This window comes from Glycine soja, chromosome 14 (assembly GCF_004193775.1).
Source record: "Glycine soja cultivar W05 chromosome 14, ASM419377v2, whole genome shotgun sequence".
In the NCBI taxonomy this organism is placed as follows: Eukaryota; Viridiplantae; Streptophyta; class Magnoliopsida; order Fabales; family Fabaceae; genus Glycine; species Glycine soja.
In genome coordinates, this window is record NC_041015.1 from 21,753,498 (window position 1) to 21,825,586 (window position 72,089).

At 34.7% G+C, this 72,089-nt stretch overlaps 1 protein-coding gene and 2 pseudogenes across 1 annotated transcript; 2 read left to right on the forward strand and 1 right to left on the reverse strand.

The window, feature by feature from the left end:
• Positions 1-7,193: 7,193 nt before the first annotated feature.
• Positions 7,194-10,779, forward strand: LOC114383321. Its single transcript, XM_028342972.1, has 2 exons — positions 7,194-7,568; positions 10,049-10,779. The coding sequence occupies exons 1-2, from the start codon at positions 7,401-7,403 to the stop codon at positions 10,580-10,582; spliced, it is 702 nt and encodes a 233-aa protein (XP_028198773.1). The 5' UTR covers positions 7,194-7,400; the 3' UTR covers positions 10,583-10,779.
• Positions 10,780-26,763: 15,984 nt separating this feature from the next.
• LOC114383912 lies at positions 26,764-29,293 on the reverse strand (annotated as a pseudogene).
• A 23,738-nt stretch (positions 29,294-53,031) lies between these two features.
• Positions 53,032-53,763, forward strand: LOC114383913 (annotated as a pseudogene).
• Positions 53,764-72,089: the final 18,326 nt, after the last annotated feature.

Here is a 72,089-nt window from a genome sequence, read left to right on the forward strand (position 1 = left end):
CCTTGGGGGGTAGGATTGCATCACAAGGTTAAATGAACTTCCCCTTACCTTTGTTTCCATGTTATCAAGTTCCCAAAACGAAAAATGCAAACAACCAATTGTAAAGCTTGAACTCTATCACATATCCAAAAATGAGCAAGGAACAAGAAGATTAGAACTATGAAAATCTAAAGAGAAAGAATGAGGAGCCCACAGAGAAGTTAGAGCACTTCACCTTTCTCTTTCTTCAAATTCAGCAGCCCTATGAAATGAGGGGTCTCTCTTTGCTTTTATAAGGGTCCCTCCACTAGGGGTTAAGGGCTTTTTATTAAATTCTAAAACAACAATAAACACACTAAAAGATGGTTGAATAGTGTAGATATCAAAGATATATAAACTTTTGCAATATTAAAGTAGATATAGATAGTATATGTGTGTGTGTGTGTGTATCTATGTTGTAAGTCGTGTACTAAAGATAACACAAATATTTAATTAAGACAAATATGGTCGCCGAGTGACTTGATAAAATAAAGAGTTCTTAAAACAATTTTTCAAATTAATATTTGGTGTTAAAAGGGTGATAGATAGTGCTATAAGAGCACTTAATAAACCTTTATGGAGAGAAATGAAAACACTTGATTTATACTAGTTCACTCAACTTGAGCTACATCTAGTTCTCCTTTACTCACTAGTAAATGATTCCACTAATCAAAACTTGATTATAAAACAAGCATTCTAATCTGTCACTCTTGGCTTTACAAGTATTCTTAATACCATTTCTGACACTTTCTCAGACTCTTCCTGAATCTAAGAAACCCAAGTGTTGTTTAACACTAACCCACTCCTAGCTTTCACAAACAAAAGTTTGGATGCATACAAGTATTCTATAACACTCAATGAGTGAATAAAAAATTAAGCTCAAATACAAAATTACTTTGCTTAGAAAAGAGTGAACAAATGAAAACTATATATCAGTCGTTTGGTGATTTCAACAGAGTTTTGCTTTAGATATTATCTTGCTTTCTTGTAAGATTTTTCATCATTTTTTGGATGGAGACTACCTTTTATAGACTTTAGTAAAGGATCTGTTATAAGATCAAGGTTGATTCCTTGAAAAAACCATTGTCTCACACAAGAAGATAAGGCTATGTGTCATGCTCTGATTTGAGAGGAATGAACCATGGTACAGACAACGACATGTGTTCCTTGTCCTTAGTGAAAGTGACTTTTAAGAGAATATTATATGAATACCTTCTATACTTTTCTATATTCTCATTTTCTAAAATTCAAACATTAGCAATTTAAAATAAAGAGAGGCAAATTGAAATTGTATAAAATAAAACATGTGTACTTTCCTTTTTCGTCTATCACAATCTTTTTGAGCTTCTTATTGGTTGGACACGAGAGTTAACTAAAAGACAACATATAACACTAATTCTCATAATGGTGGACGCTCTCTAGTTTTAGCGCATTGGACATTAGATAAAATAGAGCATTTTCTCTTTGAATGTGAACGATACTGTTGTTAAGTCCTTTAACATATTGATCTTGTCCACTTGTCAAAAACTCATTATAACATCAAAAATTTATACATGTTATTTCATCAAAATCCAAGGTGAATGAGACGAATGGTCATCCAGACCTAACATTTTTCACTTCTTTAAATTAACCATCTTGTCATATTTAATTTTTCAAGTCATATGCCTTCGGAATCACTCAATTTTGATTTCAAACGAATTTTTTATGCTTAAAATACTACTAATGCTAAAAAATTAATTAATTAATGCATGACAATAGATTTTCTTGAACTAATTTCATGATTATCTTTAATTATAATTAAACAAATTTTATTAAGGCTCAAACTAATTTTTTGGTTTAAAAATCACATAATTATAAAAAACGCCATTAATGAGGATATTTCCTTACTTTGGTTTAATTTCACTATAATTGATTGGGTGTTTGACTAAGGGTCTTCAAGCCTAAAACACATCTTTATAAGCCTATAATTAAAATTCTAGAGCACTTTTGTATGCTAGAACACTTCACACACATGAGACAATTATTTCACTATTGATAAAGCTACTACATTAATCATCAATCGACCGCTCACTACTAGAAAATACTTTTAACATCAATTATTAAAGACTTTCAACATCGGTTATTATCCAATGATGAAACTACCGACGTTAATTTATCAACATTAACATTGGTTGTTTAAAAACCGATGCTATTGTAGCAAAAAACAACATCATTTTTTTGAATAACCGATGCTATTGTAGCAAAAAACAACATCATTTTTTTGAATAACCGATGTTGTTTCATTCTTACCAACATTGGTTTTTTTGAAAAACTGATGTTGTCAGTAAACAACAACACCGGTTTTCCTAAAAACCGATGTTGGTAAGAAGAAAACAACATAAAAACTGATGTTGTTTTCTAATTAATTTTAAATATCATATTTTTTTTAATTAGAAACATGTAGTAATTAATTCAAATCACAACTTATCGTTCAAAGTTGTATAAAACGCATAAATCAGCCATGCATCAAAAGTTATAAACAAAGTATATCAATATATCATGCACCAAGGGTAGTTATAAACATTTCAAAACAATATAACATATTATAAACAAAAATTTACAAATTGATAATATATTAGAGTAGTAATGTACTTTAATTACAAACAAAGCCAAAATAAAACAAAGTTAGAAGTTGCATCTGAGAACTCAAACCGATGTTGAGTTGTAGGAAGCAAATTTTGTGTTTATGCAAAAGTCCTCCATCCATTTCTAATTTTTGTGGCCTTCCTATGATGATTATAAACTATTCTACACTTCATCCTTTCTAAGTTCAGATGAGTGAAACTTGCAGCTTTCATAAATGAGTACATGATACTCGGCACATCCTGAAATGCAAAAGAAATTCATATTAGATAACTACATGATATCAAAATGTGACATACAGAGAGGAGTGCTTAATTACTCACCTAAATGCTACAAGTCACTTTGTACTCAGTGAGTAGGACTTTAAAAGTGGCTGAGTTGGGAACTTGGTGGTACAAGGAATGCCCATTTAGGAAAAGCTTTTGGTTTAGAGCTGCTTTTGAAGATGGTGAGGAGGAAAACACTCTGTCCATAGTGGGTTAAGGTGACCTGATGATTTCCAGTGAGCTCATAGAACTCTCTATGTTCCATCCATCCAACAAGTAGAACTAGGCTCACCAAATCTTGGTAATATGTGACAGAGTGCATGTTGTCACTAGAGTGTAGCAGATGCCACGTAGGCTCTAGTTCATCTTTCCATCTTATAGCAAATGACCTACTCACTTCACCGTAAGGCTACATTTAACAAAAATTAATATAAGCAAAAGTACAATTATATATCAAGTCATGTTTATTTTAGAATAGTCTTGAAATAATTTCTAACCTGATCAATAACATGAACAGTGTTGAACATTTCATCTAATTCTTTGTAATCTTCATCATTATGTTAGACATTTCCTTCCAGTTTTGTTTATGTTCATCGATGGTTTCTAAACTCTATTTACAATATAAACATGACATTAATATGCATGATACATTTGACATACCAATATGATATTCCTATTTTGGGGGCCCAAGGCTGTGGCAAAATTCTCACACCAGCACAAAGTCCCATTAACAAGCACATACACACAAAACCATGCAAACTAGAAACAAAACTATGCAACCAAAGCCTATTTTCTAGTAGTGTGTACATGAAGCTACTACCATATACATGACCCAGAAGGCCACAACTATATACAACAAGATGCACTATCATAGCTTAAAAACACATGTATAATTTAACTTCCATGGTAATAACCGCAAACCAAGCAAAAATAAAAAACAAACAACAACACTATCATAGCTTACAAACATAAGCTTCATTAGAGAATCGCAATAACATCAACACTAACATTTACATCATTATCAATTTCAGAGAGCACATTTTCAGACATAAAGCAAACGCATTGTGATGCTGTCACCACCTCACCCGCGTTTCGTCTTCTCGAAACCAAATAAGACTTATTTGTCACAAGGTATGGAGAAGACGAAACGCGACTAAGGTGGTGACGATAGAACGTTGGAATGCAAGGAAGAGGAGGTGCGAGGAATAGGATGTGCTGACGAGCTTACCTGCTAATGGAGCAAACGCAGCGGAGAGGCGAAGAGGCACGAGGAGGAGAACAGGCGAGGAGGCAAACAAACAAGAATGCGAGGAAGAGTGCGTGCGAGAGAAAATATGGCTCATAGAGACACTTCAAATATTTTTAAATGTAGGTTTGAACATCGGTTTTTACTAAAAATTGATGCATCGATTTTTAGTAAAAAAAACTGATGTTAACGTAAGCATTACATAGTTAACATTGGTTTTTCGAAAAACCGATGTTAACAAAGTCACATTATTTACAATTTTGCCACCGTGTTTTTGTTAACATTGGTTTTATCGAAAACCGATGTTAAAGTAACGATGTTAAATGTATATTTTGTAGTAGTGGCTTACTATTTTTACTAAAACATTCTAAAGTATGCAAAATCGGGGTGTTACATTATTGACATCAAATACCACTTCATTCGTTCTAAGAAGAGGTTCGATGTCCAAAAAGTTGATACAAGGAAGAATCCAACTAATATATTCACGAAGCTTATTCCAAGAAGCAAGTTGATGCACTGTCTGGATCTACTTAACGTACATTGTTGAAAATGATTTGAGTTACTTGTAACTCAGAAATGTTATTGAACCAAGGTGACATTGTTGATTGTTGCACGATGGATGATATAGATAGGGTGGATGACAATGTTGGTCGTCTGGTCCAATATTCTTGTCTTCTATATTGGTCATCCAATATTTTGTAATCTAGTGGAGTTTCCAGTCACATAGAATGGAACATTTAGTTTGATAGTTCATTAACATAGGTTGTGTTGTAATTGTAATTATTTTTTTATTGTTCTGTTTTAACTGTTTTTCAGTTAGTCAGTTAGTTGTTATCTCATTTATAAGAAACTTTGTATTTTGGGTTCAGTGAACTTGAGAGTGCTTTGAACCCTAAACCCCAAATCTCTTCATTGTAAATTCTGTTATTCACAATAAGCTTAATAATTTTGTGCAACATTTTTCTTTTCTTTTTATCATCTGAACTTTCCTGTTCGAATATAACTTTTCGAATATTTAAAAAAAAAAAAAGACAAACTATTTTAGAAGGAAAAAATTCAAATTTTATGAATTTTATAAGGAAAAAAAATATTTTAGCCTATTATAAATTTGGTGGATGCATGTCGATACACATCATAAAGCATAGGTAATAGAATTAGTTATAGTGTGCAAAATACGAGGTAGAGCAAGATAATGATGAAAAGTATATATATTTATGTGAACAGACCATGTGTGAGCAGCATTATTCACCCCCTCAACTTGGTGCAGCTCCACCAACATGGAACCAACCGTGAATCTAATGCTCTTGTCCTTGGTTTAACTTGTTGAGACACGACGTGGGTTGTGAGTTTGTCGTTAATTAGAAAGGCGGGAGACATTATCCGAGGGTCGTCTTAGACCATCACTGATTTATGATCCTGATTAATTTATACATAACATGCAATAAAAATTTATTATTTATTTTTTAAAATTAAAAAAAATTAAATATGTGTCAAATTAAGATTGATGGAGATCATAAGCTCTTAATGGTTTAGGACTACCTAATAACTTCTGGAGAAAGATGTGAGCGAAACGGCAGTACTTAGTTGCATGAAACGGCAAAGGTAACGCATCAGGTTGGTTGGTGAAAGTGAGTAAACGCAATTGCGTTGCTTCCAAAATCACGAGGGAAGCGTGTGTTGGTGTTGGGCTTCATATCTTATCCCCTCTTACATTGACGTAAAATGCGCCTTGTCAGATTCTCACTCGCATTCCATATTCCTAACAAATCCTTTTCAATTTTTTTATTACCCTTCTCAACCTTGCTTCTTCATTTAAATAATTCAATTGCCATTCTACTTGGGCCTCACTCTTCTTTTAATAAACTTTTTTCTTTTAATAATTATCATGTATATTAACTGTTTTGAGGTTTTCTAAGGAAATAACAGAAAGTAAAATGAGAAAGATTAAAGGGATAAGGGGAATAGGTCCCATGATAACCATGCGTACATGACTTTTTAGGTGATTAATGGAGATAATATAATCTATTCTTCATGTTTCTTTGCCTTGGTATGCTTAGAGGAGTCAGGAATTAACTATATAAAAATGTTTTGAGTTTAATAAATTTTGTTTAATTAATTACACTTTTAATTCTTTTAGTTTAGAATATGCAATTTTAGTCCGTAGCTTCATCAATTTTATTTTTAAAATTAAGTAAGTTTGATCTCTTCATTAATTTATTTCTAATTAGAACTTTTATATTCATTATCCTGAAAAACTCATCAATTCTTATTTTCTATTCAAATTTTTCACAATTTGATTTAATTAAATTTTTAGAGCTTTTTTTTACTCAAAACTCATCGCCCCAACTAATTAAAAAATGGCTAAAATTTTCTCTCTCTCTCTCTTCATATCCTAATTAGTTTTACATCTGATCATAAACTCCTTCAAAATTTATTAAGTTTTAACTAGAATTTTAACTTATTATCTTTTAAAAGGATTTCTTATCCCAAATATATTACAAATTCTAAATATTTAAAGAGAAATAAGAATTAAGGGTATATTTAATTAGAAAAATCAATAAAGAGAATAAATTTGCTTAATTATAAATATAGAACTTCTAAGTGGCTCAACTAAAATATAAAAAATCAAAATCAGACACAATTTAAATTTAAAAAAATAAAGCAAAAGTACATTATTTAAGCTTAAATTTTATGTCTATTTGATAGTTATGAAATTTGTATAAATAGCAATATATAATTGATATGTACACATACATAAATAATTTCAAAGCACTATTTTTTTTTTTTGTTGGAAGCAAGATATTTATATAGTTGAAAGTTAAGTATGTTGCAAAGCATTATAGAATGTGGAAGTAAAAAATAAAAAACGAGTGGTAAACAACAATTAAAGTTTAACTAATTAAACTAAAAAGAGGGGGGGACTAATTGAGCGAAAAAGCAGGCGACAAAGGTGCAAAAAGTCATTCACTCCCACAAAATAAATTAGTCCAATGTCTGTAATATAGTCATAAAGCAAGGGTGTTTGTTCTTAGAAGAATGCCTTGAAAGAAGCCCACGTACATCTCTCGTGATGTGCATATATATATATATAGTGTTAGTTCTTGCCATAGAGGAAAGGAGAAAAGAGTGACACTAATTTCAAATGGAAATTGCTCTCTCATAACAGAATTCAAGAGGAGGAAGAACAAGTATATAAAAACTATATCTACATAGTTATATCTCTCTCTTGAGATTTCAAACGTAGAGATATGGAATGGAGGAAGTGCTACTTGGATGTGATATTGGTGCCCTTGGGATTTCTAACAAGCATTGGGTACCATTTCTGGCTATGGCACAAGGTTCGAACTCAGCCACACACAACCATCATTGGCATCAATGCTAGTGGCCGTAGAAATTGGGTTAATGGCATGATGAAGGTACCAATCTTACTTCCATTTTTTTATTTAGTTTTGGCTTGCTAAGAGTATATATAATTCTTTCACTATTATTTACGATATTTTATTTTTTCAAATTACCAGTACTACAACAAAACTTGCTTTTATAATGGCTAATGGCCGATGAAACATGAAAAAGGCTATTTTTAATGAAGGACTTTTCGTAACAAATATACAAACTTTTGATTTCCTTTAAATATTATTTTACAAATTTTTTATACTTTTTTAATTAATATTCGTTTTGAAAATTGTCATTTGTCCACCATATTGGTTCATGTATTTTGTGCAACTAACAGCGCTCATGAAACATATCTAAGTCCACAATTTTTGCGCACCAAATAAACGTTGGTAAGTAAAAGGTTCGTTTATAATAGTATGGGTTTATACCAACAATAAATTAGCACACTTGTTATAATTACTAGCTAGTAACCAATTCTGATTTGACCTTAATTTATTTGTCGGTAAATGTTTTACCAATCATTTCTACAAGGCACAATACTTACTGTCAAAAATGACTATTAGTTAAGTATATTAAAAAGAAATTGATTATTAAAGCATCTCTATGAGAGATTAAATTAACTATATAATTGATAACGTATTACTATACATAATTGCAAGATAGAGGGAAAATAATTATAAAGAAAACAAATTAAGTTTTTTTTACGGGAAGAAAATTATTCCATTCATAATCAAAGGATAAATATATAAAGGAATATGATCAAAGGTTTGGATACAACTATGAAATCTAGACACCATAGTTAGTATGAAAACGAATTAAGTTTAAACCCTACGTTTTCTGGTTCTAAAATTCAATACTATATTACATTTTTTTGCCTTGATCCATGCTCTATGTTAACTCTAAATTGTTAATTCGTAAAATATCCTAATAAAAAAAAGATTTTCGTATAATGGATTTTCGAAGGTAGGAGAACAATATATTATGCAACTAGCTAGCTGATTTTATATATACCCTGTTCCCTGGTTTTTAGCATTCAGGAATCATATTTTTCTGTAACTAATTTTTGCGATGAGCACTGATCTGAAACATTGTATATAATTTTTGTGCACATAGCATTTCCTGGAAGAATAAGAAGGACAAGGAATAAATTACATCTGAAAAAGTTCTCTTCGCAATAGGATATTGCATGTTTATTCTATATTCCTAAGCATTTAGCTTTTTTAAATTTATTCGTGTTCCTCCTGGAAGATAAATGCCACTTTAACAACCATGCATAAACAAAAGCAAGACAGAATGTTCTTTATGGTACAATTAGGTGAATATCCATATCAAGTGCCTTCAAATTAGACCTAGATAATGTGCATTACAAATCCACATATTAATGGTAATATATTCAAAGAAATTTATGCATATTTAAATTAATTAATTTTAGAAATTACTTTCTTTTACAATTACTAGTACTTTTCTATAATTGCTACTTATGTACACAGAATATATAATATCTGTGGTAATAATTGCTAGTAATGTATAATTTTTAATTTACATTAATCCGTACCAATGCCATATCAGCGTATGTATCTTAACAACCTCCCAAAAACAAATCAACAGTATTCTGATTTAGTGCGTGCTGAGTCGTGAATAACATGCGGTGTTTTCTACGATCCTCCTTGTTCCTTAGAAACGTTGTCCCACGATACAATGTCTCACGACACGAATAAAAAGCTTGCTTTTAAACCACAAACCATCATAAATTCAATTATATATCGATCTAATTTATAAAACATTGAGAAAAAATATTTCTTTTTGCTGCTTTAATTCTTCACTCTAAGCAAATAACAAGTCTTATCATGATACGAAAACAAATCTTTTTTGTTACGAAAACAAATCCTTTATCTTATCTTATTTACCCAAACCAAATCTGTCATATGTAGTATGTACGTTGCCCAACAAGAACATTCGGCGTGTCTTCCCATCACTTCTCTTTTCATTATCTTCTATAGATATATTTGTTTTCATCAACTAATAGTTATTCGAAACAAGAGCCAGAGTAGTTTACATTCGGAACAAGAGGATATTGCAACGATGAGTTAATTTTTTTTTACTATAAATATTACAATTTGGATCTTACCAAGTGTATTACTATTTTAATGACATTAGTTAAGAAATTAAAAACATAAATTTTTTATTAAAAGTCATGCAAAAATACACTTAAACATCATAAAGAAATACATTTTTACATATTTTAATAAATATTTTTTTGTTTCCTTAATCATCGTTTTTAGAGAAATAGTTAACTTTTGCCTAAAAGAATTATATTATCAACAATCAGGCATCATTATTGTTATAAGTTATAAGTTATAATTATAATTAATTTAAAAGTTGTTGGACTTATCATTCATGTTAAATTTTGATCAATGATTGTATAAAAATTATTCAGATAGTTAGTGTTTAGATCATTTATTCTTTTATAAAGTAACTGAGATATTTATGTTGATTATGGCAGGACAATGACAAGAAAAACATTCTGGCTGTTCAATCACTAAGGAACACAATAATGGGTGCTACTCTAATGGCCACAGCCTCCATCCTACTCTGCTCAGGCTTAGCAGCATTGATAAGCAGCACCTACAGTGTGAAGAAGCCACTCAATGATGCAGTGTATGGGGCACATGGGGAGTTCATGGTGGCCCTCAAATATGTCACACTCCTCACCATTTTCCTCTTCTCATTCTTCTGCTACTCTCTCTCCATAAGGTTCATAAACCAAGTGAACATCCTAATCAACACCCCTCAGGACCCGATGTCCCTGGTGACCCCACAATACATAAAGGAAATCTTGGAGAGAGGCTTCATTCTCAACACTGTGGGAAACAGGCTCTTCTATGCTGGACTACCCCTGTTGCTTTGGATCTTTGGTCCTGTGTTGGTGTTCCTGTGCTCCCTGACTATGGTCCCAGTGCTCTACAATCTTGACTTTGTGTTCACTAGTGGGAAGGGAAAGGTGGATGCCAATGAAATTAATAGGGATTTTGTATGAAATAATGTAATGTAATAATTATGGAGTATTAATTATTAATTATATATATGTGGGAGTGACAATTAAGGTAGGTCTTTTCTCATTTTAATAATATCAAAAATGTGCATGTATGATTTACCCGCTGTAACTAGCTAGCTTTCAGGTGAGTAGTTTCTATAGTTTGCTGGGCTGTGAATAAAAAGCATACATGGTGCATAGTTTTGATATCCTTAGTAAAAAATTCTTAATCCAATTGTTTAAACTAGGTTCAAGTGATAAGATAGCACTAGTTTAATTTTATAAAATATATATTAATTGTTGAAAAAGGGAAAAGGTATATAGCACTTAATTGCAAGCAAAAGACTCGAGATAGTATAATATCATGCTTTAATTTAGTAGTAGGTCATACCTAAGTGGGCGGATTTATAAGATTTAGATGGTATTCGTGTAACATATCATCACATATGTTAAATCCATTTCAAAATATAATTAAAATTGATTTTAGTATAACTACATGATTTGTCATTTTTTTATTATTAATTTATTAGTTTTATTAAAAATATCAATTGAAAGGGTTCAAACTTATGATCTTTCCTCTCTTCCTTCATCTTTCCTCAATCACTTGCTAGATCTTATGTGTATAAATGGTTACCAATATTCAAGTATTCATTTTTTATAGATTAATCTAAATTAATATACTAATTTTAATATTGTCGTTATGATAAATCATGTAGTTATACTAAAATCAATTTTAATATTGTCGTTATAGAATATGTTTACGAACTATATATTTTAATATTTTTGAATTAAAAAATATTTATATAATTAAACACAACTTTCACTAAAGTAGATATGTTAATGGTGTCCACAAAGAAACAACTTGGCGCGGAATTTCTTGTTCAAGCTCAAGCAAATTGACCAGTCATGTCTTTAAAGTAGGGATGGTATACAAATCTCCACATGCACAATTCTCTCGGGATTATGGATTCTTTGCAACAGAACATAGAATTATAATATTTCTTTAATGAATCAGCCCAGAGAGGAAAGGATCATTCTATCCATCTTATGGTAATATATTTATTTGTTAACTGCAAAATAGATTTTTCTTTTATTATTGTTATATAATAATTTAATCTTTTTAATGTGTTAGAATTTTTTTAGTAAATGATCACTTTAGTCCTAAATTTTTAGGATATTTTCATATAATCATTAAATTGAAGTTTTTTTATTTAAAAAATTTCAAAAATCTAAACGGACAATTAAATTAGTCCAAAATTTTTAAAATGTGGGACTAAAGTGATGTAGGGACTGAAATGGTAATAACTAGATAAGTATACGAATTTATTTGACATCTCACAAATTTTTTTTACATTTTCTTATTATTTTTAATGAGTCTATGATAATAAAATTTATTTACAAAAAGTAACACAATTCATATAACTTTTTATAAATCTATTATTGTAAAATATAAATAAATTTTATATTTTACTCGTACTTAACATCTTTTACATTTATAAATATTCTAAATTATTGAATAAAACTATAACGCATAACAATAATTTTATTAATTTATATTTTTAATTTTTAATTTTAAACCATTAAATATCCATGGAATCAATGTCCAAGTATACTTAAAAGCATGCAAGCAGAAAAACTATTTCCAAGTCAGAAATTTCAATAATATTTTAACACCGATCAGATAACCTTCAATACCCAAATTTTTTAAGTTTAAGTCTTTTTTACCAATGTTGGAGTGATTACTCTTGCACTAATTTCGAAATCCAGAGTGGCCACGTATAGATGTTTGTGGCCACATGCATAAATTAAGTAATTTTCTAAGATTCTGGATTGATTTAATATTGAAATAATGTTGACTTAGCATGTGTGATCAAAGAGTGCTGTGTTGCTCAAGCACGAATTCTAACAATCTCCCTGTTAAAGTGAAGCTATATGCAATAGATATTACCATATTTTTTTAATCAATAACCGTATCTACCATATTTACTACTGTTGCAAACGATGCTTTGGTTCTATAGTATTTTTTACGATGATTTTGAACCGTCGTAAAACACAATGTTGTAAAATTTGTCAACATATATAATGATAGTTTCAGAACTGTCTTTAAAAATTGATTTTTGTAAGACGGTTATTAGAATAACCGTCTTGAAATATGTCATTTATCAAAGACGGTTTTGTGATATTAACTTTTGTAGTATTCCTATTTTTTAAGACAGTTATTATAAAAATCGTCTTAGTATGTATTATTTTCTACGACGGTTATGCATATATTAAGACGATTTTTACAATAACCGTCTTAGTATATGTTTTTTTCTAAGACGGTTCTGGGCATAATCGTTTTAGAAAGTTATATGAATATATGTAAGACATACTAAGATGGTTTTTTCAACAACCGTCTTAGTACGTCTCTATTTCTAAGATGGTTTTTAGCATAACCGTCGTAGATTCTCATGTGCAACAACGACAAACTAAGACGGTTTTCTCAACAATCGTCTTAGTATGTCTGACTTTTTAAGACGGTTTTCTAGATAACCAACTTAGAATGATTATTTTTTTTAATTTTTTAGGTGCGGTTATATTATTTGTAATTTTGTTAGGTGGTGTTTTATTTTTTCTAAACACTGATTTGTAGCAAAAGTAGACATGATTTTCAACAATTATAAAATCATTTAATTACATAATACAAAAATTTACATAATTAATGATAGTCTACAATTTTGCAAGAATTTAAATTACTATACAATATCTAACATTGCTAACATGAGTTGTAAGTTGTCCACAAAGTATTACAAGCTTTCACAACACAATTTTCATAAAGCACATGAATTGACCTCATCATCAGCTCAGAAACCTCCCATGTAAATTTTGGAATCTGTATGTCGTCCCGTGCCTCCTTCTCCTGTCATACAATAAATTACTTGCATATTAGACATGTTATCTACAAATGTCAACTAAAACTACCACACTGCATTGTAGGTAAATTATTTTCCAAGCAACAGTTTTAACAAAACAAAACAATGTGAATGAAAAAGCATCAACCTTCAACCAAAAATGTAATGTCAGACAAAGAAAGAACAATAAAAAACAAAATGCATCAAAATACAGGAGTGATAACCACTAAAAACTATTTGGAACAAAAATACCATTTTGGCTCTGAATTTATGTTTTAGCTTTCACCAGGTTCGACAACAAAATGTTCATTTCTATAAAACTCATGTCACAAATGTTTAAAACAGAAAAATCCAAGAATTGTTAATAATCACTCATTAAAGAAGCTGGAGTGAATCATCATCTATAAACCAAAATTTTCTTTTAAGCATCAAATGATTACTTGACTCAATTAACTGGGACATGTACTAGCCAGCTGAGAATGATAGATATCCATTCACCAGTTTGAAGGAGGGTATTAGTAAGTGTAATTATGTGTAAAATATTTCCTTATTCATTGTAATTAGGATTAATTTTCCTAACTTCCTTCTTACTATTGTTATGTAATTTGTAGCCTAAAATCTAAAGTTAGCATTTATTTTTCCTTCTTCCTTCTTACTATTGTTATGTGATTAGGATTAATTTTCCTAACTTCCTTCTTACTATTGTTATGTACTTTTCCTAATTAGGATTAATTTTCCTAACTTCCTAATTATGTGTAAAATATTTACTTATTCATTGTATTGCTACAACTTAAAAAATACGATACAATTTCAGTTGTCTTTTCAAATATGAATGAACCAGAGAAATTCAGAGCAGAGAATCTTTACTCTTAATTTAGTGATATAGAGATAACTATATAGGAAGAAAGATAATAAAAACTATGATCAGTATTCAGTACCTGAGCATCCTCTCTAATTCTTAGGTTCTGTCCTGCCAGATTTAATAAGTCATTAACCACCTAAACTAAAAAGGAAGCTTTGAGAATAGCACTCTGAGGAACAAAGCAACATTAATTAAATTTCTTTTCAGTCAAATTACTAAGGGAAATGTTATGTCAGTAGAAGACAATCAGTGTGAACATATCATCACAAGAATTGAGGTAGATAGCAAGAAAGTCAAAGGAGAAACTCTCGATTTGGAGTCTGGTATGCAGAAGAATCAGACTATGTAATCTCTATAATACAAAGTTCAACATAGAGAGTGGTATTTGACATACTTCTTGGATAATGATAAAAGCATCCTTCACGGCAAGGGGTATGATTCCAGGAGATCTTTGATCACCCTGAAAATATGAACATATAAGCAAGAGGTATGATACGAACTTATGAGCTATAGTGTCACATGAACTAATCTAAATTCATACCAGAAGTCAACACCATCAGTAATTGTCACAAATAGTATCAATTAATTTCTTATCAAAATCAGATAATGTATGATGACACATTATTAAGTAGCAGAGAAGGAATGTAAAAGCTAAACGATTGTCTAAAGTCACTTATAGAACTTGTTAAGAATGGGCTTGCAGCCTTAACTTGTTCAGCATATGTATAATAATAGCAGCTAAACTATGTCCAAAGACCATCTCTAAAGATTAATGGTTGGTATGTTACAGCTTTGAACAAAATCATTTTGAGTTTGTTGAAGCATTGCGATTTTGACTGAGTAAAATATAACATTAGCTAGCCAACAAAAACCTACCTACTTTAGATCAAGTTAAAAATACCAGTTAACATGTTAAAAATCATGTTAAAAATGACAATACATTTATGTATTTATCAGAGGACAAAATAAGAGTTAGATATTCTATATAACAACCTAAAATTATGAAATTCAAGAAAAGAAGGAACATATTAGACAGCATAACAAATACTGAAAATTTTACTATCCCATAAGCGGTAGAACAATTATGACTCAAAATAAGATGAGAAGTAGACTTAGTACTGAAAGTAGTTACTCTTGTTATTAAGAGTACTAGATGTGCACATCTTCACACAAAATCTTTCTACAACCCAAGAAAAATTAGTCTGAAAATATATTCCAAGAGAAAATACTGATCGAGGCCGTACCCAAATCAAATAAACATTAAAAATGCAGTATCTAGGAAGTGATCCTAGGTCGTCTCCCAATGAGCAATGGTCAACCAAACGTTCATAACAGAAAGTGATAAAACAGTAACGAATTGGGGGGGGGGGGTTGTTTGTTTTTGTAAATTAAACAGCAAGCAAATTTGAATTTAGAAAATAACAGAATTAAAACATGTTGTTCCCCTTGATTCACAAGCAAGTCTCTTATCCTAGGTTGCGAGAATTTATCCTTTATCAGTTCAACCACTTAATCCAACCCTAAATTAAATTACTAAGCGAAAATTAACATAAGGCTGTCATTATGTGATTAAGCAACACATACACCAATTAATCATGAACGAAACTGATCATTAAGCATGAACGTAAATTAAGTGCAGAGACAATTAATCAAGCACAAAGCATGCATGGATTAATAGCAACAAATATAGAGTAATTGGTGAAGAGGAAAAACTAATCAGAATTCAATAGTAATAACAAAACCTCAAAGAGAGTTGTGCTTGATCCTCAAGAGAAAACAACGTTGGAGACTTAACCTTCCATTAATCAGTAGAAAACGAAATTGTAGATTGAAGTAGAAACGAAATTGCAGAAAATGAATTTTATTCTACGTGAACAGTGTGCATGAACAGTAATAAAAATTGGAATTGCCAAAAACCTAAAATTATTCTCTAAAAAAACTCTCAAAACTAAAACACTAGTGCTATTATATAGGTTCTCAGCCCAAAAGCTTACAAATCTATTTTAAGTCCAAGCCCATAAACGAAATAAAATAAAATCTGGACAAGATAAGATAAGATTGGATGAAATAAAATTTGGACGAAATAAAATCTAGATGAAATAAAATCTGGATAAGATAAGATTTGATAAAATAAAATTGACTGCTCTCTTCAAGTCCAAGCCCAATTCCGGATTCAAGCCCAATTGCTTATAATTCTCCTGAAATTAAATTAAAAACACAAAATTAGTCAAGTAGACCCAAGTGATAAAACTGTATAATTAATTTGACAATTAAGGCTAATCAGTAATTAAAATGGTGATAAAAAGGGTTAAGAAATAGGAGAAAATAATGACACATCAAATCCCCCCACACTTAGCCTTTTGCACTCCTGGGAAAAATCCAAAAGCAAAGCAAGGAACAAATACAGAGACATTAAAGAGAAACAAACAAACACAAAAACAATTACATATTTCTCAATGAATCTCAAGGAATGAAAGGAATGGGCAACATCCAACACGTAGAGAGTTAAAGAATCAAGACAGTTATGAAAATCATCCAAGCATCTCAAACATGGCAAGATAGTCAATCAGCTCAATAATGAAAAGTGATAAAGCCTCATAAGATATGCACTCTATCTCTCAAGTGTCTAGGCTACTGTTTACTCTCAGGGCACCCATGAAAAACAAACACCACATAGACTTGGCAAAACTCTAAAATCGACAACCAAACTCGCCAAACACATACACATGATGATCAAAAGGTGTTTTAAGGTTGTAATGGGGCCAAGGACAAGGTAGAGGAAAGTATGGGATAAGTAGCTAAAACCCAAAGGAATATAGGAGCAATGGGGAATACGTGGAAACTAAGTAAAAGTAGTAAACCCCAAAACCAAAATTAAAAAGTCCTCAAAATCAACCAAATCCTCAAACCAATCCAAGTCTTCAAACCAAGACCTCATTTATTCAACTTCATTTTCTTTTTTTTTCGCTATTTTTTTTAACGTGAACAGTAGCATTTGAAAGCATTTGAAAAATAAAGCAACAATTAGGCAATATATGTATATACATCAAGCATGGCCAAAATACATCATCAAGCATGGCCAACAAAAACATATAATCCAATGAAACATACCCCCCCCCCCCCCCTCCCCACACACACTTATTCCCAAAACAATTTCAAAGCTCCAAAATTCCTTAAGGGTAGGGTGAGATCATGGTTTTTCACTTAAGGCTTGTAATGAGCTTCAAAACAAAGAAAGGAGAACATAGGCTCAAAGGGGCTATCAAACGAATTAATTCAAGGTAGGCTCATTTGGCTAGAGGCTTATAAGAACAAAATGCCTAAATCATCTCTCAACATGCATGTGAAGCAAGAAGTATCAACAAGAGTCAAGCCAAGGCTATTGTCCAAGCAATCAATGGGGCAAAACACATCGAATAAAATAGATGATGATGATGATTGAAATTCTCACCAAAGGTAAATCTATCACTTTCAATTCGAACTTTCAAAACTAACTTGACATGTAGAGAAAAACAAGGATTTCAATTCACAAAATGCCAAGAAACTCTTATTTCAAAAACAATTACCCATTACCTATACATAACCTATAATTCAAAGAGAAACATGCAATGTTGTACACAAAACATAAAACCAAAATAACAAAATTACCTAGAAAACCTAACAAAATTAAACTAGAAAAACCCAACAAAATTAAAGAACAATCTCCCCACACACTTAAACAACACATTGTCCTCAATGTAGCACAATCACAAGATCAAGAGAAATCAAAACAATCAATAAATTTGGACAAGTGCAATTAAAGAAAAGAAGGATACAGAAAAAGAAAACTCCCTAAGTCATGGCGGAAGAGAAGTAGGGTGAAGTAAGGAGGTCTCCTCCACCACTACATCCACTAAGGAGGGATTTGTGAGGAATGGTTTTAGCCGATGTCCATTGACCTTGAAGCTTGTATCTGTGGATTCACTTTTGATCTCAACTGTACCATAAGGAAAAACATTAGTCACTACAAAAGGACCAATCCACTTTGACCTCAACTTACCACTCATGAGTTCGAGCCTAGAGTTATACAATAAAACTTTCTGTCCAACCACGAAGTCCTTCTTAGCTATCAAGCTATCATGGAACTTCTTGGTCTTCTCCTTGTAGAATTTGGAATTCTCATAGGCTTCTAAATGGATCTCATCTAGCTCACTTAGTTGCAACTTCCTTTCCTCTCCAGCCTGAGCAATAGAGAAGTTGTAGGTCTTTATAGCCCAGTAGGCTATGTGCTCTATCTCTATAGGAAGATAACATGCCATGCCAAAGACAACCTGATAAGGAGACATTCCTATGGGTGCTTTGTATGCATTCCTATGCGCCCAAAGAGCATCATCCAGCCTGGTGCTCAAATCTTTTCTGTTCGGCTGCACAATCTTCTCCAAGATCCTTTTTATCTCCCTTTTTGAAATCTCAGCCTGCCCATTAGTTTGGGGGTGGTAAGGTGTGGAAATTCTGTGCACGACCCCATACTTTTTGAGCAAGGCATACGTGGATCTGTTACAAAAATGGGTGCCTTGATCCCTAACGATGGCTCTAGGAACTCCAAACCTGCAAAACAGATTAGATCTAACAAAATCCACAACAACCTTAGCATCGTTAGTTCTGGTGGGTTTGGCTTCCACCGATTTTGAAACATAATCAACAGCAAGGAGAATATAAACAAAACCAAAAGAGACAGGGAAATGCCTCATAAAATCTATACCCCAGACATCAAACACCTCACAGAATAACATGGGTTGTTGAGGCATTTGCAGTCTCCATGAAAGTGAGCCGCTTGCTCTGTGACAAGGCTCACAAGTGCTACTGATTCTCCATGCATCCTTGAAGATGGTGGGCCAATAGAAACCGCAGTCAAGCACCTTGTGAGCTGTCCTCTATATGCCAAGATGGCCACCTGGTGCAGAAGAATGACAAAATTGCAGGACTGAGTCAATCTCATGGTCTGGAATGCATCTCCTAATAACCTGGTCACTGCACAACTTCCACAAATAGGGGTCATCCCAAATATAATGCTTAGCATCGCTCTTAATTTTATCATTTTGAGCTTTAGATGCTAAGGGAGGAAAAATAGAAGCAACCAAATAATTCACAATATTAGCAAACCAGGGAGTGGGGAAGGAATCATAACTACTATACAGAATGTACAAATGGTTATTCAGAAAATCATCCCGAATGGGTGAGTCCTCAGACGCACGCTCAATCCTACTCAGATGGTCAACCATGAGGTTCTGTGCACCGCTCCGATCACGGATCTCCAAATCAAACTCTTGGAGCCAAAGCATCCACCTGATCAATCTAGGCTTTGATTCAGCCTTCTTCAACAGGTACTTTAGAGCTGCATGGTCAGTATAAACAATAACACGAGTACCAAGTAAATATGAACGAAATTTCTCAAGAGCAAAAACTATCGCTAATAGCTCCTTCTCTGTGGTAGTGTACAAGTTTTGGAAGCGTAGTAGATTACCCGAGGCAACTTATCAATCTTTTGAGCAAAGACAGCCCCCAATGCGTAATTGGATGCATCACACATTAGCTCAAATGGGGCTGTCCAATCAGATGCCTGAATGATAGGGGTGGTAGTCACCGCACGCTTGAGGCAATCAAAAGCCTCTTTGCATTGGTCATCAAAATCAAACTCCACCTCTTTTTGCTGCAGATTGGATAGTGGAAGGGTCATTTTGCTAAAATCCTTGATAAAGCGCCTATAAAACCCTGCATGACCAAGAAAAGAACGAACCTCTCGCACGCAAGAGGGGTAAGGAAATTGTGAAATAACAATTATTTTTGCAGGGTCTACCTCTATGCCCCTACTAGAAATGATATGCCCTAAAACTATACCCTGTTCTACCATGAAGTGACATTTTTCAAAATTCAGCACAAGGTTAGTTTCAATGCATCTATTAAGAACTCTATCCAGACTATCCAAACATGCATCAAAAGAGGATCCATAAACAGTAAAATCATCCATAAACACCTCTATGCAACTCTCTAAAAAAATCACTGAAAATGCTAAGCATACACCGCTGGAAGGTATCAGGGGCGTTGCATAGGCCAAAGGGCATCCTCCTATAGGCAAAAGTGCCAAAGGGACAGGTGAATGTGGTCTTTTCTTGATCCTCAGGAGCAATATGAATTTGTAAATAACCAGAAAAATTATCAAGAAAACAGTAATGAGACTTACCTGCCAAGCGCTCAAGCATTTGATCAATGAATGACAGGGGAAAATGATCTTTTCTAGTTACCTGGTTCAGCCTCCTATAATCAAGCAGACTCGCCCACTGTTCTGCACTCTTGTGGGGATAAGCTCATCCCTTTCATTCTTAATCACTGTGAGGCCTGTCTTCTTAGGAACCACTTAGACTGGACTCACCCACTGGCTGTCAGGAATGAGGTAGATGATTCCAGCTTGTAAGAGCTTGGTCACTTTCTTTTTCACCACATCTAGGATGACGGGGTTGAGTCGCCGTTGTGGCTGCCTCACTGGCTTAGCTCCATCCTCTAAAAGTATCCTATGCATGCAGGTAGATGGGCTAATGCCAGGAATGTCTACTAAAGTCCATCCAATGGCTTTCTTGTGCTTCTTGAGCACTAGCAACAGCTTCTCCTCTTGCTCAGCAGTAAGGGAGGCAGAGATGATCACTGGAAATTTTTCCTTGTCCTCCAAGTAAGCATACTTGAGGGTTGCTGGTAAGGGCTTCAACTCTGGTGTGGGTGGTGGTTGAACAGTAGAAGGAACCAGGGTAGGAGAAGAAAGAGGTTCCTCAGCCTGTACCTCATAAAGCAAGTCAGAAGGATATGTACTTCCTGCAACATGGTTAGTGCATTCTGACTCTAAAAAATAAACATCAAGAGGTACAACACCCAGAAAATCAGAACCAGACTCAAATTCAAATTCACTCTCAGCATAGAAATCGGATACAGGATGAAATTCAAACTCAGATTCAGATTCAATGCATAAGGAGTGACAAGTATGCAGATCCGATAAAAATGGATGTTTCCTACCATGAAGAACAAAATCAAAATCAAACATATAATCATCAACAATCTGATCAATTATCTCAGGACGAAAAATAGAATGATCATCAGATGGATGTTTCATGGCATCAAGAATGTTAAAATGAACAACAATATCATCAAATTCCATAGACAATGTGCCACCATAAACATCTATCTTGGTTCGGGATGTTTTCATAAATGGCCTTCCTAAAATAATTGGAACTGAGCCATGGGAATATCCCTCTTCCATATTAAGAACATAAAAATAAATAGGAAAAATAAGTTCACAAACCCGAACCAACACATCCTCTATGAAACCTGCGGGGTAAGCAACACTTCTATTTCCCAAATGAATCACCACATCTGTAGATTGCAAAGGTCCAAGAGATAAAGAATTGAAAATGGACAGAGGCATGACACTAAATGATGCTCCTAGATCTAGCATGGCATTCTTAAATTTACTGTTCCCAATAATGCAAGGTATGCAAAAAGTACCTGGGTCCTTACATTTCTCAGGAATGTGAGGAACAGATTTACCTATCAATGCTGACACATTTCTGCCCATGCTAATCCTTTCATTACCTTTGAGCTTCCTTTTGTGGGTGCACAACTCCTTTAGAAACTTGGCATATCTTGGAATCTGCTTGATGGCATCTAGCAGAGGTATGTTCACCTCTACATTCCTGAAGGTCTCCAAGATCTCCTTTTCCACTTTTTCCATTTTTTTGTTGGGAATTGCTCTATGTGGAAATGGAAGAGGGATAGGAGACTGTTGCAAGTCAGAATTACTAGAAGAAGGTCCACCAGCATGAAAATTTTTGTTAACTCCCTGATCAGGAAGCTTCCTCTTTTGTGCAACTATCTCAACTTCTTTTTCAGGTTTAGAATGAAGCTTGACAGGCTCAGGTGCAGGTGATGCTACTGGTGGAGGCACTTGAATTTTGTTGCCAGACCTCAAGGTGATGGCACTCACATTTTTCGTATTCTGCACAGTCTGTGAAGGCAATTTGTCAGAATTTTGGGATTGAGCTTGATTCAATTGAGTAGCCATCTGCCCCATCTGATTTGTCAGACTCTGAATGGAGGCTCTTGTCTCTTGCTGAAATCAAGTGCAGCCATCTCCCTAAGAGTCCTCTCACGAGGTGGAGGTTGAGCCATGTTCTCAGTATGAAACTTAGTAATCGAATGCTTAAAATCAGAATATTCAGAATCACCAGCAACAAAATACTTAGAATGCTCAAAATGCACAGATTGATCAGGATGCACACTATGCCTAACTAATCTATGAAAGGTTCTATCTATTTTAGGATCAAAGGGTTGCAAATTACCTGGATTACCCCTAGTCATGCCCTATATGCAGCAAATCATGTATCTCTTAACAAGCACCTAACAAGGGGGTAAAACTACAACTATACTCAAACGATATCCAAATGAGCTGAAATTTTGTGAGCAACACCCTAAAATCATGAAAAGATAGCACAATAAATTTCAAACAAAAATTCAAAGTCTAACTATGAAAACTACCTAAGCAAAGTTTAGAAAAATAGGACAATAATACTTGAAAAATAAAAAAAAATAGTAAACAGCTGATTTTTTGAGTTTGGGAGCCGGTTGCCACAGTATGGGAAATTTGTTTCTACCCCAAATGCATATATAATAATAGTCATTCTGATACCCGGAGCAAAAGTTATGGCCATTTTAAGTTTTGCTAAAAACAAGTTCCCAAAATTTTTGTCTCTCTCAAATACTGCCACACGAAGTGCTGCTGGTATTTTTCACACAAAATATGGATCAAAAGAAACTACCACACAAAAAATCAGCCAAAAATAACAACTCTAACTATCAAAACAAAAATCGCTAATTAAATTGCAAAATCAGTCACTAGTTCCCAGTCGCTAATTACTATTCACAGCAAAACACAAAGCTGAAACAGTCACAAAAGAGTCGCTAAAAATAGTCGCTAAACAGGGGACGCAATTGAAATGCAAAACAGAACGCTACACAAAACAAAACAATTAAACACTATTATGAACCTTTGGCCCACTGTTCCCTGGCAATGGCGCCAAATTTGATCGAAGCCGTACCCGAATCAAATAAACATTAAAAATGCAATATCTAGGAAGTGATCCTAGGTCATCTCCCAACGAGCAATGGTCAACCAAGCGTTAATAACAGAAAGTGATAAAACAGTAACGAATTAGGGGGGGTTGTTGTTTTTGTAAATTAAACAGCAAACAAATTTGAATTTAGAAAGTAACAGAATTAAAACATGTTGTTTCCCCTTGATTTACAAGCAAGTCTCTTATCCTAGGTTACGAGAATTTATCCTTTATCAGTTCAACCACTTAATCCAACCCTAAATTAAATTACTAAGAAAAATTTAACATAAGGCTGTCATTATGTGATTAAGCAACACATACACCAATTAATCATGAACGAAACTAATCACTAAGCATGAACGTAAATTAAGCGCAGAGACAATTAATCAAGCACTAAGCATGCATGGATTAATAAAAACAAATACAGAGTAATTGGTGAAGAGGAAAAACTGATCAGAATTTAATAGTAATAACAAAACCTCAAAGAGAGTTGTGCTTGATCCTCAAGAGAAAACAATGTTGGAGACTTAGCCTTCCATTAATCAGCAGAAAATGAAATTATAGATTGAAGCAGAAACGAAATTGCAAAAAGTGAATTTTATTCTACGTGAATAGTGTGCATGAACAGTAATAAAAACTGGAATTGCCAAAACCCTAAAATTATTCTCCCTCGAAAAACTCTCAAAACTAAAACACTAGTGCTATTATATAGGTTCTCAGCCCCAAAGCTTACAAATCTATTTTAAGTCCAAGCCCATAAACGAAATAAAATAAAATCTGGACAAGATAAGATAAGATTGGATGAAATAAAATCTGGACAAAATAAAATCTAGATGAAATAAAATCTGGATAAGATAAGATTTGTTAAAATAAAATTGTTGATTCTCTTCAAGTCCAAGCCCAATTCCGGATTCAAGCCCAATTTCTTATAATTCTCCTGAAGTTAAATTAAAAACACAAAATTAGTCATGTAGGCCCAAGTGATAAAACTGCATAATTAATTTGACAATTAAGGCTAATCAGTAATGAAAATGGTGATAAAAGAGGTTAAGAAATAGGAGAAAATAATGACACATCAAATACCGTGAAGGAAAATGCTGAATTCAGAGTAGTCAATGTAGCAGAGTACAACAGATACATACAGATGCACAAGTAGCAAAAAGAAAGAGATAATGTACCTTCCATTTGATGTTATTTCCCCTAGTCCTACCTCTGATGACTTAGATGGCCCTGCTGTTGGTGATCCAAGCTGATATCATTGTTGCTGTGTTTGGTAGTGTGGTAGCCTCAACAAGTTCAACATCTTTGGCCAATCCTGCGGATCCTGAAAACGTATGTGTAGATGTATTCCTAACCAGTGGCTGCTCCTCTACATCTTCAGCTTCATCATGAAATGACAAGCTTCCTGCCTGCAATCTAGAATAGCCATAATTGCCCTTCCAGATTTAACAATCCAAGAGAAAATACCTTGAAGGAAAATGTTGAATTTAGAGTACAATGCATGAAAATGTATTCCAAAAATAGAGTACAATTCCAACTTGGTACCAGCAAATCAACCTTGACAATGCATGACTACAAGAATTTTCAAATAAAACAAGGAGTAGAATAGAGGCTAGCAGGAAAGAGAAAGGGATGGAGTCTTTCAAGTTACAATATATCCTGTATCCACTAGCAAGTTTTAACATGTTTAAATTATAATGACCCATTAATGTGTACAGTTTTAAAGTAAATCAAATACTAATGATCAGAAAGAGGTCATGTTATCCTTTAATTTCATATACTTGATAAGATACCAAGGCTAAGAGTTGTAGCTACTGCTGAAACCAAATATAGTTGTGAATCTATTTAGATAGTTCATCATGGGGCTCAATGTACAAGTCCAGAAAAACCATGAAGCTCAACAAAGACAAACAACCTCAAGTTACCAACCCATCGATAATATATCAGAATAAAAAATGACAAGTATCATAATCGTCAGTAATTTCTGTTTTTGTGAATTAAGTGTGGTTTAAAAACTTAAGTAGCATGACATTTTAAGACCATAAAAAACAAAAATATGTATCTTTATCATAAACATGCAGATCAACAAGATGAAGGGAAGTGAACCCAATACTAAGAAGTTAACTCATTATTTTATTTATATAGAAAATAGGTGTGGTCTCACATGCATTGTATGAGTCTTCCCACTGCTTGTTACCCCATATGCAAATATCGTACCTGTATGAAAAACAGAGGAGTTGATAACAATGTTTACCTAATATGCCAGGAATGCAAGTGAAAACAATGTAGAAGTTACTCAACCACATACTTCTCTATGCACAGTTACTTTTTATTAAATAGTCAACTTCAAGAAGAAACAAGAGTAAAAAATGAATAGGTTTCATTATCAAGGAAATTACATGAACTAGATGTCGAGAATATAATTTTATTTGAATTTAATTCTAATTTGTAACACTGGTATTATTCAAATAGATTTTGTTGAATTTAGTATAAGTGAAAAGTACCACATTTCAACCTCGCCACTTCAACCCTAAAATCACTCGTTTTTAGTCTTAATAGTAACAAAATTCAACCATTAATATATAATAACCACTAACCTAATGGCATTGCTTAAGTAATTTAAAATATAAATATTAATAAGTCTTCCAAGAGTGCTGATTAAAGAAATAAAAAATAAAATATTTCTCATTCAGTTCTCATAATTTAAGTGCACATTCTCAGGATAAACAAATTACTCTTACCCTTGATAACAAAGAGTTCTATATATTGTAAAAATTCATTCAATGGAGTATATCGTTTGAAGGGTGGGAAGTTGGGAGTATACATCATTTTCATATTTAATATTTGGACATGAATCCTTAAATTAACTGCCATATACCTTCACCGGCATATGGGGAAGTATCCATTTTTCGTCTCTTATAACAACTTTTCACTTTTCAGTTACAGGGGCATGCAACATCTGAACTGATCAAAGCCCAAAGATAATATATATTAAAATAAAAACATAGGTCAAACGACTATATCTATATATGTGGAATTATATACGGGCAAGATAAATTAGAAATAGGAAACCATGTATGGTCTATGTCAAGATGCAACGTGTAAATTTTGAGGACCTCATCAACCTGAAAACCACAATCCTCAAAGATTTTGATCGATAGACAAACTAAAGTTATTATTATAAAAAATGAGACTGTGGGAGAGATGGAGAAGAGGTTGAGATATCTCGAAAAAACACACATATTTGAGAGGATCACTACTATCAAAGCTATTGTGAATGCCTTCTACTGAATCCATCTACAGGCAAGGATCACTACTACCCAACTTAGCAACCATGCTAGGCTGCCGAGTAGGTTTTCTAAGATCGAGTTTGTATTTCTGCGATACAAAATGACAGCATAAGCTTCTTTAAATCTAGAACAGAGTTGTTGTTCATTATGCACACTTATATCCCAGAAATTTTCGTTGATAAATTTGAAATGAATAATCACATCTAAAACATTCTCACACCATTATTTGTCTAGTTAAAAATGCAAATTACGCTCCTTAATAGGCCTATGATAAAAGCTGGAGTTTATACCTGTAGATGGCTTGCTACGTTTTCTCTTGTAAGTCCTTCGACATTCATCAAGTCGAGTATTCTCTTGGGGAAAGCCTCTGCAATAACAGTTGAAACCTCATGTTAGGAGCTACAAAATCCACATTAAGGTGTCAAATAAACATACTTTAATGTGTCATGTTCTCAACTCAAGCAAAATTAGAAAAAGTAAATATTGTTTATCACAAACTCACTGTCAATTCCTAGATCATCAACAGCAACAAGAAATTTCCTATGCAACTCGACATCCCAAACTAAACGAGGCTTATTTTGATTTAAGTGTTCCTCATTCTCTTTATGATATTCTTCCTCTTCCTCATCCTCACTTTGTTCCTTCCTTTTTTGACCCAGTTTTATATTCTGGTCGGTATTATTTTTGGGTGCCATGGCTTGACTGCATTCCCCAGCCATATAGCTAGCTTTCTCCTCATTTGCAAACTTACCAGCCATATTGCAGCCTTTTTACCCTCACTTGCAGTCTTATTCTTATCCTTGCTATCAATCCTCATTCGCAGTACATGTTTCCATATGTTTTGTAACTCTTCAATTCGAATTGGTTTGGTTAAGTACTCACAAGCACCCTGTATAACACTACATTACACACAAAAATGTAAGAGCTTAAGTTCATACCATCATTGTGAGATAACAAAAATAAATAAATCGAATTTGGAAAGATTTGTTTGGTTAAACTCAAGTTGAATGAATGTGAAGACAGAATACAAGTGTTTGATCTTAGTAATAAATGGTAGGTCCATTTGAAGTCCCACTAGCTCAAGAAGTTTAAACCCATCCATGTCAGGTATATTTACATCGCTAATAAGAAGGTCAAACTTGTTTATGTTTTTCCTCAACATTTATAGCACCTTAATTGCCTGATTAGTTGTAGTGACTGCAACAAACAAACATAAATCAGATGTGAGATAAGACAAAGGAGTGTCAACTATCAAACGGTTAACCAAAATTATGGCAAGATCTATAGTTATAAAAAGTAATGTAGCAACACCAAAAAATACATTTTTTTCTAAAAACTTCAGGATTGTAAAAGAAAATTTTCATTTTTGGGAGAATAAAGAAAGAACAACCCAACTTGCAAAGATTTTTTTTTTAATAACAATCAAAATTGCCAACCACAAAATATCCACGAGTCTAAAACTTCACATGGGAAGAGAATAACAAGAAAACAAAGCATGCAACAATTCATGACCACTAACATGAGACAAGCAAAACCAATGTAGAATCGAATTGAGTGATTTAAAATAGAAAAGTGGCTAACCATTATAATGGCATTTGTGAATCAGGTTCTCCAAAACTGTGAGACACATTTGATCGTCATCAATGGCAACTACACACAGACCCACCGGAAAACGGTCTCCCTGTGGCGTCCCTAAATAATGACTGGTTTAATAGTAATAAATTAAATAGCAGAAACCATAGGATTTTTTTTTTCTTTTTCTCTCTCTCATTTTTTTTCGCACGGCTATTCATTTCACAGTAATTAAATTCAGAAGGAAAATTATCACTATAGAGTCCTGAATGGCCAGTTCACAACTCTATTCGGAGTCATTTCTTTCTTATCACTCATAACCTTTAAACTATTTTGCCCTTTCAAAAAGAAAAATATACCAGCCATCATTTTAGGTCATCACGTGAAAGATAATAAAATACGGTCGGTAAACTCTTTTCAAATAGAATTTGTTAACACTTCCTTTTCAAATAACAAGATTAAACATAATTACATTTATCATCTAAAACTGTCCAAAATATGGGAGTTTGCAAAATAACATAGTGACATCCAGAGCAAAGGTAACCACTGTGGTGGCTTCAACCACATATATACAATCATCAAAATTTCTATACAATAGGTCTACCCACCCAAAAATCAAAAGAGTAAACCTAGTAGTCTGAACTAGATACACCCACCCACAAAAAGTATGTACACCTAGTCTAAGGAGCCGTCTGCTATGATGAAGAGTTGTCACTATTCGCTGTCCCTCCAGGGCCACTCTCCTCTATAGAGTCTGCCTCAGATGCTGACAAAACATCCTCTGGAAAATCAACATCAGGGAGTGGGTCTTCATCATCCCCAGGTAAGTCAAGGGCATCCACAACAGGTTCAGGAGGTAACTCCTCTAAGTCTTCTTCAGGATCCTCTTCAGAGGATGACACCTCTATCACTTGAACTGGCTCCACTAGTTGATATGGAGTGGGTGTAGGTAGTATCCACTCCATAGGTTACTGAAGCGTGCGTGAAGGTTCCTCCGGATGTACTAATGAAGTAGCAGTAAGTCGAATTGTGCCACGGAATCGGAACCTCTCATTGCCTTCGAGGGTCTCCCAAACACCCTCTAGGGACTCCATCACTACGCGATCATGGATCAACTGCGCTGCCATCGCGATCTACAAAAGATAAAAGGAAGAGGGTTGACTCTTTCACAAGAAATCTAATTACAGGTAACAATACAATGCGTCCCATAACCACTACGCATAGTCAAATGGTCTCTCTCAAGGAATTTCCTCTCTGGTAATCGATTACCAAAGTATGTAATCGATTACCAGTGCCCAAACACGAATTACACAGCTTTTGCACATGAAAATCTACAAATTACACTGTGTAATCGATTACACCTAAATGGTAATCGATTACCAGTGCCCTATCTCCCTGTGTAATCAATTACACCCAACTGGTATTCGATTACCAGTGCCCTGTCACTCTGTGTAATCGATTACACCCATTGGTAATCGATTACCAGAGGCCATTTTAACATCATGTCTCCATTTTTAAGCCTTGTAATCGATTACCCACGAATGGTAATCAATTACCAGAGGCTAATTTCTAGATACCACCCAATATACATAGCTGGCCAGCCGCCACACAAGCCTCCTTGCTTCGTGGTCTTTGTTCTTTTATTGGTTGACTGCCTGTTTAGGTACGTCACAGGTTCTCACTAATTGACTATGCCCGGGTTGGGTCGGGATTGGTCAAGCTTGGTTTTGGGCAATAGGACCCCACCTAACGTCCCCAAGGTCTCCTGACCCTCGCGACATATCTCCAGCTACCACTCTATGGTCAACAAACAAAAGTAGGAAGACTGACTCTTCCACGCTTTCTCACATCAAGCTTAGTGGATTATGGGTACCCGTCATATGTGGTAATAGGTGGCGATCGGGAGATGGCACAAATCAACTCTCCCACTTCCCCAAGTCAAACATAAACACACCATCCCCAGTTGCCCACCTTTCAACTGAGCTCACACACTCCCACGTAGCCCTTATCCTCGTCCCTCTCAGCACCGGGTCTCCATCAACCCCTCCGAGCTTCCACAATATCCAAGCAATTCAATTCCAAATATCATGAAACTACCCTAAACCAAGAAAATAGGCTAGAGGCAGAAAACTCTGCCCAAAGCACATTCAAATACCACAACATTCCTTACTCATATACCCCAGTAACATTCTCTTCGTTATGATTCGTTAACCGTTGGATCGACTTAAAATTTTTACTGGAGGTTCCTAGTACATAAGTCTACATGTTGACCGTTGGGATCTGCTAGAAAATGCCTGGAACACGAAATGTACTACTCTTCCCATGACAAGCAATGCACAAGAATTTTTCTGCACATTTGGTCAAGTTGGCTGCACAATTTGACAACATTTTTCTGCATAATAGGGTAGATTTCGAAATCCATCTTGCCCACATCCAATTTTTCTCAAATTGGATCCTACAAGTCCTAAATCATGTATAAATCATGTTTAAACCAAAGATAAGCTTCAGATCAAGGTAAATCAAAATCTAGGTATCCAAAACCCATCAATTTAGTGAATTTTCAAGGTTTAAGAAGTGAAAATGAGAATTGGATAATTTTGGGGTAAACTCTCATCTCAATCAAGTCTATAACATTGATTTAGACTTGCTCAAACTGGTTTTAAGGCGAAAACTCCACCGATTCAAAATTTGGCCTCTCAACACCCAATTTACCCTAGAAATGACTCTTTTCTTTCACACTTGTCATTCCTTTTTCTCATTTGCTCTGCCCAAGCTTTCCTACAAGTCCTAATTGACATTCTAAACTAGGATCAACTCACTTTAGACTCCAATTTCCACTAACCCCAAATTTGGCTTTTCAAACCCTCAAAATCTCACACTTTTCCACTCACATCACTACCATTCTCACATTTAACCCTAAGTTAACTCTCCCCATCATCTCTACCAGTTTTCAATCAACAATTTAAGCATACAAATATCACAAAGCATCATCATAAAACCCTAAAACAGAATGGTTAAATTTGGCTCACATCAAACATGTCAAGTTTAGCATGCTTTCAACAAATTCCTTCACAAATAACTACCATAAGGCATTAACCTAGTAAAACTACCCATCATATCTCCCAAAAACCCAACACCCACGAATTTCATGTGAGAAGAAGTTCACCCATACCTGAAATTCGAAGTCCCACAACGTAGAGGTGTGCTTCACGACTCCGAAAATGGCTTCCCCTTGCAATTTGGAGTAGAAATGAGGAGAAATTTTGGAGCTTTAATGGAGGCTTCAATGGAGAAGAAGAAGAAGAAAGAAAAGCTACGTGGAAGGTGAGGAAAAGCTTCTGAAATTTTGCTGAAGGAAGAGAGAGAATTTGGCTTTTATAAAAAAAATGATTTTCTCTTTCCTTTTTCTAAAAGCAATGCCACATGTCTCATTTTGAGTGGAGCAAAAGGGCCCACCTTTTTATCTTGATGTAACTTCATACTCAGCCACAAGGAGAGAAAAATTTGACCTTTTGAATGGTAAAAATCCTGCCTTGGTTTGTGTGTCGCTACTCTGGTTCCAGTTCCTCGCATTTCTCTACAGCCGTTGGGGCCCGTTTTTGAAAGTAGGCAATATATATATCAAAACGCTCAGAATGAGACCCTGAGCGTGGTTCAGAGGTTGGTTTTGTTAAATTTTAAGTTTCACGCAAAATGATAATTTTTAGACTAATTAATTGAGGATTAATCTATAACTGTCCAATTATGGATTACTCTTCGCTAATTAGTCTAACCCGCGTATCTTTCCCCCAATGTACATACTTCTACCAAGAATATATATATATATATATATATATATATATATATATATATATATATACATTGAATAATACTTATGTATATAATTATTTAAAATATAACACTTACAAAATTCCGAGTAGAAATTCTAGGATGTCACACTCCCAATGGAAACTATACTGGCATTTGGTCGTCCAACCCTACTTGTTATTTTGTTGCATGCAAAGACATGTGCAAACTGATTTCTATGATGTCAAACTCAAATCTCAAACCTCTATGGGGTTACATCATGATCTAGCTACCATTATGAGAGGAGTGATCAAGAAAGCCAAATGAGATGGCATTTATACAAAAGAATGGAACAAGTAAGGATGCTAATGGCACTTCAGTCCCTCATAAATTTTTCAAAAAGGCCTTCAATACCATTGTTGCAGAATCATAATACAAATACCTAATTATAATACACTAAAATCATAATACAAATACCTAATTAATTAACATATAACCAAGATTTAATATTATTTCAAATCTAATCATACATCCAAAATGTGATATGTATTATTTTAAAGATAATGAAAGGATGACTTGAATAGGTGGTAAGTAGTAAGTTATCTATTAATTACCATTGATTCCCTCCATAGAACCACTAACAACATGCTGAGCAGCAACATCATAGACCTGCAGAAGGGTTCACTTGTCGAGCACCAGAACCAGTTGTCCCTGGTTGTTGTTGGAAAGATTCTAAAGGGTTAAAATAATATGTTAACATACCTATTGGTATATTGCTTTTCCTCCAGCTTCAGTTGCCACAGCCTTTGCAAGCATTGCTTTTCCTGTGCCAGAGGGGCCAGACAACAATATTCCCTTGAAAGGCTATACCCAAGGATGTAACTTATGTACATGCATTTTTAACAGCAATATCCTATCAAAATATATATTTTCTAATACGAGACTACAACAAACCAAAACAATTTAAGAATAAACAATCTCCTCACCAAACCATTACGTAGGTTTTGAAAAACATTATTGCACATGAAACAATTGATTAAAATATACCAGTAAAGGGTGTCATGAAAGGAAAATGTACTCGTTCATAATAATGTACATCATATCTAGCATCTATTATTTCTAATAGCTAAAAAGTAAGTTGCCCAATTCTTTTGAATTATTGTCATGGCCTCCACGTCTAACGCTAATCCATCCGAGAACCACTACAACATTAACAATGGAAGACATTATTTGTAATTAAACAAATATAAAGTAACGTGCAAATTGAAATTAGACTTTGTATATATACCCTGTTCCAATCATCTTTCAAGCCGACATTAACGATGCACCACATCCAATGCATGACATAGTATCCACACTCGTACCCTCCACTTTGAACATGACTCTATATTTATCAGTGAAAATAACTATTATATCTTGTACCCTTTAAAAATTACATAGGGGTTCATCTAAACGACCATCTAACCTTGGGTTCAATCCACCGAGGTGGAGGTTGCTAAGACATGCCTTCCAAAGAACTAGTTATTGTCTTCATTGCACTAGTAAACAAAATTATATACGATGTTACTTATAACAAACATTTACCCTGCATATTCAACAACAATGACAGCTCAGCTATCTTAGAATAATATTTACACTTGTACCTATTTATTACGGCTTTTATTGCCACATCAGGCTTCTTTTGCAATGAACAAAACCAAACAACCATGTTTTCTCTAGGACAGAGAACAAATAGTTGCCAATGTGACCTGAAGTTGACGATTATAATTAGCAAGTTTAGAAATCATAACATTTTTTAAATACCACAAATAATGTTAACTTACGGATGCAAGTATGCTTCAAAGTACAAGCGTCATTGTGATTCCATCACCCATGTCTCAATATAAAGTTGACATTGTTCATGGTTCTCCTTAGCAATGTGTATTGATTGAGGCTCAAGGAAGCCATACACTAAGCCATCACCTCTGGTTGTAGCACACTCAACCAAATACCTATTTGAAAGACAATACAATCATTATACCACAAATGTATTACAATTACAATTTGTTGCTTATGATAACATTTAGGGCTAAAGGTTGCAATTAAATGAATTACATCATCCACAACTGCAGTATGCAAATGTTTAAACACTTGTGACCTGATATTATTTCAGCCATATCAGCATGTATGATGTAAAATTTTGCATCTATATTCGGAATTCCAAATCGGCTAGCCTCCCACGGGAGTTCCACTGGATTCATATACACTTCATAAAGTATCTTCATGATTTCTCCAAGTGGATCCCTTGCAACACCTGCATTTGACTGATCAACACGTCCTTCTGGCTTCCTTACATTTTGATTGGAATCCTATATGGTTTTATAAAATAAATATTAAATTTAATTGAACAGAGGTATTGGAATATGCCATTTAATTTAGGGGAACCACAACGAAAATCATTTTACTTACATTGGAGAAAGGTTTCACAAGATTAGTTGGCCAGACAATGAATGTGTTCATGGCCTCCCTGACATATTCAATCTCAGGCGTGGGAATTGGGACCCTTGTGTCACCATCATAAACAGTATCAACAGAAACCTTCACGACTTCATCTGCGTAAGGAACATTGTGTATCATGCCGCCAAGTTGATAGACCTTTCCTACGGCCACCAATTTTTTACCGTTGCCACAAACAACATACAACCTCATGGTATTCTCCTCAACTGCAGATTGGTCCCCAGCAACAACCTTTGCAACAGCTTCTGCACAACTTTCTTTGGTGCTAACACGTGCAGCCAACACATTCGGATCAGCCAGTTGTACAGGGGCTGACTATTGAGTTTGCATTTGGGACAACTCAGTCTTGATTGCATCCAACTCCTGTTGCATGATGTCCATTTTCTTTTTTCTTTCATCTTCTACCTCTTTCCTCCACTCTTGCTTGAGATTACCTATGATTTGAACCAACTGATCTGGGATTATCGTTGCCACAGAACTGTTAGAGGCACTTGAATGATGTCCAAAGTAACTACTAATGGTGATACCATGTCCAGCAACACGGACACGACCAGGATGCTCTTCACTGCCAAGCACAGTGTTCAATATGTCGTTTCGGCCATGCGCTACAAATGTACCTTGTGTGCTTTGTTCTTGTAATTCATCCTATCAAAAATAGCCAAAAATCAGTGAAAAGTTGAATGATATACCATCTACCTATTAAATTTGCCACAAAGGCGTTAATTCGACTTACAATTTTGTCAGAGATTTGTTGAGCTGCTTCAGATGTCATTTGGCCATATTTGTTTGTTCTAGCCATCTTCCACTTAGCGTGTCTTGCAATTGGGGATGGAGGGTCTATGACCATCGGTGTATTTTTTGTAACCTCAACTTGATTTGTCTTGTCTTCATTTTCTCATCCATCAATTTTCTTTCCATAAGTTCGTACCCTCCACGAGAAAATATGTGGAAGGAGTCATTGAATTTTTGAATCTCCTGTGCTTTTTTCCAAATTCCCTGTGCACAGTAACGAATACAATGCATTGTGTGATAATGTTAGCACACACTTAACTAACAAAGCTTGTGAATTATCAATTCAATTCAAACCTGCCAAGTAGGGGTCTGATGAATCTTTGCAAATTGCTCCCATGTTTGTCGCTCCATACCATACTTAGAAGCTGCATCAGGGTTATCTTCACCTTGTTTCTCAGCATATATATATCTAGTGGTCAGGGAGGACTTAAATTGCCTCCATCTGGTCGCAATAGTAGACATAACCTTCTTCTTGGCAGCAGTTCCTTCGGGGATGTCAAATTTTCTCTGAAATAACAAATAGTTTCTCAAACACTAACTGCAAAAATGAAAATTTGGCTAAAGGAAACACAAATGAAATCAAAGTTTTTAGCTAAGCACACTTACCAAAATGTCATTCCATACAATATTTTTAAGTGATTCCGGAACAACTTTCCAAGATGAATCCCGTGCCACTACACCCAAGTAACTGTGAAATTTTTCTTTTTCCGGACCAGAACCTCGACCAGTATTCGGGTTGACGTTGACAATTGGTCGTGGTTGATCCAAGGTTCTTGCAGTCAATTTCCTCAGCCTGGTTGCTTGTCGAGTCTTCGGTTTTGTGATTGCGCTTGGTGAATAAGTAGGTGGAGGGGATCTCGGGGGTGTTTCCATGGGTCCTGCAAAAATATAAAGTTAGCCACATTTGAGAGATGAAAGACAAGAAACTGTAAATTGAAAATGAATATTTAAAAGTTTTACATTATTGTTTTATTTACCGCATTTAAGTTGGCATATTTTCCCATAAACCTTCATCATGATCGATATGATTTGCATACACCTCATCGTCGTCATTTTTAGCATTTATCGAAGGCATTTGTGGTGCAAACATAGGCATGTCGTTAACATCAAGGGTTGCATGATCGGTATCGGCAGGGATACCACTTGTTTTCCCTTGAAGTACAACTGACCATGTTGAGTCACTAGGATCTTCAACATAAAACACTTGTCTTGCTTGTGCTGCCATGATGAAAGGCTCGTCCTTGTAACCAATCCTTTGTAGGTCAACCAAAGTAAAACCCAATTTGTCTTGATGGAGTCCGACATTTCCATTAACCCATTAGCACTTGAAAACAGGCACTCTAAATTCACCATAGTCTAGCTCCCAGATATCGGTTATGACTCCATAATAAGCCATGGAAGCTCGAATAGGATTCTTATCCGATGCACTACTAAAGTGGTTGTTTTGCACGGTACTTTTATCATCCTATGACTTTGTGTAGAATGAATAATTGTTGATGTCATAACCCTTCCAAGTGAGGACATTAAGATTCGGCCCAACAGCTAGCAATGATAATGTCTTAGAAGCACTGTCGCTAGCAAATATTGTATTTCTAAACCAATTAATGAAACTCCTATTGTGTTCCTGCAACACCCTCATCATATTCATGTTTGGGTGAGAAGCTGCCACATATTCTTTGTGAGCATCTATGTATGGTATAACCTCAGCTGTGTTGTTTAGTACATATAAATGCGCTTGTGATACTTGATGGCGATCCATGGTTACAACATTGAATCCTCGCGTGCCCCTACATTGCCATGTAGCGTCATGACGGCTTTTAGGAATACCAACAAGTGATGCATCTTCGATGTAAGTAGTGCAAAACTCAATAGCTTCTTCTGCCACGTACCTTTCAACAATGCTTGCTTCTGGCCTATATTGATTCTTCGTGTGACTTTTCAACACCTTCATGTACCGCTCAACCGGATACGTCCACCTCATATATACAAGCCCGCACAACTGTATTTCTCGAACAAAATGAACAAGTAAGTGAATCATTATGTCAAAAAAAGCTGGGGGGAAAGTACATCTCCAACAGACAAATGATAATGGCAGCCTCATTTTCCAAATCATCCAATTGTTTAGGGTCAATCACTTTGCTGCAGATTGCATTGAAGAAAAAACACAGTCAAGTTATTGCAACCCTAACTTTGTCAGGCAATATTCCACGAATGGCAACAGACAATAATTGTTGCATGAAAATGTGGCAATCATGGGACTTCAAGCCTACCAATTTCATTTCATCCACTGATACAAGGATCTTGATATTTGAAGAGTATCCTTGTGGGACTTTGATATTTTTTAGAAAATGACAAAAACATTTTTTGTCATTCGTTGACATCGTATGACATGTGGGCGGCAAATACGTTCGAAGACCTTTTGACACAGGATGCAACTGCTGTCGTACTCCTATTTCAACTAAATCTTGCCGGCATTTCAAACCGTCTTTTGTCTTCCCTTTAATGTTAAGAACTGTGCCAACCAAACTGTCACAAACATTTTTTTCAACATGCATAACATCTAAACAATGTCTCACATCTAAATTGCACCAGTATGGCAGATCAAAGAAGATGGATCTTTCTTCCAAATGTTTTTGGGAGCGCCGTCTTTTTTTTTGTGTCTTCCCATAGATATTGCAAATGTTCTTCACACGATAAAAAAACTTCAACACCTGACAAAGGAATCGGTGCACTGTCAATCTCAGATGTCCCATCAAACGTTTTCTTCAGCCGCCTATATGGGTGAAAAGGTTTTAAAAATCTACGGTATCTTGTATATATTGTCTTTTTGCCATGCTTTAATTGGATGTAACTTGTGTCTTTCTAACAAATGGGACAAGCGAGGTGGCCTTTCACACTATATCCACTCAAATTCCCATATGCTGGAAAGTCATTAATGGTGCAGAAAATCATAACACGCAACCTGAAGGACTCATGAGCATTCCCGTCATACACATCAACCCCTTCTACCCACAATTTAGTGAGGTCTTCAATCAAGGGAGCAAGATACACATCAATGTCATTTCCTGGTTGTCTTGGACCGGCAATCATCATAGACATCATTATGTACTTCCGCTTGATGCACAACCACGGAGGCAAGTTATAAATGATCAGCAAAACAGGCCACGAACTATGATTGCAACTTAAGCTTCAGATGGATTCATTCCATCCGACGCGAGACCAACCCTTAGGTTCCTGGGATCTTCGGCAAACACTGGATATTGTTGGATCGAGTAGCCTCAGAATAATTAAGAAGGGGGGGTTGAATTAATTATTCCTAAACCTTTACTAATTAAAAAATTACTCTTCTAAGGCTTTTACTATGTTGTTAAGAGAATGAGGAGTAGAAGAGAAACTTAACAGAAAGTAAAAGCGGAAATTAAAAGAGTAGGGAAGAAGGAAACAAACACACAAGAGTTTTTATACTGGTTCGGCAACAACCCGTGCCTACATCCAGTCCCCAAGCGACCTGCGATCCTTGAGATTTATTTCAACCTTGTAAAAATCCTTTTACAAGCAAAGATCCATAAGGGATGTACCCTCCCTTGTTCTCTTTGAAACCCTAGTGGATGTACCCTCCACTAGAACTGATCCACAAGAGATGTACCCTCTCTTGTTCTTAGTCAAACCCTAGTAGATGTACCCTCTACTTGTACCACAAAGGATGTATCCTCCAATGTGTTAAGACAAAGATCTCAGGCGGTTAAACCTTTGATACTTTGTGAATGGGAATACAAATGAATTCTCAGGCGGTTAGTCCTTTGAACACTTTTGTATAAGGGAATGGGAAGAATCAAAAGAATACTCAGATTGTGTCGTTTTGAATTCTTTGGCAAGGGAGAAGGGAGACACAAAAAGAATTCAGGCGGTTAGTCCTTGGCGAATTCTTTTTGGCAAAGGGAGAAGAGAATGAAAAGATGAATAGCACAAGTTTTCAAAGTTTGGAAAACCAGAAAACTTCAGAAAGCTTTTGGTACAAAGAAGAAGAAGAAGTTCAAGGAGATTCAAGGCTTGTAAAGGATCGTAAGAAATTTACTGGAAAGTATTCAAGATTGAAAGAATGAATTAATTGAAAATGCAAAACAAAGCCTTGCTTTTATAGACTCTTCATGTTTGGTCAAGAAGACCATTTAGAAGAGTTATAACTTTTAGAAAAACTTAAAACCAATTTGAAAAAGTCAAAACCTTTTTGAAGAGTTACATCTTTTGATTTTATTCAGAAACAATCACTGGTAATCGATTACCAAATAAGTGTAATCGATTACACAAAGTTTTAATGTGAAAGGATGTGACTCTTCAAATTTGAATTTGAATTTCATCGTTCAAAGGCATTGGTAATCGATTACCAAAACATTGCAATCGATTACAGCTTTTTAAAATTAATTGGAACGTTGTAAATTCAATTTGAAAACTTTTTCAAAACAATTTTGCTACTGGTAATCGATTACAACAATCTGGTAATCGATTACCAGAGAGTAAAAACTCTTTGGTAAATATGTTTTGAGAAAAATCATGTGCTACTCAATTTTTGAGAAAAACTTTTCATACTTATCTTGATTAAGCCTTCTCTTGATTCTTGAATCTTGATCTTGATTCTTGAGATCTTGAACCTTGAATCTGGATTCTTGACTCTAAACTTTCTTCTTGAGTCTTGAATTATTCTTGATTCTTATCTTGAACTCTTGAATTGTTCTTGATTCACTTGAGTTGTTCTTTGATTGATCTTTGAGCTTTCTGTCATCACCTTTGTCATCATCTTGTGTTACCATCATTGTTATCATCAAAACACTTTTGAATCACCTTTGATTCACCATGAAGCTTTTCTTCTACAATCTCCCCCTTTTTTATGATGACAACTTATGAAATCAAGAAACACACACACACTTTTCTCTAGTCGATCACTCACATAAATTCTCCCCCTTTGTTTTTGAATTTATGCTTATCTTAAAAATAAGTTGATTACTCATGTGAATTATTGATTTAATCTCATTTCTCTCCCCCTTTGGCATCAACAAAAAGCCAAAGTGCGTATCAAACTTAAGGTATACAAATATAACTTAAACATTCAAACAATGTTCATGAGAAAATATCAACCAAATCATGAAGCAAGAAGCAAAAACCATGAAAACCATGATGAAGCAACAACCATGAATAGATTAATTATAAACTCCACATAGTCAAATAACATACTTAATATTGGTCCAAACATACCATGCAAATAAGGAAATAGTAAATTGTTCAAATACCATAATAATATAGCCAAAATACAAGGCTGAAAATCAAAGTAGTAATAATATCATTCTAAGATGATGGTGGCGGCGGTGGTGGAAGATCGAAGCTTGACCGGATGTAAGATACATCTTCTTCAACCTTTGTCATTCTTGAATCCATTTCATTGAAGCGCATATCCACTTGCAATTCCAAATTATCAAACCTCTCACAAACAAAGGTTTGAAGACCATCAAACCTTTCCAAAATCTTCGAAAGAAGAGATGAATCTTCTCCCTCATGTCCTTCTTCACCAACATTTCTAGCACCCTTCTTTACCCAAGAGCCATCATGCTCCTTAATATAACCAAAGGATGCTATGACTGAAGCGGCTATAAGGAATGATCTCTTGATTGGAACATAGGGTTCAGAATCAAGAGGGATGTTGAAGTGTTGAAGGAAAAGGGTAATAAGGTGAGGATAAGGCAAAGGGGCATTCAATCGCATGCGATATCTAACAAGGTGTGCCCAATCAATTTGTAAACCTTTATGAAAGGTCCACATGACAATGAGATCTTCTTCAGAAACCTGAGCAAGGTTTGAAGATCTAGGAAGCAAAATGCAAACAATAAGGTAATGGAGGATGCGGCTTTCAAAAGCCAATGAACTGGCAAGAAGCCTTCCGGTCATATCCGCTTCGTTGGTGCAAACCAACCGGCGGGCATCATGCACAAAAAAATCGAATTTCCAATCATCAATCAGTGCACCCTCAAAAGGCACACCTTCACTAGGCAATTTTGTTAAATCATAAAATAGGGATTGGTCAATGACCATCTTAATCCCATAAACTTCAGACATTAGTGTACCTTCATGGATTTTTAAATTAGAATAAAAAGCTTTGACTAAATCAGAATAAATAGGTAATTTTAGAGACATGAATGGAATAAGATTGGAGTTTTCAAATGCTTGAAGGCATTCAAAACTCTCATTTGAGAAGAAATCAATATCTATGAATTTTGGGTTTATAATGGAACGAGAGGAAAAGAGGTTTGTGTACCGTATACGTTGTTCCTCTGATGAGAACAATGATCCAGAGGGAATGGAGGAAGGCATTGAGGTTTCCTGTGCCCCGGAATGTCGTTGACTCCGACTCGAAGTGCCTTTCCGCTTTTTCGATGGATCTGCCATTTGAGGAGTTTTTTCAGGATTTCAATCGGTTCAAATGAAAGAAATTGAAAAAAAATGAAGTTTGGGCTTTGTGAGGAGTGATTTGGACAAGAATTGAGTGAGATATAGCTAGAAGAAAAATTGGGGGCGAGGGTTTTCAAGAGAGAGAGAAGTTGCAGGTTTCAGAATTTGAAATTTGAATATATAGGTGCAGGGACGCGTTGTAATAGATTACACAAATATGGTAATCGATTACCAAAGAGAAACATTGCCAGAAATAACTGCTTGTAATCGATTACACTATTATGGTAATCGATTACCAATGGTTATTTTAGCCAGAAAACAAAAACAAAAGGCTTTCTAGGAGATAAGAAGTTTTGAGTTTTTATCAAAATATTTTTTATGAAAAATATATTTGAAGATCCTTTATGAATAATTCTCAATCATGCAATTCACATATCATGTCATGCAAAAACATTAAAACATGAAGATAATCAATTTTATCAAAAACAATCAAAACACAAGTAAGAAGAATGTTGATTTTACTTAAATATATGAATGAATATTTCATGCAAATAAGATGAAATCAATCAAGCAAATATACTCATGATTTCAAACAATCAAAAAACACACAAATAAAGAATTGTTAGTCATCATAATCAAATTTTTTGAATAAAAATTTCAACTTTAAGAGAAATTTTAATAAGATAATGGTTTTGATATTACCTTTTTCAGGATTGAAGTATCTAGATCTTCAAAGATGAGGATCGTGCTTTTTCTCCTTGTTTTTCATCCTTGAGAGATGTTCTCGTCACTTTCATAATCTTTGGTTACAAGATTAATCTCCTTTTCTGAACCATCAGATGAATCATTGCCATCCCATGCAATGTATGCTTTCTTAGTTCTTCTTTCGTCAAATCTTTTCTTTTCACTTTTCTCTGACCATTCTTCATTTGACGGACAGTTATCCTTGATGTGACCATTTTGGTTGCATTTGTAACACCTAAGGACTTGAGAATCATCTTGTGATTTTCTTCCATTATTGAAATTCTGACGCCTGTCAATTCTTCTTTTCTTGATGTATTTCTGAAATTTCTTAACAAAGAAGGAAAAATCTTCTTCATCATCTGAATCTTCTTCTTCGTTTTCTTCTTGTATTGAAGATGAGGCTTTAAGGGCTATGCTTCTCTTCTTTTTGTCATTTTCTTCATTCTGATTGAGGCGTTGAAGTTTCATCTCGTGTTCCTGCAATTTACCAAATAAAGTGGCAAGAGACATGGAAGAAAGGTCTTTACTTTCAGAAATAGCAGTTACCTTGGACTGCCATTCCCTACTTAAACATCTTAAGACTTTATTAATTAAATCTTCATTAGGAAAGACTTTTTCTAATGATGCAAGATGGTTTACTATATGTGTAAATATTTTTTGCAAACTATGAATATTTTCATTTGGATTCATCCTAAATAATTCATATTCATGGGTAAGGGTATTTATCCTAGACCTTTTTACATCTGTGGTTCCTTCATGGGTTAATTGGAGAGTATCCCACATATCCTTGGCATTAGTACAATTTGACACTCTAAAGTACTCATCTATCCCTAGGGCTGCAGTGATGATGTTTTTGGCTTTGAGATCGTACTAGATTTTTCTCCTATCTTCTTCTGTCCACTGATCTCTAGGTTTTTGGGTTGTAGTGCTTGTGCTTACATCTACTATAGTGGGTATATGTGGTCCTAATTCTATTGCTTCCCAAAATATTTAGATCTATGGCTTCAATGAATATCTGCATGCGGGTTTTCCAATAATGGTAACCCTCACCATTGAAAATGGGTGGTCTGTGAATGGAATTTCCTTCAGGAAACAAGGGATTTGAGGAGGCCATTTATCTTGAAGTGGTTAGACTTTCTACAAGAAACCTGCTCTGATACCACTTGTTGGATCGAGTGGCCTTAGAATAATTAAGAAGGAGGGGTTGAATTAATTATTACTAAACCTTTACTAATTAAAAAATTACTCTTCTAAGGCTTTTACTATGTGTTTAAGAGAATGAGGAGTAAAAGAGAAACTTAACAGAAAAAAAAAGCAGAAATTAAAAGAGTAGGGAAGAAGGAAACAAACACACAAGAGTTTTTATACTGGTTCGGCAACAACCCGTGCCTACATCCAGTCCCCAAGCGACCTGCGGTCCTTGAGATTTCTTTCAACCTTGTAAAAATCCTTTTACAAGCAAAGATCCACAAGGGATGTACACTCCCTTGTTCTCTTTCAAACCCTAGTGGATGTACCCTCCACTAGAACTGATCCACAAGAGATGTACCCTCTCTTGTTCTCAGTCAAACCCAAGTAGATGTACCCTCTACTTGTACCACAAAGGATGTACCCTCCAATGTGTGACGTCCCTAAATTAATGACTGGTTTAATGGTAATGAATTAAATAACAAAAACCATGGTAATATTTTTTTCTTTCTTCTTTTTCTTTTTCATTTCTTTCTCTTTTCATCATAACTAGGTTTAGAAGGAAAATCCTCACTATAGAGTCCTGAATGGCCAGTTCACAACTCTATTCGGAGTCATTTCTTTCTTAAATCTCTAAACTATTTTGTTGTTTCAAAAGGAATAATATACCAGCCATTACTTTAGGTCGTCACGTGAAAATAAAAGAATAAAATACGGTCGATAAACTTTTTTATAAATAAAGTTTACTAACGCTTTCTTTTCAAATAACAAGATTAAACATAAATGCATTCATCATTTAAAGCTGTCCAAAATATGGGAGTTTTACAAAATACATAGTGTCATCCAGAGCAAAGGTGTCCACGGTGGTGGCTTCAGCCACATGTATACAATCATCAAATTCCTATACAACAGGTCTACCCATACAAAAACAAAAGAGTAAACCTAACAGTCAGTCCTAGATACACCCACCCTCAAAGATATATAAAACTAGTCCGAAGAGCTGTCCACTATGATGAAGAGCCTCCACTGATCGCCATCTCTCTCGGGCCACTATCCTCCGTAGAGTCTGCCTCAGATGCCGACATGACTTCCTCGGGGGAATCCACCTCAGGAAGTGGATCCTCATCACCCTCTAGAAAGTCAAGAGCATCCACAGCAGGCTCGGGAGGTAGCTCCTCGAGATCCTCCTCTGGGTCTTCCTCGGATGACGTTACCTCGATCACTTGGATTGGCTCCACTAGATGATATGGTGTAGGCGGGGGTAGTATCCACTCTACAATGCGCTGAAACGTACGCGCCGTTTCATCTGGATGCACCAATGAAGTAGTCGTAAATCGAATCGTGCCCCGAAATCGGCACCTCGTGTTGCCTTCGAGGGTCTCCCAAGCTCCCTCTAGGCACTCCATCTCCACTCGATCATGGATTAGCTGCGCCGCCATCACGATCTACAAGAAAGAAAAGAAAGGGGTAGACTGTTTCACGAGAATCTAATTACGCCGCAACACAATGCGTCTCATGACCACTACATGCAAGTAAAAGGGGTATCTCAAGGCTTTTCATCCCTGGTAATCGATTACACAGCCTTGGTAATCGATTACCAGAGGCCAAACGCAAATCACACAGCTTCAGGACATGAAAACCTGAAAAAGGCACTGTGTAATCGATTACACATACCTGGTAATCGATTACCAGTGACCCATTCCTCTGTGTAATCGATTACACAGACTGGTAATCGATTACCAGAGGCCTCCACAATCTACTGCCTTCGTTTCTGAGCTTGGTAATCGATTACACCCCCTTGGTAATCGATTACCAGAAGCCCTCATAGCTTCCTGACCTCGTTTTCAAGCCTGGTAATCGATTACACCCCGTGGTAATCGATTACCAGAGACCATCTTAGCCTCCTGTCTTCATTTTTAATCCTTGTAATCGATTACCCACCCTTGGTAATCGATTACCAGAGGCCATAACCCATATATCACACAAGATTCACAGCTGGCCAGCCACCACACAAGCCTCCTTGCTTTGTGGTCTTTGTTCCTTTTATCTGTTGACTGCCAGGAGCTCACCTGTTTAGGTACATCACAGGTTCTCACTGACTGACTATGCCCGGGTTGGGTCGGGATTGGTCAAGCTTGGTTTTGGGCAATAGCACCCCACCTGACGTCCCCAAGGTCTCCTGACCCCTGCGACATATCTCCAGGTACCACTCTGTTGTCAACGAATAAAAGCAGGAAGTTTCACCCTTCTACACTTCCTCATCTCAAGCTTGTAGGATTATGGGGTACCCATCACATGTGGTACTAGGTGGCGGTCGTGCGATGGTGCACAACAAGTTTTCCACATTCACAAATCGCGCATAAACCCACCATCCCCTGTTGCCCACCTCCAACTGAGCTCATGTACTCCCACGTAGCCCATATCCTCGTTTCTCTCGACACCAGGTCCCCATCAATCCTCCCAAGCTTCCCCAACATCCAGGTAATTCAACATTCAAACAACGCAAACTATCACAGCCAATAAAACAGGGCAAAGGCCGAAAACTCTGCCCAAAACACCAACCAAAATCACAGCTTTTCTCACTTAAAGACTCCAGTAACATTTCCTTCGTTCCAATTCATTAACCGTTGGATCGACTCGAAAATTTTACTGGAAGTCTCTAGTATATAAGCCTACATTTTGACCGTTGGGATCTACTAGCAAACATCCAGAACTCATTCTGCACTACTCTTTCCACAACCAGCAAATGCATAGCATTTTTCTGCACAAAGCCAAAATTCTGCTGTACCTATTTGACAGCAAAATTCTGCATAAGTGCAGATTTCGAAAATCACACTTCCTCTCATCCAATCTTGCCCAAATCACATCCTACAAGTCCCAAATCATGTATCAATCATGTCTAAACCAAAGTCAAGCTTCAAAACACAGCAACACAGAATCTAGGTGTCCAATACCCCTCAATTCAATGGGTTTTCTAGGTTTGAGAAGTGAAATTGAGAATGAGGTAAATTTGAAGCAAACTCTCACCTCACACAAGTCCATAACATCAATTTAAACTTGTTCAAACTGGATTTACGCCTAAAATTTCACCGAATCAAAATTTGACTCCTCAACACCCAAATTTACCCTAGAAATGGCTCTTTGTTCACTTTGGTCATTTGTTTTTCTCTCTAGCACAGTCCAAGCTTTCTCATAAGTCATAAATGACATTTCAAGCTAGGATTAACTCACTTTAACCTCCATTTACCACAGAATCCATATTTAACCTTCCAACTCTCAAAGCCTCACTCTTTTTTTCCACTCATAACACCACATTCTCACTTTCTAACCCTAGGTTAACTCTACCCTTCATCTCTAACAGCTTTCCATGAGCAATTTCAGCACATAACCATCACAAGCATCATCATAAAAACCCTAAAACTGAATGGGTAAGCTTAACTCGTCCAAACATGGCAAGTTCAACATGCTTTCAACAAATTTCTTCACAAATAACTATTATGAAGCAGAAACTTAGCAAAACTACCCATCATATCTCCCAAAACCCCATACCCACAAAAATCAAGAGAGAAAGAAGTCCACCCAAACCTGAAATTTCGAAGTCCCACACGTAGAGACGCGCTTCACGGCTCCGAAAATGCCCTCCTTTCGCAATTTGGAGCAGAAATGGGCACCAAAGGTTGAAGCTTTGTTGGGCAACAATGGTGGATGAGAGAAAAGAAGAAGAAGGCTGCGTGAGAGAGAGGGAGAGCTTCTAAATTTTCTTTTGGCTGAGTGAGGAGAGAGAACAGCTTTTGGTTTTAAAAAGGGTTTTCTCTTTTCCTATTATTTTATTTAAGCTATGCCACATGTCTCCATTTGAGTGGAGTAAAAAGGGCCCACTTTCTCTATTGATTGTGTCCCATACACAGCCACAGAAAGTGAGAAAAATCTGACCTTTGAAACGCTAAAATCCTGCCTCAGTTTGCGTGCCGTTTCTCTGGTTCCAGTTCCTCGCGTTTCTTTGCGTCCGTCGGGGCCAGTTTTCGAAAGTAATCAATATATATATCAAAACGATCAGAATAAAACCCCGAGCGTGGTTCATAGGTTGGTTTTGTTAAATTTTAAGTCGCACGCAAAACGATGATTTTTAGAGTAATTAATTAAGAATTAACCCATAACCTCCCAGTTATGGATTTCTCTTCCTCAATTAGCCTAACCCGCATATCTTGCCCCCACTATTCCTACTTCTATCAAGAACATATATGCATATACACTGAATAATACTTATATATATATATATAATCATTCAAAATACATCGTTTCCAAAAATTACGGGTAGAAATTTCCAGGATGTCACACAATGTGTTAAGACAAAGATCTCAGGCGGTTAAACCTTTGATACTTTGTGAATGGGGATACCAAAGAATTCTCAGGCGGTTAGTCCTTTGAACACTTTTGTATAAGGAAATGGGAAGAATCAAAAGAATTCTCAGATTGTGTCGTTTTGAATTCTTTGACAAGGGAGAAGGGAGACACAAAAGAATTCAGGCAGTTAGTCCTTTGTTCTTTTGGAAAAGGGAGAAGAGAGACACAAAAAGAATTCAGGCGGTTAGTCCTTGGCGAATTCTTTTTGACAAAGGGAGAAGAGAATGAAAAGATGAATAGCACAAGTTTTCAAGGTTTGGAAAACCAGAAAACTTCAGAAAGCTTTTGGTACAAAGAAGAACAAGAAGTTCAAAGAGATTCAAGGCTTGTAAAGGATTGAAAGAAATTGATTGGAAAGTATTCAAGATTGAAAGAATGAATTAATTGAAAATGCAAAACAAAGCCTTGAATTTTATAAACTCTTCATGTCTGGTCAAGAAGACCATTTAGAAGAGTTATAACTTTTAGAAAAGCTTAAAACCAATTTGAAAAAGTCAAAACCTTTTTGATGAGTTACATCTATTGATTTTATTCAGAAACAATCACTGGTAATCGATTACCAAATAAGTGTAATCGATTACACAAAGTTTTATGTGGAAGTATGTGACTCTTCACATTTGAATTTGAATTTCAACGTTCAAAGGTGTTGGATCGAGTAGCCTGAGAATAATTTAGAAGGGGGGGGTTGAATTAGTTATTCCTAAAACTTTACCAATTAAAAATTACTCTTTTAAGGCTTTTACTTTGGTTGTTAAGAGAATATGGAGTAGAAGAGAAACTTAACAGAAAGTAAAAGTGAAAATTAAATGCACAACGGAAAGTAAAAGAGTAGGGAAGAAGGAAACAAACACACAAGAGTTTTTATATTGGTTCGGCAACAACCCGTGCCTACCTCCAGTCCCCAAGCGACCTGCGGTCCTTGGGATTTCTTTCAACCTTCTAAAAAACCTTTTACAAGCAAAGATCCACAAGGGATGTACCCTCCCTTGTTCTCTTTGAACCTAGTGGATGTACCCTCCACTAAAACTGATCCACAAGAGATGTACCCTCTCTTGTTCTCAGTCAAACTCAAGTAGATGTACCCTCTACTTGTACCACAAAGGATTTACCCTCCAATGTGTTGAGACAAAGATCTCAGGCTGTTAAACCTTTGATACTTTGTGAATGGGGATACAAAAGAATTCTCAAGCGGTTAGTCCTTTGAACACTTTTGTATTAGGGAATGGGAAGAATCAAAAGAATTCTCAGACTGTGTCGTTTTGAATTCTTTGACAAGGGAGAAGGGAGACACAAAAGAATTCAGGCGGTTAGTCCTTTGTTCTTTTTGAAAAGGGAGAAGAGAGGCACAAAAAGAATTCAGGCGGTTAGTCCTTGGCGAATTCTTTTTGGCAAAGGGAGAAGAGAATGAAAAGATGAATAGCACAAGTTTTCAAGGTTTGGAAAACCAAAAAACTTCAGAAAGCTTTTGGTACAAAGAAGAAGAAGAAGTTCAAAGAGATTCAAGGCTTCTAAAGGATTGTAATGAAATGATTGGAAAAGTATTCAATATTGTTGAAATGCAAAACAAAGCCTTGCTTTTATAGACTCTCCATGTCTGGTCAAAAGGACCATTTAGAAGAGTTATAACTTTTAGAAAAACTTAAAACCCATTTGAAAAAATCAAAACCTTTTTGAAGAGTTACATCTTTTGATTTTTTCAGAAACAATCACTGGTAATCGCTTACCAAATTAGTGTAATCGATTACACAAAGCTTTTAAGTGAAAGGATGTGACTCTTCACCTTTGAATTTGAATTTCAACGTTCAAGGGTACTGGTAATCGATTTCCAAAACATTGTAACCGATTACAGCCTTTTGAAAATAATTGGAACGTTGTAAATTCAGTTTGAAAACTTTTTTAAACTCATTTTGCTACTAGTAATCGATTACACCAATATGGTAATCGATTACCAGGGAGTAAAAACTCTTTGGTAAAGGTTTTGTCAAAAACTCATGTGCTATTCAAAGTTTTGAAAAAACTTTTTAATACTTATGTTGATTGAGTCTTTTCTTCATTCTTGAATCTTGATCTTGATTCTTGAGATCTTGAGTCTTGATTCTAGGCTTTCTTCTTGAGTCTTGAATTTTTCTTGATTCTTGAACTCTTGACTTGTTCTTGATTCACTTGAGTTGTTCTTTGATCTTTGAGCTTTTTGTTCATCACCTTTGTCATCATCTTTTATATTCATCATTGTTATCATCAAAACACCTTTGAATCACATTCACCATGAATCCTTGCTTCTACAAAAGGCAGTGGTAATCGATTACCAAAACATTGTAATCGATTATAGCTTTTTGAAATTAATTGGAACGTTGTAAATTCAATTTGAAAACTTTTTCAAAACAATTTTGCTACTGGTAATCGATTACAACAATCTGGTAATCGATTACCAGAGAGTAAAAACTCTTTGGTAAACATGTTTTGAGAAAAATCATGTGCTACTCAATTTTTGAGAAAAACTTTTCATACTTATCTTGATTAAGCCTTCTCTTGATTCTTGAATCTTGATCTTGATTCTTGAGATCTTGAACCTTGAATCTTGATTCTTGACTCTAAACTTTCTTCTTGAGTCTTGAATTCTTCTTGATTCTTATCTTGAACTCTTGAATTGTTCTTGATTCACTTGAGTTGTTCTTTGATTGATCTTTGATTCACTTGGGTTGTTCTTTGATTGATCTTTGAGCTTTTTGTCATCACCTTTGTCATCATCTTGTGTTATCATCATTTTTATCATCAAAACACTTTTGAATCACCTTTGATTCACCATGAAGCTTTGCTTCTACAGATAACAATGTAGGGCAGTTGTGCAATTCAACAAACTCATGTCTATACAAAATGCAAGCATGTATTTTTTGGTATTCCATGCCAACAGGACATAATATCTTCTTTGCCTCATAATGAGTCTTTGGTAACGTGTTATCTCTAGGAAGCACATTCTTCAATAACAACAGTAATTCATTGAAGCTTTTGTCACTCCACCCAAATCTTGCTTTCAAATTGACCAAAGCTAACACCGCTCATAATCGTGTGTACTTAGTGCATCCAATAAACAATGGAATCTTCGAATCATTATCTAAGGTGTCATAATGCGGTGCATGTGCTTGCTTAGAACCCTCTTATCCAAGATCACGTAGCATGTCTTCCATATGATCACCGACTTGTTCATCAATTGGACCAGTTGGAAGGGTTGATGACATTTCTGGTAACTCACCATGTCATATCCATTTTGTATAAGTAGGACAGATACCATCATAGATAAGGTGTGTTCTAATGTCATCCAAACATTGTCATCGGCCATTCAAACATTTAACATAAGGACAGAAGTATAATCCACCAACGTCGGATGCATTATCTTTAGCAAATTTTAAGAAACCTTCAACCCCATTTTCGTACTCTTCAGTTATGCGTGTTGTTTTCATCCAATTCTTATCCATCTTGGGTGTACTGTCAGACGAGGTACATTATTCGATATGCATGCGAACCTCTCTTTTATTTAAAAAATGGTGTGACCCTACCCCATTCGGGAAAACATTTTTTTACTTCATTTTCACTAAAAATTTAACTAGGTTGTGTTATTTTTAACTAAATTTCAGCAGCATTTCGCTTTGGTCTCCAAGTACACGACATGAAAGCGGTCACAACAATTCATCTCGATCATGTATGCACCCAGAGAACAAAGCAAGATGCAGTGCCCGAAATCTAGTTAAAAGTAACACAACCTAGTTAAATTTGTAGTGAAAATGAAGTAAAAAAAAATTGTCTTCCCAAACTGTCCAAATGGACAATTCAAGATTCAATACAACAATTAATCCAAACTATTCGTATTAATTGTTGTATTGAACCTCAAACAGGGAACTATGGCTCACTCAATGAAGTAGAATGTAGTACTACAAAATAGTTTCATGTGAACCAACAATATAATAACTAATGACATAAATGTGACAATGCCATACAAATAAAGTATTCATTGTTAAATGAAGCAAATTAAGAACAAACAAAGTTGAAAAGCATAAGAGATACTATTCTTGTATTAACACAATGCCAAAAAGGAAGTGTGAGTGAAAAATATCACCCACTTAAGTACTTCGGAAATTTGTATGTACTCATATATGTTTGTGCTATTTTCATATTTATTGATATAAAATCTTGCAATTCCAGTCTTTCGAATTTTTCTAAATGTGAACTGATTGAAACTGAGTTTCCATATAACAAAACAAACCCCTATACAACTTGGTAACCTCTAAAAGCCATGCAATAAATAAATAGATTTGGGGTGGACTATGTAATGGAAGTCAAACACAAAACTCAAGAATGATTCCAGAACTTTCCAAAATTATGTAACCTCATGATGTTGTATCGGACATGATCGATGCAGGGTGGGATCCTAATGGGGTTACGTTCAATTGTTTGACGCGGGTTCATGTGAATCCTGCAAGAAGTGAGAAGGTTTTGCAGGTTTATTAGAATTTCAGCATTTAGAATCATTGTAGGGATGACAATCTCGAAGAGGATGCGAGGATTGACAATTTCATGGTCAACAAAGGGGTTGCTCCAATTTCATATTTATTTTTTTATGCATAGCTAAGTTACATGACGTTAATGGTGCGTATCGAATAAGTCCATATAATGAAGGAGCTGAACTGCTAGCCTAATACATCAACAAATAATATTTTGATGAGGATGCATAAAATTATACTTGGTGGTTGTTATGTGTGTGGATTTGAAAATAGATGTCTGATATGTTTGGATTATTTTGATTTTGATGTTTACAATGTGTTGTGATGACTGATTAGACTCGACAAAGGTGGGGAACTGAATGGGAAGAATAGGGAACTGGTTCTTCAAAAAGACATCAGACTTCGACTCTTTGAGACATGTCACTCAGGATGTTGGTGGTGCTAAGGAATCACTGCAGAAAGTAACAGGACAGGAAGACACCCCTAGAAGCATGGTGGAAGATCTTAGGATGGAGCTGGAGAAAGTAAAAAGAGGACACTCTGAATTGAAGGAAAAAGAATCCAAAATTGAATCCATTGTTGAGAATGTGCAGGTACAGCTCTGGAAAAGCGAGTTTGAACAAAAAGGCTACTTGACAGGAAAATCTAAAGCTAGAGGAGCATTAGAGGAAATGATCTTGACATTGAAACAATTGTTTTCTTTACTAAAAAAACAAGGAGGGAAATACAACATATGAAGAATGACACTGCAAAATTGAAGATCAAAGCTGCAGTGGCTAAACTTCTGTTAGAAGATGCAGAAACAAAGGTTAAAGTAGCGGTGGAAGAAGTGGAACCACCTAATGCAGCATAGGCAAGTGTTGTTGACCAGATTAAGGTGTTATCTATGAGAACTACTCCTTGTCATTCATCACCTTCTGAACCTGGTGCAAGAATTACAATTTCAAGGGAGGAGTTTGAATCCTTAGCTCATAAGGTTGAGGAGTCTGATAAATTAACAGATATCAAAGTGGTTGCTGCCACAACACAACCACTTTGAAGCTACAAAGGCAACCTAAAACAAAGTTGTAATGTACATGGTCTCTTTCTAGTAAGGCTCCAGCTTGAGGGGAAGTGTTCTTATGCACTACTCTGTTAACCTTGTTATAAAAATATGAGGATCACTATACATTGAACGGTGTCCGATTACAATTTTCTCACGTGTCTCTTTCTTTCTCTCTACTCACTCTCTCTTCTATCTATGCAAACCTTATCCATGAACTACACCAGTGGTAGTAAAATACCACCATGGCTAGTAAAATGTACAGTTTAAAAATAAGAATTGCTTAAAAAGTGGAGTTTTTGTCGACAAACAGTCACAAGAGGCAAAGCAATTGCACAGTTTCATTAAATATGTACATTACCTTCTATTGGAGGTATATTCACCGTTTCCTTTAGCAATAAAAACTCGAACACAACATCCCAAATATACTTTATTATTCAATTCAAGAACCTGTGATTACAGCAGAAAATTGATTTTCGGGTTAAAGTCATTACAACTGAGTATAACTAAGACCTTTCTAGAACTTATTAGTATGTTGTTGTATGGCATGGATGACAACATGCGATTTATCATCAGAGTATAAACTAATAATTCTTATGCAAGTGTAGAGGCTAAAACTTAATGTTTTCTCATACAGCTACTATAACTCACAATTTTTTTGTGCAAGGACTAAAATTTAAAATAGGAACTATAAGGCAGAAAAAAATAGTTTAACCGACAAATTTCTAGTTATATACCAGCGGATGGTCAAACCCATGACAATACAAAATTAGTGCTAACTATAGTGGATGGGTACCAAAAAAGTCAAAAGAAGCGGACAAATGACAAGTCTCTAGTTATATACGAGCGCATTACCACGCACCAATAATGTGGCTATAATCTGTCTAATCATTTTGATGACTTTAAAAGAAGCCAGATTACAAGCGTGATGAACTTAATTGATTTCGAATTTTATTAGCTGTAATCCCTATTTCAGGTAGTTAAAGCTACCACTATTTGAAGTACTAAGGAAAGATATGAGGAACTGTTTTACTCAAGCTCACAGATGCATCCAAACACAATATTGTGGTACTTACTAAAAAAAAAAAAGAAGAATGGAAATTTCTTGTTTTTTATTATCAACAACTTCATGTGGACTTGGATTGGAGAACAAAAAAACAACAACAGCTACAAGCTGCAAAACAAGTGTAAAAACAGAGGGTAGCTACTGCCTACAGCCAAAATAAAAGTGTTTTTTATGTAACGTTTTTAATATTAATTATAAGAGTTTTACTAAAATCTTTATTTAACATAATTTAAATTATAAGCAGTAATTATAAATTTCAAACCGGAACAGAAACTTGAGAGATTCTTTGAAGCAGACTTAAAATCAAAACAGTTGAGGTATCATCAACAAAAAAGCTAAATTATGTTAAGTAATTTGTTATTTTCATTTCTAAACTAGTTTGTTATTTGACCTGGTATTTCCTATTTTCCTCTATAAATAACAGAGAAATGGAATCTTTCAGAGCAGAATGCAAACAACTTTGTGGCAGCAGTGTTAGCTGGGAAAGTGCCACTAACAGCAGTGCACGAACTACGGGTGAACTTGATCATGGACACATTAGGTGCTTTGGCTTGGCCTAGAACCTGTGCTACAATGTGCCTACACAAAGGTTGCTCCATTTGTTCTTCAATTGATCGAAGATGGAGTGGCACTAAACACTACCGGTAGTGTGCACAAGTTTCATAAATGAGGTTCTGAATTTGAGTTTTCAGGTAGTGCCACAAAGAAAGCAATCCTATCTTCGGCTGTCTTGGAATTGAACATGGAGATGGAGAACTTGACAAGTTATTCCATCATTCATGTTCAGACCTTGAACTGAAACAAGAAAACAAGTGGACTTTTGTTGAGAAGGAAGGTAGACAACACAGTTAATGCACATTGGAAAGGAGCAGCTGAGATGGTACTAAAGACGTGTTCAACATACTATGATGCTTCTGGCATTGTGAAAGATCTTGACAATGATAACATGTTGAAGTTTGAGTACATTATTCAAGTATGCTTCTTCTGGGTTGATGCCATTGGTTGCAACTTGCCATTCGGTTCTAGACTAAAATGGGGAGAACTTGTAATTGTCCTTAGGAAGTTGTTTATAAGGCTATTGTACTGCATGATTTTGTGGAGTTTGACTTAGCTGAACAGCTCATATGGAAATATAACATAAGGCCATGAAGGTTTAATTTATAATTCAAATGTCCAATTGGATGGCTGAATTAGGACATGGCTATGGCCATGGAACCTTCACAATGTCAGAGCCAAGAGACAGGCTATCACATAAAGATATCAATATTAATTAATTTCACCCGTATTTTTTTTCATTGTTGAGAACGTGTTATTGAAAAATAAGCGCTTGAAGACAATTGACTAGTTTCGAAGCTTGTGTGCCACGAATAACTTGCCGAGAATATTGATTTATTTATTTGTGCCATTTAAGAATGACAATGTAAATGTTTAATTTGCAATGCGCACAAATGTCCTTTGATCTTTTTAACCTCAATCGAGTTTACAAATTTGTGTTTATTTTATTAATAAAATAAAAACATACCCTTTAAATTTAATGTTAATTTAAGTTTTTTTTTAATGATGATATTGGTATGAAGTTGTCTTGTAAAATGAATATTCTTCTCTCAACATGATTTATTCTATATTCCAGAGTATCTCTAATAAAAATTTCTTAAGTGAGTTTGTTAAGTTACTTTTTGTGATCCCACAGTATCATATCATTCTAAGAAATTTATATATAATTTTTGTTTTAATGCTAAGAAACTCTAAGAAATTTAAAAAAAATCATATTTTTATATTTTTTATTTTTATTTAATTATGATACTGTTATGTGTTATTTAAATATTTGTTTTTATTGTTAAGAAGTAATTTCTTGCAAAAGATACAAATCTTATTTTTCAAAAATTCTTCCTCATATAGATTAAATTTGGTCCAATGAAAAACAAAACAATTTCATTACTTAAAAAGTCTTTCAAGAAATCCCATTACAGATGCTTAGGAGGAACAATGATACACACTTTCATATATATTACATATTGTTAATTGTTACGCTATTATTTTAATTTTAATATAATATTTAATACTCAAACAAAATAATAAGATTTCGAAATTAGCTAAAAAAAAAAAAACTTAGCACTGCAATTCCTCAATATAATTTTAGAAAACATCTCTAATTCAACAAATTAACTTATTTTAGAGTTACTCCATGGTTCTAATGTGTAATTAATGCTAACCATTATATTTCAAGACAGATGAATAACATTTTTTTATAATTATTCTAACTAATTTTATTCTTCCTCTAATGAAAATGAATAAAAAAATAAATATATAAGATTTGATTAAATTAGACATAATATACCATAAGCATCTAAGGGGATGTTGAAAATATTATTATTTCTATTTTTTTTTACTTTTAGTTATAAAGATTAAAGAATGTCATTTTATTTTTACGTTGTTTCTTGTTTTCAAAAAATTATGTAGAATACAATGAAATAATTTTTTATATTTTTTTTTCATTTTTATGTTCACTATTTTCTATAAAAAAATTAAATTATATATATATATATATATATATATATATATATATATATATATATTTTACATACTTATCACCCAAGTTTAATTTCTATAAATAATAAAATATATTTTCTCTTTATTTCTTAATTATTTTCATTTACCTTCCGTATTTCAATAATTTTTTTCACCTATTTCTTTCTTTCAACCTTATTTCAATATTTTTTTCCCCTATTTCTTTGTTTCAACTAAAGGATCCATGGGGTTTGAGTTTGTAATAATGTGTAATTACAATTACAATTCGGAAAAAGAAGTTATTCACTCCTAATAATTCTACTTGACTCGACTCAACATATAGTTTGATGCCGAATTTGATTATTACTGCACATCAATAATCCTAGACAAAGAAATTATAGGCAATATTCCTCAAGGGAACTTTTGCTGTAATCTTGTCCTATGAAAATAAGATAGACCTAATTATTGTGATGTATGAAAATAAATCAAAACTATAAATCTTTTAAGTTTTAGACAAGACTTTTAATTAAATTTTATTTGAAATTTCTGCCACAAGGTTCAGTAGCCACATGCAGGCCTGGTTTCATTAATTAGATTTCCTTGAAGACTAGGCACAACAGAGAAGCCAAGGAGATGCAAAAGCTTGGAGACTCTCATTGAAGACTAAGAGGTGATCACTTTCAGAGACATCCCATGTCATTCTTCCTCAGAATTGCAGTTCTTCTTTTATAAGATTGGTTTTGGTTTTATTGACAGGCATTCAATAATATAAAAGGTCTACGTAATGGGGAAAAATAGACAAGTAGAGGTGGGGATAAGTGGGTAATAAATCTCTATTAAAGAAGAACAAGACAATTGGGAATTAGTTAGACAACTGCTAACTTTACCTAAGATTAAAAAGAGAGATCTAGGGTGCTCTTGAACCCACCCAAACATAAAGATACAATGTATTTTTCTAAGATTGGCGAATAAGATTTTTAGGGCGTCCCTGCCAGTTCTTGCAACTTTTCCTTGTTTCTTCCCCAAATCCCAGTTTAGTATATCAATTGGCATCAGAGCATGTTCTGATCCAAGGCAAGATTTCATGGTTAATAAGAGAATGGAGTCATGAATTGAGGTGATAAAAAATGGCTTGCAGTGCACCAATGAATCACTGCAAATATTAGTTCAAATAATTATAGCAAATCTCATTTTTATCTACATGGTATGATTTGCCTGTAAATTAGATTCTAATAACTACAAATAATTACTTTGTTCATATACTAAATTTATATGCTACCACCAAGCAAGGTATAACAACGACACAAAAACAAAAAACAAAAAATCAAACACAGCCTGAAGTATTCTAAAAGGGCTAATTTAGTATGAAATTTACTCTTTATGCTAACCTTGTCTAATGCAAGACAGAGGCACTTCTTTGCTGCTGTTAGATGTCTTTTTTTCCAAATGCAATTTCCTAAATGTAGCCAAGCATCTGCAAGATATGGGTTTAACAACACACATTCAATGGAGTCATCCCTCATATACAAAAAATAACATTCTACTTGGAACTACTGATTAATATACTAAGCTACTACTTGACTTCACAAACACGGACACTGACTGTCAATTGTATATATGTCTATGATATCCTTTACGTTTAATTAATTTGTTTTAAAGTATTTAATAACATGCTATCACGAAGTATCTTAGTGCATGGGGTACCTTAATTATCCTTGCTACACAAACTATTTTGGATAAGCGAACACAATTAAGGATACTCTAATCTAGCTATCTACAAAATAAAAAACACACTTCCTATCCAACTCATAATTATATTCTAACTCATACACCAATTTCAGATTTGGGGGGGGGGGGGGGGGGTACCCTTTCTCATTCTAGCACCAGACCTATATGACATGAGCTAACGTCAAATCCATCACTATATATAACTAAGTCACAACAACCATTTCTGAAAAAATTTCATTCCAAAAGCAATCATATATGGACCAAAGTACAACATTCCAAATCACCCTCTAATTATTTATGCAGTAAGTTATTGAGCTTCAAGAACACAAATAAATAACCAGGAGGGGTGGATCAAAGGAGAAATATAGAAAAATGAAAAATGTGAGCAATATTGTTCATGACATCAAACCATCCATCATCTTCTCATCTCATCAGCTCAAAGTCAATAGAATTATTATGGAGAGTATTTTTTTTTCCTTATGATCATTCACTCAATTATGTATTCAAGACTGAAATTTAAAATAATTAATTAAACTAGAATAATCTTATCCCAGCTATTTCAGATGCTTGATAGTGCATTTAGGTGTATATTGATATTGCAACTTTGCATTAAGGTTTACAGGAAAAAGGGTACACACAGCCCAAACAATAGAGCTAGGCCTAGAGGCCGAAGCTGGAACAATAATACCCCCAAGCACACTTGCTTATAAACCTAAAGTAAATAAAATCAAAAATTATTTCTTGAACTAAGCCGTACTTAAATCATTATCTTGTTTTCCTTAAAAACCATTATCAGATATATCTTGTTTACCCTAACTGTGATATGCTTAGGTATATGCTTACATCTTTGGTGCAATCTAAAATCCATAGTTATTGCTATTGCTCCACTATATATAATAAAGACTTATAGGTTATTAATTAATTAGTTTTTATCTTAACCCACATATCCTGCGGATTAGTTTTATATTTCTTAGCATCGCTTAGTTAAATAACTAAAAAGGTTCCTATATATAGACTAAAGGTTAGGATTGACTTGTACGTGTAGCTGTTATGTTATTCATAGTTCATTAATTAGACATTGTTAATTAGGGGAAATTAAATACAGTGCAGCATTATTTCTCTGCTTTCTGAATAAATAGATATGGTTTCAAGGATAATTTATAATGATGTGATAATTATAGAGAAGTAAAAAGTTAACAGCAGAGAGGATGATATAAATGATGATGATATATAGTAACAATACAAGTAAAACCCCCGATATATGAAAAACTATTTGTACAATACATAATTGATATTTCAATTTGCTATAAAACTCATCACATTGTATTCCCAATATATGACGTATTATTCACTTATTCTATACTTATGAAATATCTCTGGGATAAGAAAGGTCGGAAAAAAAGATAAACTTCCTTGCTATGTATCCATGCCTGTCATGATTGATGCACGTGTTAATTAATACTATATAACCTAACAACTCTCAACTAAGCAAAAAAATAAATCAATATAGCAAGCAATAGAGCAGTTTTAACTAAGAAAAAAGTAGTTATACTTAAGCCAATCAATTTCCTTCCAGCTCAATGAGTTCCAATTTTGTTTCCATTAGTTAGTAAATTAAGAAACATCCAACAAACATTAAAATATTCAACCAGAACAGCACGAACCTACATGCACGCCTGAGCAATCAGACAAGAAATTCAAAACCCAAAAACCATTATTAAATGAAATTAACCAGAAATATGCAGACACTACCAATGGCTTTGATGATTCATCATTTTAGGACTGATTCCAACAAAAAAAAAATGGACAAACAACTACTCCTACATGAGATTGTGTTGGGACTTGGAAATATAAAGTTCTGCGCTAGGGTTTTGTTTTGTGGCTTGGGCTTGTGGGCTTTGAGGGTCCGAATGGGTTTACGTTGTGACCTTCCTCATTTAGCAGATATTCTTCGTGCACCAGTCCAATCTCAAATACACCAAACAAATCATGTGAAAATTCAAATTTGTCATTCACTTAAAATCTTAAATAGTCCCATCTCTCCCCTCACCTTCTTAACATCCCACTCATCCTTTCCTATTTTCACAACATACTCTGAGTTAAACCAGTTCTCAACTATCCCCAAACTTGATTCAGACACTTTTGCCTTATATTTTGATTACTATACAAGTGACCTTCAAGACACAACCGAAAATAATAATTGATAAGCATTTCTATATGAAGCATAAGTAAAAGGCAAGGCAGGGGATGCAAAAGAAATAATTAAATCAGTAATATGATTACTATAGTCACAAAAAAACTATACTAATTAGGGTGGTGAACACCATGAGTATAACCAAAGTAATTGAAAAAATAGCAAACGAATCTGAGATTGTGTCCTCTAAATGTCTTGGTTTGAGAGAGGGAGAAAGATAATCGAAGAGGAAAAAGGAGGTTCGTGTTGGGTTTGGGGAATTGTTTAACAAAGGGATAGATTGACGACAATATAGGGTGCGAACGGATTCAAGTCGGGATCGAAGACGCAAAGGTTTTGACTGACAAAGATGGAGTTCATCCGCTTTGGTGTCGTCAGACCCACCGCCATTGGTGCCATAGTCGGTCTTCTAGCACTTCCTCTCATTGAAAATCTCGGTCTTCTTGCGCTTCCTCAAATCTTCGAGGACACCGAATCACTCTCTTCTTTCACCTCTATTTTCAAACTTCGAAACATTAAAACCCCCAAATGGCCATACCCTCAACACAATTGGTAGCTTTTCCTTTCAGCAATGAGTATCGGTTGGATACAGAATAAGGATTTAATTACTATAGTCAAAACAACATGCAAAGAAGTATACATTAGAAGTAATCAAATGGAAGAAAAGCAGGAGAACATACCTTCAAGTAACACTCACAAAAGGAAAAGCTTAAGTGCCCTCGATATGACTTTGTTTGTGTCGTTTGGTTTGCTAGATACTTTCTCTGTGACTTTGTAAAGAAGTGTCATCGATAACAATGTTCAAAATTTAAGTTCTTCTTGGCGTTGGGACACTATGTAAGTTGGGGGTTTTTGTTTCGAAGAGACTGCGAAAATAGACGAGAGGGCGCGCAGCGTAAGAAGGAAAGTAAGAGTTCTTCGTCATCTAGCTAGGGTATACCAAAAGTGAAAATGATATACAAAGGCGGTCTTTCGTAAAAACCGTCATTATCTTACTTCCTCATAATTACAATATTGCCATCGAAAGACATTCTAAGACGATCGTCTATAACCGCCTTAGAATCTGCGACGTTAAAGATAAAAGTTTTCTCCTTTATTACAAAATTGTCACCGCTCCGTATTCTAAGACGGTTTTTAACAACCGTCTTAGAACTCGCGTCTTAAAAAAGCGCTTTTGTAGTAGTGATTTGACAACAAGTTAGAGCAAGAAATTGCATTGCGTGTCGGTATAGTTCCATAGTGGTTGGGCCTAAATCTGACGCAAATGCAGTATTGGTGACACAAGCATTCCTCAAATTAATTAATAAGAATTCCATTTTCCAAGGTTTTGTTTAGGTTTTTGTGTGAATAGTGAACAAATAGGATTAATCATTTTTTTTCTTTTTCTTGTGCTGTTAAGCTAAAAAATTAAACTAAAAATTTTCTTTCTTTGTCTAAGGTCCACCAAGTACCATTTTTTACAGAACTTATATTGATCTAATGTGTATATTATTATTATTATACATTGCTGACATAAAAAAAAATATCCCTTAAAGTTTTTACTATCCTTACTCTGTGTCCCTTCCGACCACCTTCATTGCCTCCGACGGCACCTCCAGCAACCTTTGCCACTCTGACAACCGCTTCCTCTGTCGTCATTCTCACCTTCAACTTTTCTTTTTCATTTTACAGGTTAGGTTCTCCCACTCTACACATGCATATTTTCTTTTCTTTTCTTCCTCACTAATGCATTTCACGTTTTTGGATCGTTCTATTTAGTTATTTGAATGCACTGACTATGGTGTTCGTGTTCTAATCTTTGATTGCAATTATTTGCTTGAATAGTTATGATTTGGATCTCCCAATTCAATGGCTTATTTAAATTGTGAAGGCAGCAAAGTCAACACTCCGGCTCGGGCTCGACATTGGTTGAACTATTGAAGTGGTCACCAGAGGTTTAATATTAGTTTTTTTTAAACCTGTCATGTTATAAACTACAAAACAAAACACAGGTCAATAATAAAATGCAGAAAAATAAAAATCAAATTATACCTCCAGCTATTGTCATGAAAGAATTGTCTTGTTTTGGACCAAATACATGTGCTATATATAGACATTCTACCATCTAAAATGCATTTAGTAGTCACTACCACTCATTAGTGGTCATTACCACCCATTAGTAGCCATTCAATTTGACTTCTCAATTCCAAAACTGATGGAGCTTTTCATTTTCCAAAACGTTCAGACTAAAATTATTATATTCTCCCACTTGGTCCAAATGTTTTGACTCAATGATTAAGTCAATGCTCAATTTTCTCAACAAATGAATATATGAATCATAGTGATAGTTCCTCTTATAATGAGTAATATCATCCATGTATTACAATATGCTCAGCTTCCCAAGTAGTATATTTAAGGTGGTAATAAAACTTAATGAATAAACCCAATGTTTATTCTTGGTCCAAAACATAATTTTTCTTAAATAAATCAATGTGCACCTAAATATGAGAAAATATCTTAATATAAAAGTTTCAATTTTAACATGTATGTATATAATCATAAAGTGGAACCAAGTCTCATTCTTTCTACATAATTCTTAAATTTAAACGGTGGCATGCCCTTAGTTAAAGGATCAACGATCATCAACTCAGTGTTTATATGCTCAATGACCACTTTCTTGTCTTTTACTCTTTCTCTAATGGCTAAGTACTTAATGTTGATGTGTTTACTTTGACTTCCACTTTTGTTATTCTTAGCCATAAAGACAACAGCTGAGTTATCGCAGAAAATTCTCAAAGGTCTTGAAATAGTATCAACTATCTTCAGCCCAGAAATGAAACTCTTAAGCCATACACCATGTGATGTAACCTCAAAACAAGAGACAAACTTCGCTTCCATGGTAGAAGTAACAGTCAAAGTTTGCTTAACACTCCTCCATGAAATAGCGCCACCAGCCATCATGAAAATGTACCCAGATGTTGATTTGTAAGAGTCAACACAGCCAGCAAAGTCTATGTCTGAATAACTAATCACATCTAGATTGTCTGTTTATCTATACATAAGCATGTAATTTTTGGTCCCCTGAAGGTACCTCATCACATTCTTAGCAGTTCTCGAGTGGTCAATACCTGGATTACTCTGATATCTTCCTAACATTCCAACTGCAAAAGAAATGTCAGGCCTTGTGCACACTTGAGCATACATGAGGCTTCTAACAACTGAAACATAAGGAATGTTTTTCATTTGTTCCCTCTTAAAGTCATTCTTTGGGCATTGGTTCAAATTAAACCTATCACCTTTCACAATGGGAGCAACACTTGGTGAACAATCTTTCATCCGAAATCTCTCTAGAATTTTGTTAATATAGGTTTCCTGTGATAGACCCAAAATACCTCGAGGTCTATCTCTATGAATCTTAATGTCGATGACATAAGATGCATCACCCATATCCTTCATGTCAAAATTCTTAGAGAGAAATTGTTTCACCTCATGTAGCAAACCCCGATCATTGGCTGCAAGTAAAATATCATCTACATATAAAACAAGAAAACATATTTTACTCTCAGTGACCTCGTGGTATATGCATTGATCCATGGGGTTTTCATCAAAACCAAATGAAGAAATTATCCCATGAAACTTAAGGTACCACTGACGGGAGGCTTGTTTTAAACCATATATAGATTTATTAAGCTTGCAAACCAAATGCTCACCACTACTAGAGGAGAAGCCTTCAGGTTGTTTCATATAAACCTCCTCCTCTAAATCACCATTAAGAGAAGTTGTTTTCACATCCATTTGTTGCAACTCAACGTCAAAATGAGCAACTAATGCCAAGATATTACGAAGAGAATCTTTCTTAGATACAAGAGAAAAAGTCTCTGTGTAGTCGATTCCTTCTTTTTGAGTAAATCTCTTAGCAACGAATCTTGCCTTGTATCTCTCAATGTTACCTAATGAATTCCTTTTGGTCTTAAAAACCCATTTATAGCCAATGGCCTTTCCCCATTAGGCAACTCTACAAGGTTCCAAACTTTGTTACTCTGCATGGAATTCATCTCATCCTTCATGGCATCATACCATAAATTTGACTCTTTACAACTCATGGCTTGATCAAAAGTTTCGGGATCATTTTCAGCTCCAATATTATAGTCAGATTCTTGCAAATATACAATAAATCATTAGGAATATCTGATTTTCTTACTGTAATAAACCTCCTTAATGTTGTATCAACATTTTCTTGGGGATCATCTTGTTCAACTAGTTGTTCATCATTTTCAAGAATTTGATTATCAACTTGATCTAGTGGATTATCAGCAACAGGTTGTGGAATGCCAATCATGTGTTATTCATCATCCCTTTGAACTTGAGGGATATGAATTACAACCAATCGTTTCCCTTTTTGATTCCGCTCGTAATAATCGAAAATTTGGCATCACATTCGATCCATTTAACAATTCCCGTACTCAAAATTCAGATTGAGGCATAACGAAAATGTTTACAATTTTCCTTTCAAACCTTTTGTTTCCATGTCATCTCGAATAAATGTGTGACCGCGACTCAGAAGTGAAAAATAATTAGAGTGCTCTAGGAAATTTGAATTCCTACCATACAATCTGTCTTTTTAGCTTTTGAGTAGTGGGATGAGTATTGACACGAAAAAGTCTAATTCATTGTATTATGTATTTTGTTGAGTGATATATGGGTTTTATTGAACATGCAATAAATATGTGATATATATTTTATGGGTAAACCCTGTTGAGGTATGTTGAGGTATTGAGATCCATTTAAGTGTTTGATTTCTTATAGAATTATGTTATTTTTATACACACGAACTTGGAGATCGGACCTCCTCTGACCACATGCTTATGGGACATGACTATTTGCCGATCATATCACACAATGTTGATTATGTTATATATATATTTTTTGAGTTATGAATTCAAGCTTAAGTCTAAAATGCTCAATAAATACATATATAGGCTCATTAAGCTCAAAGAGCCTATGAGCTTTAATGTTGGCTTAGGTTGAGCCGAGAAATTAAAATGAGCTTGATTTCTTAGTGAGCCTAGCCCTTGCCAGCCTGGTTGGGCTCAACTTGTCTAGTGAGCCTTTCCTTAAGCATAATTGTTGCTTATGATGTTAGTTTTACGTGATTACTAAGTTGTTGTGCCGAAGAGTGTGTGCGTGTACTGCTTGTACAGATGTCTTTGGTATGTTTTCTTTACTCGGTAATAAATAATAAATAAAATAAAAAAAGTTAGGGCCTGTCCAGTAGTCCATTGGCAATTGTGTTTATAGTCTTGGGCTTGGTTATCAAATACTGCCCAGATTTGATTTTAGACCACTGTCTTGAATAGATGTTTTGAAGAGGAATGCTAGAGTTGGTAGGATGTTAATAGTTATATGGTTTGTGTTGTGTTTATTGTTGGACATTTTAGTGTAATTGATCTCTTTATTATGTTAAAATAAGAGTGCACGCTTGTTTTAATGTAATAACGAGATGTTCGGTTTAGGCAAATTTTAGAAGTTACATGGAAGTTACTAAAACTTCCATCAACGGTTGGAAGTTACATGGAAGTTACTAAAACTTCCATCAACGGCAGTTTTTAAAAAGAAAAAAAAAACTTCTATCAACCGCCAAAAACCACCTGTTCTTTGATCATAAATAATCATTCTGGTTCAGAAAGCATAACAGGTGACAAAACATACAAGACCAAAACAAAACTCTTGAATTATAATCTTCTGATTTTATCCGATTGAACAATTTTGGTTGAACCCCGAAATTTGATTCAATCTGAAAGTGTTATATACGACTTCAGATTTATCCAATATTATCTCGATTTTTCAAATTAACCAACAAAAGATTGAATCAAATTTTTCGAGATGACGAACGATAGTTCGAAGATGACAAGCAAGTTTGCGAAGTTGGACAAGTTTGAAGGGTAGGATTTCAGAAGATGGCAGAAGAAGATGCATTTTCTCTTGACAACATTGAATGTGGTGTATGTGCTGAGTACACTGATGCCAGTGTTTATGGAAGACGAAACTCTGGATCAAACAAGGAAGCGTTCGAAATGGGAGAACGACGATTACATTTGTCGTGGACACATTCTGAACGGTATGTCTGACTCTCTCTTTGATATTTATCAAAATGTTGAGTCTGCTAAGGAATTGTGGGACTCTCTTGAATCCAAGTATATGGCAGAAGATGCTTCAAGTAACAAATTCTTAGTTAGTAATTTCTTTAATTACAAAATGATTGATTCGAGGCTTGTTATGGAACAATATAATGAACTGCTGCGAATTTTGGGTCAGTTTACTCAACATGATTTGAAAATGGATGAATCCATTGCAGTTTCATCTATAATTGATAAACTGCCTTCTTCTTGGAAAGACTTCAAGCATACCTTGAAACATAAGAAGGAAGAGTTGACTCTGGTTCAACTCGGTAGTCATTTCATGATTGAGGAGTCGCTGAGGGCTCAGGAAATTGACAAAGTCAATGATAAAAACGTAGCAGGTTCCTCTTCCGTTAATATGGTAGAGGAAAGTGGAACAGTTAAGCAAAATTACAATGCTAAAGGTAACAAATGAAAATTTCAAGGAAATAAGAACAAAGGTCCAAACAAACAGACAAAATTGTCATGTTGGAAGTGTGGGAAACCTGGTCATTTAAAGAGGAATATCGGGTGTTCAAAGGAAAGAACAAGGCTGGTCCAAGTGGGTCTAATGATCTTGAAAAGCAACAAGGTTAGATTGTAGTGAATAATTTTAATTCGAATACGAATTCAAATTATGTATCACTAATATCTGATGCATTCTATGTGCAGGATGATGACGTTGCTTGGTGGTTTGATTCGGGAGCAACAAGCCATGTGTGCAAAGATTGTCTTTGGTTCAAGGAATTTAGACCAATTGATGATAGCTCTATTATGAAGATGGGCAATGTTGCAACTGAACCAATCCTAGGATTAGGTTGTGTGAATTTAGTTTTTTACTTCCGGAAAAAGTTTGTATTTGGATAATGTCTTATTTGTACCTAGTATTCGTAAGAACTTATTGTCTGGTATGGTTTTAAATAATTGTGGTTTCAAGCAAGTACTTGAAAGTGACAAGTACATCTTGTCAAGACATGGTTCGTTTGCTGGATTTGGTTATCATTGTAATGGAATGTTTAAATTAAACATTGATGTTCCTTTTGTTCATGAATTTGTTTGTATGGCCTCGTGTAGTTCTATAACTAATATGACAAAATCAAAAATTTGGCATGCTAGATTAGGACATGTTCATTACAAAAGATTAAAAGATATGTCAAAAACAAGTATGATTCCTCCTTTTGATATGAACATTGAAAAATGCAAAACTTGCATGTTGACCAAGATCACTAGGAAACCTTTTAAGGATGTTAAAAGTGAGACTAAAGTCTTAGACCTTATTCATAGTGATTTGTGTGATTTGCATGCTACTCCATCATTAGGTCATAAAATATATATATATCTTGTTACTTTTATTGATGATGCATCAAGGTATTGTTATGTATATTTATTAAATACAAAAGATGAAGCTCTTGATAAATTTAAAATTTATAAGAAAGAGGTAAAACTTCATCAAAATGGGCTAATCAAAACTCTTCGTACGGATAGGGGAGGTGAGTGTTATGATCCGGTTTATTTTCAATCTACTGGAATAATACATCAAACTACAGCTCCCTATACACCACAACAGAATGGTGTAACCGAAAGGAAGAATAAAACCTTGAAAGAAATGGTGAATTCCATGTTATCCTATTCGGGTTTAAGTGAATGATTTTGGGGTGAGGCTATGTTGACAGTCTGTTACTTGTTGAACCGAATTCCTAACAAAAGGAATAAGGTTACCCCATATGAACTTTGGCTAAGGCATATAGTCAAGTGTATAATGGGAAGTCTAGACACTTGGGTGTTAGACACAACATGGTTCGGGAGTTAATCATGCATGGTGTGATATTAGTGGAATTTGTGAGAACTCAGCATAATTTGGCCGATCATTTAACCAAAGGGTTAAGTAGAGATCTCGCGAAAAGGTCGGCTGTGGGATTAGGATTAAAGTCCATCTGAAATCTCTTATGTTAAGATACCCAATTCCCATCTAATATGACATTAGGTGCTGAATTCAATGTGGAAAGCTTAACATGTAGAGATTGGAACACATCATCGAAAGTATCCCAAAAGGAATGTGTTCGGTTCTGTAAGTTAAGGAGGTTGAAGTATAACTTCTCAATGGTTCTTTTGAAAAATTGCATTTGCAGGTGCAAGAAAGAAAATGACTACCTATATAAGCATGAAGTTTAGCCGCTTCAAGAAGCTGGGACTTGGCTTTGATATGCTTATGAAGGATAGGGACACAGGCTAGTAAACTAGTGTCGAGCAAGAGTAATGTTATAAACTATTGTGCAGATTATCTTCATGTATTCATTATGAATAGAAAGGGTTCAATCCTTAGTGACACCCTGATATTCGAATATTTGAAACGTGTAATTTGCTAAGATGAAATTCAATCGTCACGATATTTCATCTATGCAGTAGTTTGTTGTATGTTATGACTTTGGTGATTTGATCGGTAATTACACTAAAATGGGGGAGGTTTGTTGGACACTTTAGTGTAATTGATCTCTTTATTATGTTAAAATAAGAGTGCACGCTTGTTTTAATGTAATAACGAGATGTTCGGTTTAGGCAAATTTTGGAAGTTACATGGAAGTTACTAAAACTTCCATCAACGGCAATTTTTTTTAAAAGAAAAAAAAAACTTCCATCAACCGCCAAAAACCACCTATTCTTTGATCATAAATAATCATTCTGGTTCAAAAAGCATAACGGGTGACAAAACATACAAGACCAAAACAAAACTCTTGAATTATAATCTTTTGATTTTATCCGATTGAACAATTTTGGTTGAACCCCGAAATTTGATTCAATCTGAAAATGTTATACACGACTTCAGATTTATCCAGTATTATCTCGATTTTTCAAATTAACCAACATTTATTTTCATCATCAAATGTCTGACAAGTATTGTTAGATTTATGAAAACCTAACCTAGGCAGTGTTTAGTTGGTATGGATGTATACGTAGTAGAAGGAACTTTCTTGATCACTTTTACAATTTCTTATTGTCCTAAAGTTTTCCATTTTCTGATGTCCTCTCTGGTTGACAGTATTGCTTGATTGAGTTTACTTGCTGTGCCTCACATCAATGCTCTGTGTTCATTTTAAATAATCCTGTTTAAATATTTGATTGCATTCATCTATTGCACCATGATCATGGGTATGCCTTTTTGAACATGATAAAATTTTTTTATAGGTTTTAAACATTAACATGTCTGTCTTTGCTTGGAGTACGTAATTTTCTTTTCTGATACAAGAGTGAGGTTTCTACAGTATATCCATGCATCAAATAAATAAACATTCTGGCTGTTGAAATTCACCATTGAAGATAATTTTGTGTTGGTCATGGGTTCCTGTTTGGTAATGAGATGAGCCAACGCCAACCTGTTTTATTTGTCTACTCATGTAGTGTAGAATAAAAGGGGATTTAAATCCTCTCACTTGAGAATTTTGAATCCTCTCAAAGTTTGAGTCTTTCTCGTGGCAGGGTCATACTGAGAGATATAAAACATCCTCTGCAGGGTAAAATTTGTGAGGCCCTGTACTGGATTGTGGGTATGCTTGTACAGTATATTGTTTCTGTTTCTCTGTTTACACGACACTCAAATGAGAGGAACCGTATCCAAGCAAATGCTATCTTTTTATTTTATTTGGTTGAACTATTAGAAATAGCTTTTCTGTTTTCATTGTAGACCAGAAACTTCTCTTATATTAATTATTGATGTGTGAAAGAGTGGCTTAATCTTCACTGTGCTTGGTATAATTCGCATAGGGTAGTGATGGAAAGGCACCCTTCTGTGGAATTTCAACTCCACATTTATATCAGTAATCAGTGTTCTTTTGATACTTTTCTTTATTCTAAGTTTAAAACCATAGTAACAATGTTAAATAGCCTTTCAATTTCTTGTTTTTATCTTAATTAGGTTGGTGGCTCATGATTGACCATTGCCCTCTTTTTTTATGTATATTTTTTATTCCCATGTTTATTTGTTGTTGATGTTGTGCATGTGCATGTTTTTATGTGGGAGACGTAGTTGAAGGTTTTGATGGAACAGGAAATCTGGGTTTGTTAGTTTGAATTTGAAGTGAGGGGAAGATTAGTACTTGTGACTGGATAAATTTATGCTCTTTGTCCTTTGCGTGGCTGAGGGCTATTTGAATTCATAATTTAAGATGTTTTTGGTCAGTGTTGTCAACGAAAGCTATTAATACTTATTCACTTTGTATAGGTGTAGTTAGTAATTTTGCATTAACTGTTTTTTTTTATGACAAACCCTCTCTAGTCCCAACATTCTACGCACAATAGTAGGAGCATTGTGCATTGGTTACCCTTTGTTCAAAATTACAGCTGCCTTGTATCTATCTGCCATTCTGTGATGACTCTTTTGGGGCTTGCCATCTGTGGCTAACTTATACCATTGAAATTTGAAAACAATACCTGTTTCTGTGAAAAATTGCAATTCTAGTAAAATATTATTATAGTCTATAATTTTTTACGTGAGTCACGTGACACAATAACCTGATATGTTTTTAAGTGTGAAAGTATAAAATAAGTAAAATATTATTATAATCTATAAGTTTTATTTCATGCAACCTTTATCTTTCTATGAAAAAATTTTCTCCTCCCAATGCCAATGAAAAAATTTAGAGTCTAGACTTATCCAGCAACCAACCTCACCTGCACTTTGTGCCTGCATCTCTCTGTTCTTTTTTTTCTGTCACTTTATGTATTGAGTAGTTTTAGCTCGTGACTCA

What these genes read in the sequence shown, in the direction of transcription:
- LOC114383321 (XM_028342972.1), top strand. Translation starts at nt 7,401, where the DNA reads ATGGAATGGAGGAAGTGCTACTTGGATGTGATATTGGTGCCCTTGGGA. An exon ending in GGGTTAATGGCATGATGAAG is followed by an intron (nt 7,569 to 10,048) that starts GTACCAATCTTA and finishes TGATTATGGCAG; the next exon opens with GACAATGACAAGAAAAACAT.